Here is a 58534-nt window from a genome sequence, read left to right on the forward strand (position 1 = left end):
GCCTTTACAGGCGGGCGATATGTTACGGCACAACCATGAATGGCGCGAGTCAGAAGAAGACAATTTGACGTGTAGAGGTGAAATCGGTCTCGACAGCCATCTTGTTTATGCATCGTTGTCTCTCTTGTAAATATTGTAAATATACATTTATGTGTAACTTCTGCAACACGTAACCATATAATTTGTGTAAAGCAGGCACCAGTGTCTGTCTCGTTTTTTTTTACCTACATGATGTTTTACTGGGATTGTCATGTCTGGTCTGCCCTGGCATCGTCCTTCCATTGGGGAAGCTGGCCCCAGATAGAACTAGAATTGCTGCAGGGATGTCTCGAAAGAAAACGATAAATTCGCACAGATGCCGCAGAATACAGGCGCAGTTCCACTGAATTATTAAGGGCACTTTTGAACGACGGAATGTAACAGGTGGTTGAGAAATTGCCATTATGCTACTGAGCTTGTGAGGAAGTAGAGCAGATAATTACTTACTCAAGAGCCAGCACCGCTTCCCATATATGCTTCGTTTATTTCGCAGGCATCTTCGCGACGTGTGTGCGTAATGCCGTGAACAGTGCGCATATTCATTGCTGGCAGTTTTCCAGCTGACTGCTTCCAAGTGGTACTTCAGGTCGATTCACTGGGGTCGCGTAGGTGCGGCTTTCGCACTCATTTGGAACAGGTTTTTCAGTGGCGTTCATCGTTTGAGTTGGCTCAATAAGTTCTTCTGTCAGTGTGAGACGCGGGAAATTAGATGCGCACTGTTTCCAGATCACTTGGTTGTGGCGCGCTGAACGTCTTCCTCGTGTTCGATGGTGCACTAAAAAAAAATCCCTAAGGGATTTTCTGTACTAATATCCATACTCGTAATCGCTATCGAGTAATAAAGCAACGCTGGGTCAAATCATGGGTCAACTGTGCGCCCATGTGAACAAGTCTGAACATGCGCATTTGCAGGGCTGCTGCATAGCACGACCACTGGCGTCTCACACTAAAATTTTGCAAGCAGTATCGCCTGGTTCAGCTTGTCTCGTCAATGAAGTAACTGGTTTCATGTAATTCGTTACAGAAAAAAAGTATTTGGGTTGCACTACGGGTTACTGAGCATATTATGTATTGTAATAATTAAAGAACTACGCGAAAATGCAGTTGATCAGTAATACTTAAGGTAATTCGTTACGTAAGGTATTCCCGCCATCAATGTTCTGTTGTCGCTCTTCGTGGCGTGTGAGAAAAGCAATGAAAAAGTACGTGCATCATCAGAGTTCAGTTTTTCGGGAATAAATATGGAAGTTAAACATGGGGACAACAAAGCAGATGGTAGACATAGAACTTGTGCGTTGTTTACTTCATCGACCGTTTCTTTTCTTTTTGCTAGCGTTAGCAGTATTCACAAAATGAAGCTATACAGGCTCTACCAGATTATATCTGTAGCTCACAGTGATCGCTTTGAATCTCCATATTAAATTTGTTAGAAACTTCGCAATTATATTTCTAAATATATGTTTTTCATAATAATGGAAGAGGTTTGAATGCTGTTTATATGTAACAGCGTATGTTCATGGCCTTTTGCCGTTGCAATTACAAAACTTGGTCGACACCTAAAAAATTTAGGATCCGCGGCGAGGTTTTGAAATTGCTTAGAACCTGTCATTCACAAGATGTCCGCCATAGCTAACAGAGACAGCTTAAATTATATCACCTTCGGCGCCAAACAAATATGAGCACTGTCTGATGAGCAATTTCCCTTGTTTCGTTTTGGTTAATTCTACCGTCTTGCACCTGTAGCTGACACATCATGTTTCGCTGAGTGCTGCCAACTTTCCTCTCTTTTGTCGTGCGCTCAATACAGCTCACACGAATCACGATTTGTCGCTCTTCCGCATGTGCGAGTTATGTGAGCTTATTTGAATGACAATTATCTGGACCCCATCACGATGTGAATCAGTCATCACTTCCTCGATGCTCGTGCTTCAGAACAGGGAAAGAAGACATAAAAGAATGGCAGGTAATTTTGGACCGACGGCACATGTCGATCAGTGCAGCCTTTATCAAACACGTCCTCCGCAAATACGGACCCTTACCAGAAAAGCCACGACGAAGAACTAGCACGCTTACGCCGCACTGTAAGAATGAAGGCTGCTCTTTGCGTTATAGGCCTACTTGCAGCAGTTCACCTACCTGGGCTGGCGCTAAGTAAGTGAGAGCATTGAATTTCCACCTTATCATCGCGTACTATAGTAATTCGCGCAGAAGCTCGTCGTATTTCGACAGTTCATGTGTCCCAAAAAGGAACAAATATAATAATCGAAATTGCAGAAACAAAAGCTTTGTGAAAGCTATAGGTGTATCCAGCTATAAGCTCGCCAAATACACAGAACACATACTTTCGAACCGTGTTTGGAAAAAGCTTTATTTCCGCAAGAGACGATACGGACACTGAGTCAAAAAAACGGTACAATTCGACCAGGACGATAACATATTGTTATGATGAGGTGCGGTTATTTAAAGATTAATTGATGAAAAGGGCCGCGCCGACACCGAGTTACTGAAAAGACAAACGCACTTTCTTCTTCTCTTCCTCCGTTCCGCCTGTGGCTTTAGCGTAACACTCCTTCCTTCGCAGACGAAGCCCGCTGGGTGAGTAACTGTTACGTCCACTCGGTGTCACGGCGATGACAGCGTTTCAGGCGGGCGATGTGAACAAGCTGAGTCTTCTTAGACCGGTATCCATTAGAAACGAGACGAGCAATCGAATAGGTCACATCATTTAGGCGACTGGTGATGACTAAAGGCCCGGTGTAACGTGCCAGAAACTTCTGGCACAGGCCGCCCTTGCGAAGTGCTGTCGAAATCCATACTATGTCCCCTTTGTCGTACGACACATTCTTATGGCGTGAATCGCAGTTAATCTTGGAGCGAGCCTGGGATGCCAACGTACGGAGCTGAGCTATGCGGATTGCTTCCTCAGCACGGCAGAGTCTGGGCAATAGAAGAGTCCGCATGAGGAGTAAAAGGTAGAATGGTGTCAAGGAAGTTGCAGCGTGGTCTGACATAAAGAAGATAGAAATGACTGTAGCCAGTAGTTTCATGCTTTGCAGTGCTGTAGGAGTATGGGATAAAAGGCAAGATATCATCCCAATTTTTGTGCCTGGGATCGACGTGCATCGAAAGCATGTCGGTCAAAGTTATGTTAGTGTGCTCGACGAGACCATTTGTCTGTGGGTGATACAGGATCGCGGGGCGAAACTGGCAAGCACTGAGGCGCAACAGCTCTTCGACTACGTCGGCCACGAACTGGCGACCACGATCGCACACAATAACACGAGGGGGTCCATGACGCAGTATAACGGAGGACAGGAGGAAACTCGAACCATCAAGAGCCATGGCCGTTGGCATCGCTGTGGTTTCAGCATAACGTGTCAGATGGTCGACGCCGACTATAATCCAACGGTTGTCTTTTGTTGAGCACGGGAATGGGCCGAGAAGGTCCGCTCCAACCATTTTGAAGGGATATGATGGTGGTACCACAGGGTGAAGGAGTCCGACCGGAGCAGTATGACGGCGCTTGAATTGCTGACACTTGTTACAACTGGCCACATACTTCTCTATATCCCGTCGCCTACTAGTCCAGTAGAATCTGCCCTGAAAGCGGTGGTATGTTCTGGTAAAACCAGGGTGCCCAGCGGTCGAGTCGTCGTGTATACCATGTAGCACGTGTGTTCTCAAATTCTTAGGGACCACTAAAGGAGGTGGGCGCGACCAGCCGCATAATTCTCCTTGTAGAGCAGGCCATGTTTGATGACAAAGCTAGTTTTACGTGTTGGTTGAGCAGCTCAGTTGAAGAGAGCATCCAGGCGGTGGTCGTCTTGCTGCTTTTCCCGGAAAGTGGCCAGGTCGGGAAAAAGAATGTCGTCGATGGCGGCCATAAACTCTTCGAAATTGTCGGCATCACATGCACTTGTTGGTAGAGGGAGCCTCGAAAGAGTATCGGCGTCCGCATGATGTCGGCCGCTCTTGTAACGGACTGCAAAATCAAATTAATGCAAACGTTGCGCCCATCAAGCAAGGTGGTCAGACGGGTCACGGAGATAAACCAACCAACATAGTGAATGGTGATCAGTAACGATCGTGAAGCGGCGCCCGTAGAGATAGGGGCAGAATTTCTGGACTGCAAAGACGACAGCGAGACACTCTTGCTCAGTGACGGTGTAATTTTGTTCGGCCTTGCTCAACGAACGGTTGGCATAGGCAATGGCATGTTCGGCGTCACCAAAGCGCTGGACGAGGACGGCGCCGAGGCCGATTCCCCTCGCGTCAGTGTGCAATTCTGTTGCGGCACAGATGTCAAAATGGCGAAGTATGCGTCCGGAAGATGGCAGGAACTTAATTGAAACGAGGAATCGCAATCTGCTGTCCAGGTGAAAGGGTTACGCAGCAATGAAGGCAGAGGGTAGGCAGTATCGGCAATGTTGGGCACAAAACGTCGGAAGTACGAGCAAAGACCGAAGAAGCTCCTCAGCTCGCGTTGTGACTGCGGTTCTTTAAAGCCTCTAATTGCAGCGACATACTGTGGGTCTGGTCGCACCCCCTGCTTGTCCACTAGATGTCCAAGTACTAGCGCCTCTCGTTTGCCAAAGTGACATTTCTTGGAGTTGAGGGTAAGGGCAGTTCCTTGAAGGCACGTCAGAACAACGTCCAGTCGATGGTTGTGTTCTGCAAAAGTGCGGCCAAAAATGACTATGTCGTCTAGATAACGCAAGCAAAGCTCCCATTTGAGGCTGCGCAGTACCGTGACCACAAACCTTTCAAATGTTGCAGGCGCGTTGCGTAAACCAAACGACATAACGTCGAATTCAAATAAGCCGTCTGGGGTCACAAGAGTGGTTTTTTCTTTGTCAGCTGAATGCATGGGTATTTGCCAATAGCCCGATCGGAGGTCTACAGATGAAAAGTAGGTTGCGGATTGAAGGCAGTCGATAACGTCATCGATCCGGGGAAGTGGATACACATCCTTTTTCGTCACAGAATTGAGACGCCGGTAGCCGACACAAAACCTCCAGGACCCATCTTTCTTTTACACGAGTATGACCGGCGTAGCCCAAGGGCTAGAGGAATCTTGGATGACCTCCTTGGTTAGCATGTCGTCGACCTGTTGAGCGATGATCTTGCGCTCTGACGCGGAAGCGCGGTAAGGCTTCTGCCTGATGGGATGGCAGGACCCCGTGTGGATCCTGTGGCGAGCCCGCATAGTTGGAACGCAAACTTTTTAGCTTTCTGAGCAAATCAAATAATGAGGCATGCTTGCTAAGGACGCTGACCAGGGCTTGACGCTTCTCTGAACACAGTGACTTGCTGATCATGTTTTAAAAAGGCAACGAGTCTTCAGGGACACCGTAGTCCGCCCCGTGCTCTCAGGATTCGTGTGACGTGTCATCAGTTAAAGCGCCTATGCTGAGACTGGTATCCACTTCAAAAGAGGCAAATCGCACACCGCCGGGTAGCACAACAGACTGGGAGGCTAAATTTGACACCCACAGTGTAGTTGTTCCGCAGGCAACAGAGAGGACGCAATGAGGTACGAGCACACTTTGCTTCACAACCATCGAATGCACAGGCTCAACAATTGCATCAAATGTATCGGCGTCGACACAGGAAGCAGCAACTCGAACTGTGGATAAGGAAGGTGCCGGTAAGACATCTTCTATGACGGCGAGGGCGCGTGAACAGGTAGCAGGTTCGTCGCCAAGAGGAGAAACGAAAAGCTCGTCAGTACCGCAGCCAATAGTGGCACCGCACTGTTGTAAGAAATCGGGCCAAAAATTACGTTGTGAGTGGGTCGAGCAAGCACTGCAAATTCGGCTTGATACATGCCATCACAGAAATAAACGTTCGCAGTGCACAGTCCAATATGTCGAAGCCATTATCCACTCACAGCACGAAATGCATTATCGTTATCCTAGCGAAACATCACTTTACGGCCTAGTTGTTTTGAAATCCAGGCTGATAACGGAGATACCCGCTCTTGTGTCCACTAAGGCCAACGTGGCAACATTGTCCCCTAAAACACGAATCGTGTTATGAAACATGGTGACTGACGGAGGCATAGGGGCGTGTAGCTGATGATGACCCTCACCTCCATTCGTCGCGCCGCCTAGTTTCCCGGCGGCGGTGACGTGAGACAACGTCGTGGAGATGGAAACCTGGGGCGCTATAACGTAAAACTATTCCAAACTTTTCTATTCCAATTCTGCAATCAGCCTACAACGACTGGTCAAAAACTTTTTTGGGCCACCCCTACTTCACCTGTCTGTCACGCGACGTCACGAAAACCGCGACAGCTCCCCATCGGATATAACATGTACACACTGATAATGCACAATCGGACCGAACAAAACAAAAATAGTTATTTCTGATTCGACGCCTTCTAGCCATTATCCCGCGACTATTGGTCAAAAGCTTTCGCGCTGCACCCACTTCACCTGCCTCTCACGCGACGTCGCAAAAGCGCAAGAACTTACCGCGTCAAAGTGACGCGTACCTGTTAAAGATGCATTAATATGCCGAAGGAAACTAAATTTTCTTCAGAATAGCCGCAGGCTGCCCCGTTCCGAAAGGAATAAAAGATGGCTACCGCCGATCGCTCTGGCACTGGCTACTCGCCCCTGCCGGAGAGCATGGGTTTATTTGCGTGCAATAAAGGTTTTTGCGTGGCCGTGTAACGTTTTCGAGAACTTTAGACACGTTTACGACCTGTTCTGCCAACTCTTCTTTGCTGAGGATCCGTTTTAGCGTCATTCTTAAGTTTCCGTTGCATGCCGCCGCGATTGTCGGCAAGCTAAGTAAGAGAAAGCAGACCAGTCGCAGATACCGGCACAACCCTAATCATCCGGTTATCGGCGTTCAGTGCAGTGGCTCCGCCCCATCGAATCCCTCTCCGCTTGAGTGTGCTCCTCGCCTCTTGTGCGCCAATTAGATATGACAAGGCGCTCAGTGCAGGTAATGTTATTCGTTTTTCACGCAAACAAAAGTCACCTCATATGAACAAGGGGAGAATTTGATTGGCTTGTTCAGATAACCCTACCGGTGACCGCCCTATGCTTGCGTCGGCGGTTACGCAAATTCGAAGTCGGGAGATTGGAATAAAAACATATTGGAATAGTTTTGCGTTTGAAGGCCCTTGCGCTTGCGTGAACGCGGCGGCGTCAAGCTCCGCACAGAAGCTGGTGAGTCGCAACGGTAATTCACCTGGTGGTTTGTCCTGCTATCGGAGTCAGAAGGCCAGCGTGTCCCGTCACCGTGCCCATTGCTACGCCGATAAAAAGTGGGCGGTCGCTCATGAGACCGTGGTGACGTGCGACGCAATGAGGACAAAATCTGACGACATGACCGCGAATACCGCATTGGAAGCAGATGGGCCGCTCATGGGACGCACCGAAATTGTCAGTAGCAGGATAAGTGGCATGGCGGTCCCCGTCTTGAGAAACTGTAAATGGTCTGGGTGAGTAACTGTCGTGGCACTGATAACTTGGATGTGAGTTCACAGTAGGGTTTGGCGCTCTTGAACAAGGACCGAAGCTGTAGGCGTCTACGGAGGCGGCGTTGATGGACGTCTCACGGATGTCGCAGTGAGAAAAGGGCTCTCGAGCCCGCGGAGTCGAGAGGGAAGCCGCCTCACGTCGGTCAAGTTCTTCGGGCACCACTTGCCGAATAACTGACGCAAGGTCGGAAGGAGCTGGCACCGCGTCAACACTGGCGACGTTAGTTACGTAGACCAGGTGGCCGAACTTCGGTGTGATACGCCGAGCTTTCGAGGCTTCAAATGTACGACACTGCCGAATGGCGTCACTTACAGAGTCCAGACTGTCTTTTCCCATGAGGAGCGGGTACACGTCCTCGGCGATCCCTTTTAAAGGATGGCCAACTTTGCCCTGTTCTGTTATCTGAGGGTCCAGGGCCTTGAACAACTTCAGTACTTTCTCGATGTACGTCGTGCAGGTTTCGCCGGGAACTTGGGATCGCTGCGCTAGGGTTTGCTCTGCACGGTTCTTTTTTAGCTGCCGGATCTCCGAAGCACTTCCTGATTTCGTCTATGAATTTTTTCACGTCGTCATGCTTTTGTAGTTTTCAAGCCACACAGACGCGGTTCCCTTTAGGAAGAAGCCAACGTTGGTAAGCTGGGCCATGGCATTCAAGCCATTGAACCAACTTACGCGTTGGTAAAAGTTGAGCCATCCGTTCACGTCTTCCCCGGCTATTCCGGCGAAGGTTCGTGGTTCGATGTAGGGCTTTCATAGGTAGCTGGAAGAAGGTGGCCATCGGAAGCCATCTGTGGTAGCAGACCGCCAATTTGGCGACTTCGGCGAAGCCCCACGGATTGCGCTTCTGCGCGCGGTTCGTCGTCGTTCTTCGGGGGCGCCGTTGTTTTAGCCCGCATCGTCCACCAAAACTGCTGCGATGGGGTGCGTTTATTGAAAGATGAATTGATGAAAAGGGGCCACGCCGACACTGAGCCGCTGCAAGGACAAGTGCACTTCGTTCTTCTCTTCCTCCGTTCTTCCTGTAGCCTTAGCGTAACAATATATAAAGTACGAAGCATTGTAAACACGGCACGTTTTCAAAGGAGTGTACGAGTCCTCACCCACTAACATATAACCACATAGACCCATGGAAACGCAGTTACACATAAAGTAATTGTCACATATTTAAAATGATATTCCTTTATGCAGTGTACAAAATGGTTATGTACAATGATGATGTGACAGAGACACTCTACATAATTTTGTAGTGCTGCTATGAGATGTCTATATACAAAAATGATCATGTGTACGACAGTACACACACACAGAAATCACGGGCATCTACATTCTATGCACATTCAATGAATACTGCTGGTAGCATGGCTACAAGAACCAGGCTGCTCGAAAATTAAGCCACACGCTTCGATCAGCCACCGACAGGAAACGGCGTGAACACTTTCGAAGCAACTCTTCTTCCCCAAGAAAGAACGACTCCTGTGACAAAACGACAGTTGCTCAGAGTAGAGCCTCTGCAGAAGTAGAAACAGAGCGCAGCCTCGCACCGCTTACGCTATAGACAAAAGGCCCCCGCAGCAATTAAAAGTCGCGCGATGTGGCCACGTGAGAAGCGACCAGATGTAATTAAGAGGTCAACTCCAAGGCCAAGGAAACCAGCATGCACGGCTTTCCAAAATACCCCGGCAACGAAGCATTGCAGCTGCACATGATTATTGGATTCTTGAAGGGGGCGATTGGGACACAGTGAAGATGGGACAATGCCGCACCACTCTAGCTTGTCACGCATTGGGAGCACTTGCCATCCTAGACGCCACATGAAGTCGCGTAGAAGGCCAAGCAGAAATAATGCCGTTTTGGGGCCACACGACACATTATTATAACGTGCGCGGCGTGCTGGGCAAACTAGAAAAAGCCGTAACGCTGACATTGTATCTAAGGCACGGTTTTCGAGAACGTCTACATCAGGACATACCTGTTGTATGTGGCGATAAAATGTCCTGGCCGTAGAGTAAAATGGAGGTGCGTTTAACACTTGTGGTCCGCGATTTAAGTGCACGTCCGGTAACATGTAACGCATTTTCGTGCCAAGGAAATAGCAGGCGAGTTAACGTGCAGGACACTCACCACGCTGTAACAGGCGGAGCAGAAATCACAGAGCAAGGAGCCGGCAGCGGACAGACGAACGCGAACCCACCGCGAGAGCGTGGTTGCCCAAGCGCCGTGTGGCAAACGAGTTTTGTACAGCCCGACCAGAAAAAGGCACCAAGAAGGGACTGCAAGGACCTAGTAACTCGTAATGATGGCTGTACAATGCGACAAACGTACCACACACGGCCGCAAAATAGAGACTGTGCTATGTGCCTTCTTATCTCATAGGGGTAAATCATACCCTTGAACATCCTGAATATTTCGCCTTACATCTTCAAGAATTGAGACCCACACAGTCTGATATGCCATCATAGGTGTAATAAAGGCCTAAAATACGGAGAGAATCGATCTTTTAAAGACGGGAAAGTGTACTTAGGGGTGTGTGTGGTGAACTAATGAACAAATAACGACATTTTGAAAAAAGTTGTGCAGCACCTGAAATAGTCTGTACTCAGTGAAAATTCTAAAGCTACGGAATAAGCTATTTTCATTGTTGAGATACAATGTGATGTCATCGGCGCCGGCTGTCACCTTCAGAACACCGCTACCAGGCAGTGGGAGACCGAACACATAAGGGTACCTGAGTACCGAGCGCCGCAATTGCTCAAGGCTGAGCTGCTGGGGATACACGGCTCCCTTAACGAACACCACGAGTAACGGAAAATGGTGCCTTTACACGACCATCAAGAAGCAATGTTCTTCGTATATTTGAATATGCATTCCTAATAAGTTGAACAAAATTTGACGAAAAGCTGTACGAGGTCAGTAAATTAAATATGTAGCTATGTTGAAAGTGACCGAATGCCTTTTCATGATCTTGTGAAAATAAGAGACCAAGTACTGACCGCGTCAGCGTGTATGTCAGTATGTCATGCGTAACGAAAGATAGACTATGCATCTCTCTGCCAGGGACTGAGCATGCCTGATGGCGTCCTGTCAAGGAAGGAGCGTCGAGTGACAACAGCTGTGAAGGTTTTGTAGTCAACATTGAGAAGCGTGATTGGTCTCCATTCCTCTGGACGAAGTGATGATGGGTCGTGCTTATATATCAGCACAATACGACCGTTGGGAAAATTAGACGGGAATTCAAAGTTCCCAAAGCAGTGGCTGATAACAGACACGATGAAAGTGGCACCAATATCTTTCCAGAATGTTACATAAAACTCAACGGGTAATCCGACCGGCCCTGGATTCGAGTCACGCTTCATGGAAGATAATGCTGCCTTCACCTCGTCAGCTGACGGTCATGCACAAAGACGTTCAGCGACGTCAAGTACAACCTATGGTTGCCCACTAAGCATTTCTACGTTACCATGATCCATTCGCATAGTCGCACGCACCATGTTTTCAAAATACGATACAAAGAGCGAATAATCACGCGTGGGAGGCGACATAACAGGAAGTGCTCTTGGGGCCGCAGAACTGAATCCATCCGGCTCTCTAAAAACCGAGTTTCTTGCGAAGCGCAGAACTTCAGGGTGTGCACACGGATTACGTCTGAATGGCCAAGCAGCGGCTGACACAGACAACGCTGCGATGAGGCGTTTGAAATGACTCCGCAGCTCACGCTACCATGACTAGATCAGCGGAGTCAGTTGATTGACCCAAAGGCCAATACGGAGCTTTGTGACAATATCCGCTAGTTCTTCTGACATATGTCGTCTGAGTGCGCGCTCTTCAACTGATCAATGCAGACACCATTGCACCATGAAAGCGTCCCATGACTCTGGGTCATAACTAAAGAGAGAGGCGCGCAAGACTCTTGAGGAACAAGAGCGTTAATGCGCGTCATATAGAACGCGGATGTGGAGGAGCCAAGGTTTTACTGACGAGGAAGCAGTGAAGCAAACTTCAAGTATAAATCATCTGTGATCGCAAATATAAACAGGAGATGAAGGGAAATTTATCACATCAGATCAGGAGACATACTGAGATAAATTGCTTGGCACATAGGCACGGTCCAATCTGCTTGACGACGCGCCGCACCACCGCGTCCAGACAAATGAACCATCAAAAAGTCTATATGTATCCAGCAACGAAAAGTGCTGGACGAGGCGACGCAACTCCCTTGCGTTCCGATCAGGGCGATCCCAGCCCGGGCTTTGCCCACCTGCTCGCGTGTCTAAAAGGCAATGAAATTCCCAACAAGCACTACGTGACTACCATCCAGAGAATACACATCCAGGTAACTAAAAATATAATTGAACTTAGTGGCCTGCGCGGGTAGATAGATAGACAAAATACGTAACCCAAATGAAGCTAGCACACAATCAAATGCCAGTATCCGCCCTGTCCTATCATAAAAAACATGGTGATCTCGCAATAAAGCTCTATTGGAAATAATAATACCCACTGCGCTAGAACGCGATATCGCGAAAGAGGGAAAAAGCACTCTAGGTTGAAAGTGCGTTTGAAAGCAAGAACACGCCCAATGGTGAATGTCAAACATGGCAAACACAGAATGTCACAATTTTTAGCGCGGGCCACGTTGATAATTTCGTCTTGTTTTTTAGAACTACGGAAGCCCTGTGCGTTTACTGAAATAATTTTCAGGGTGTTAGCCATATTCAATAAAAGTGTCACCGAACTGACCTGGTCGAGTTCAAGTCGGCACCTCGGGAACAAGTCAAAGGGACATGGAGGAAACACGTCACTACTTCGATGCTCTTGAAGAAGACCGAGGTTGCTTTGGCTGCAGTAACTCGGCGCGGCATCTGGGGCGCCATCCGAGCCAGAGGATGACGCATGGGCACACTTTACTCCTCGTGAGACCGCCATTTCTACGTCGAGTTCATCCAGGCTTGCCAAGAGTCCAACGCTAGTATTAACTCCAAGGCTGAAACTGTTTTCTGATGATGATGATGTCGTTAGCGGTTGGGCTGCGGGATAATTTCATCGCCCCGACAACTTCGGCAGCCGGGGGCTCATTCAGGTGCAACGGCGCAGTGGCTTTTGCAACAAAGCCACAAATCCGATGCGGCTTTGTAATCGACGCAATTGAGGTGGATGACGCCACCGCAGATTTTGTGCGTGTATCGAGCGTAGAAATCGCAAGGTCAAGTATTTTAGCCGTGTTTAAAACCTCGGTGCGATCAGGAAGACTGGTGGTAGCAGCCGAAGTAGAGGCGCTGTCGGCCAGCGAACATGGCGTGTTGCGATCGTGCCCAGCCATCAATAGCACAGTCTTCTTTTTCGGTCGAGGAGGCCGGCGAACATGGCGTGTTGTGAGTGCCCGAGCTGCATACTTCTTCTTTGTCATTTGCCGACGCTGGTTGCTGTGGTGTCAAGACAATTTCTTTCATAGGGCGTCACGCGCAGTCGCGACTGCAGCTGACAAAAGCGGTAAGGGGGAAAAGCGTCCGCGTATGGATGCCGCAAAGGACACGCGACCGTAGAGTGACCATCCCCGCAACGTCAAAAGGAGAGACTCGCATGTAATTGGGGACAGGGGCTGTGGTGCTCATTTCCATCCGAATGAAGCGGGTGCCCGTGATCACGCCACGTCGTCTGCTCAGAAGACCGGCGTTGACAGACAGAACCTTGCCATATGGTGATAATGCTTGGACGGTGACTTCGTTCGGAGCGAAGGACGACAAGAAGAGGCCGGTTACGTTGGTGACCTGCAGGCCGACGCGGGACAACGCTCGCCACCGGTGACAAGGCAGCCAGCATCGACGATTAGTTTCATGGAAGCCATGCGCTTGACGGTGACTTGGACGTTGAGGACTCCGATGTTCTGAACGCAGTAGACTTCACAGAGGCCAACTATTGAGACCGTCGCGTCGACGATGGTCTCGGGACCATTCCCCGTAGGTGCAACAACATCGAAGACTTCGGCCATCCTGGGACTCCGCGACGCTGTAGGTGTCATGGCCATCTTATGACCCATATTGCAATTTATAAATTCTAGTTGTTGACCTCACAAGGCGGATCCACTTAGAACGAATTCTCAGGATGGCACCAGTTTCGATATATAAACTCCCGAACTTTGCGGAGAAACGCATTGGCGTTCCAGTTACTTGTGAGCTTCAGTGCATGAAAGGACGTGTTAACAAACCTGGAACGCCGATGTATTTCTCCGCAAAGTTCGGGAATTTATATCTCAAAACTGGTGTCATCTTAAAAATTCGTTCGAAGTGGATCCGCCTTGAGAACTCCACGGCTATAATTTGTAAATTACAATATGGGCCATAATGTAATTACTTACAAGTTAATTAGGGAATTTTTATTAATTAGACGATTTTTTATTTCGTTTTTTTGTGCAAGTATTGTCGACCGCTTCGAGTAGACCAGCTCATGAACTAGAATTGTGATATCTGCCACAGGCCACTTTTAAAGATTTTTGAAACTGTTCGCTGAAACACCCTGTGTTATTGTGTTTTAACGGCAGGCCACTTTAGGGCACAGGTGCCTTGTCTTGGCGCAGCAGGAGAAGCAAGCTATTGCATATTTGCCCTGTTCGCCTGTCAAAAAGCATGGCAAATGCAGTCTGCTATACTGTCACACCCATTGTGGTACCACCTTTCCGACACATACAGTTACAAAACCACGACCACAGCAGCCCGATAGGCCGCATCAGACAGCCTTGACTGAGTGATTTATTTATTGATGTGAGAAATGTTAACAACATTCATCGCAGGCTTTACCAGAACACATTATTCCTAAATCACTAGACAAAAAACGCTGAGCGAGCACTCACACAGCGCCACAGCGGAGTCCTTTAGCTGAGGTCACACAAGGCTGTAATTAAAAGTTCTCTAGCAGGGAGCTTGCATGCAAGTTGTGTAACTCTCAAGGACTCATTGCTGGCGTTATAAAAGGACGCCACTCCGAGGAGCAAAACGACCCTTCAGGATGTTGAGAAAAGCTAAGATGTGAATGGACTTGAGTCCAGCAATATGCACTCTTCGTGTGACTTACCTAAAATTAAACCTGCATCGTGGCGTCGCTGTGGTATTGTAAGTGTACACATGTGCAGTGAGTGCGCTGCAGTAGCTCCGCACCACAGATAACGATATTGGAGAGCACTGGTCGATTAAATGGCATGTCTGACGTCCCAGTATACACGCTTCTCTCCCTCCAAACGCGCCGCCATGGCTTTCGCGCTGAGCACGAAAAACTAGTCGCCAACAACACTTTTCATACATGCCATAACACTGGTCACTAGCATTATTGATCCACAAAGATGTGTCTTCCTTACTTTGGGTGAAGAACTTCTGCGAGATCTCTACAATGCTATATGCCTTGGAATATTTTGTTGAGTGGTGGTTAAGCAGCCAGAACTGTAAGGGGCTGCTACTTCACCTAGTTGATCGAACAAAGCCGTACTGCCTTCTAACACCACGTTTATCGTCCACTGCGAGGAAAACGGTACCTGACGCACAGAAGTCTGCAGGTCTGCCTAGGAATGCAGTAAATGTGCATTCACGTAGAAACTGCACATTCCAAGATATGGTGCTATATCGAACATTTAGACAAGTCACCATAAGCCGTTATGAATTAATTCTTACTCGGGGGCCACCGATTATCTAATGAGCAATTTTCGCTTGCACACTATAAGACCTGAAACGCTTTGAACCACGTAAGACACCTCAGTATGTCTCTGCCACACCTAGCTTCTCTGCCATTCCACAATTGTTTTATGCGAAAGGGTCAAATGGCTCATTGAGCGAAAAAGCAGGCGTCTGTTGTCCGTAGCAGCGAAACGGCACTTCAGTTCCCATTGGCTGAGACGCTACGTCACGAGCGCGCCTTGAAGGAGCAGAGCGGGCGAATGGGAACACCTGCCACCCCACTAGTACACCAGGTGTTGCGTGAGGGCAGAAGTCATCACCGCGACGTCATCGCACCCTTGCTGTCACTCTCGGAAGCCGGCACGCGGTTCGTATCTCACTCTCTCTCAACCTCACTGCGCTCAACCTCTCAACCTCTCTCAACCTCACAGGCCTTGGTGGCCGCTGCTGCTTCCTCGGTCTCTCGTCGCGCAGGACATCGATGGCATGCGGCATTGGCACCGCAGGCTCCTGCTGCTTGCTGTCTCGGGGAGGACGTACCGTTATGGTGCATTACTCGCCGCGCGAAAATCCAAGAGCGACGTTCCATTTTACATTAATGCTTTCGCGTTCACAAATATAAGTGCTTAGGTGTTTTTTGCGTTTTGTAACACCACGTACTATGTGATCATGTGTTCCGCCTTGTAAAATATAGCATAAGGCAGGGTAGAATGAGAAGTAAAGGTATACTCTGATATTTAGTTTTTATTGAAATTCATAAAAATATTGCGGCAGAATCTATCTCATGATGAATGTCGACGGTAATTAGATTAGCATTAATTCTCACGATAGGTTTTAGTTAATGTTCATAGGTATTATATTCTTGTCATGGTTCAATTACCGACACTGACACCAGGTTTGTATAGTACATTAAATTGCTGAATGTTCATTTATTTATGGGGTTGAGTTGCCTTCTATAGACATTCTTTTTAAATAAATAATGCATATGTGAAAATCTACTGACAACGATGCTCTACAAATTTTTACAGTTTCAGACGAAATGTCCATAGATTCGGAGGCGCTAGTAGACAGCCGTGTATCGTCTTGTGTGGCGCTGACGGCGGCGAGCAGAGGGCGATAGATAAAGTACGATGCGTACGAGTGAGGTGAAGGTGTCTGATTCAGCGCACAATAATGTGATCGAGCACAGCACCGATGCTTGCCGTGGTGCCATATCGAGGGAAGTCATTTCATGAACGATGTAGCGGTCGGTTAAGCCTGCCGCGTGGTGTAACTTGACACCTACGCTGGCATTAGTAAGATAAAAGCCGTAAACAATAGTAGCCTGGGATAACGCCACGTACACGAGCCTCAAGGGAGCATGCGGTCGTAGTCGTACACGACCTAATGGTACGTCGTTCCCTGGAACTAGTGAATCGTGATTGTGTTATTGTGCGCAACAGGAAACAGCGTGCTCTGAAAGCAAACTTTCTGTTTCGCACTTACGGCCGTAGTATCGTGCACTGTTCCATCAGCACCCAGTCCATGTGGACGGGAGGATTGCTCTGGCCAACATACTGTACCTTGGCCCACGCGACGAATCCGACGGCCAGCAATGGGAACTGTAGCGATAGTTACACGGTACAGTCGTTAAAGAGTTGTAGCTCTGCGGGCCAGCGTGCCTGAGTAGACGCCAGTGCGCAAGCTGTAGCGCGCATGCGCACTGTCGTCTACGCAGGTCCGCTGGGCCCGCTGGCTTGCTGAGCTATATTACTGTTACACTCGACGTACTTGAGCGTGCCCATGCTGCCGTTGACAAGGCCGTCGTTGACATCAATGTTTACCGTTATCATCATCATCATCATCATCAGCCTGGTTATGCCCACTGCAGGGCCAAGGCCTCTCCCATACTTCTCCAACTACCCCGGTCATGTACTAATTGTGGCCATGTTGCCCCTGCAAACTTCTTAATCTCATCTGCCCACCTAACTTTCTGCTGCCCTCTGCTAAGCTTTCCTTCCCTTGGAATCCATTCCGTAACTCTTAATGACCATCGGTTATCTTCCCTCCTCATTACGTGTCCTGCCCATGCCCATTTCTTTTTCTTGATTTCAACTAAGATATTGCTACGTGTAGAAAGACATAGACAAAAGAGGCTATTTACAGACTATTTACACTAGACTGGAGCCAGAGCACCAGGCCGACATTCACTCGCGCCAAGGGCACAGACCCACTTCGTCGTCGTTCTCACGGCGGCTCGTCTCTCGGGTATCTACCGATAATATCGTAATACTACCCCCCGGCGGCAAAAGCGCCGTCACGGTGCAGTTAAATATCCAAGGCACGTGGAGAGTTGTAGGGCTTGAGTCGGGCGACGTGGACAATGTCACTGGTTGTCACAGCAGAGGACGTAGTGGGCGTGGCGAGAACGATTTCGTAGGTGACATCTGTAACTTGGCGAAGCACGCGATATGGGCCCGTGCAGCAGGAAAGCAGTTTTTCACAAAGGCCAACTTTACGCGATGGTGACCAAAGCAACACGAGGGCAGCCGGGGACAAAATTGACATCACGGTGACGGAGGTCGTAGCGCTGCTTTTGTTTGTCTTGAGAGACTTGTAGACGAGCGCGCGCAAGTTGGCGAGCATGGTCAGCCTGGGCGATAGCATCACGGGCACAAGTGCTAGTTGATGCTGTGGTGGACGGAAGCACAATGTCCAGTGGTAGCGTCGGTTCACGGCCATACAATAGGTAAAAAGGAGAAAAGCCAGCAGTGTCGAGACGGGAAGAGTTATACGCAAAGGTGATGTAAGGTAGAGCCTGGTCCCAGTCACGGTGGTCGTCTGAAACGTATTTGGATAGCATGTCTGTAAGGGTGTGGTTCAAACGCTCAGTGAGGCCGTTCATTTGAGGGTGGTAGGATGTGGTAAACTTATGCTGTATTAAGCAGGCACGCATGATGTCAATGACTTTGGCTAAGAACGTACGGCCACGGTCTGTTAGCAATTGACGCGGAGCACCATGAATCAAAATGATATCATGCAGGAGGAAGTCCGCAACATCAGTTGCGCAACTGGTCAGAAGAGCGCGGGTTACGGCATAGCGGGTCGCGTAGTCCGCCGCGACTGCAACCCACTTGTTTCCTGATGTAGATTCCGGAAATGGGCCGAGAAGGTCTAAGCCGACACGATGGAAGGGCTCGGCAGGGATGTCGAGCGGCTGCAGGTAACCAGCGGGGAGCTGGGAAGGCTTCTTGCGTCGTTGGCAAAGTTCACAGGTGGCGATGTAACGTCGTACGGAACGGGCAAGGCCCGGCCAGAAAAAACGGCGACGTACACGGTCATAGGTTCGAGATACGCCGAGGTGTCCTGCCGTTGGTGCGTCGTGAAGCTCTTCTAAAACGGTTGGGCGGAGGTGTTTAGGTATGACAAGTAGGAACTCAGAGCCGTCCGGATGAAGGTTACGACGGTACAGAGTACCGTCGCGGAGGACGAAGAGGCGTAGTGTGGCGTCGGCCGGAGAGTGTTCAAAACGGTCGATGAGTGCTCTGATGTAGGCGTCACGACGTTGCTCTTCGGGGAAATGAAGCAGCTGCGACACAGAGAATACGCAAGCAGCACTGGTAATATTGGAGGAGTCAGGGTCGTCAACAGGGTAACGCGACAAGCTGTCAGCGTCTTGGTGCAGGCGGCCAGACTTGTACACCACGGAATATGAAAATTCTTGTAGCCTCAAAGCCCATCGACCAAGCCGGCCTGTAGGATCTCTTAGCGATGAGAGCCAGCAGAGAGCATGATGGTCAGTACTACGGAAAAAGGGCGACCGTAAAGGTAAGGACGGAACTTCACTACTGCCCAGACTACAGCAAGGCATTCTCGTTCCGTAATGGAATAGTTGCGCTCCGGTGGTGTGAGGAGGCGGCTCGCATAAGCAATAACGCGATCCTGGCCACGCTGACGCTGGGCTAAGACGGCACCTACGCCATGACCGCTGGCATCTGTACGCAATTCTGTAGGGGCATGAGGGTCGAAGTGGGCGAGAATGGGTGGTGAGGAGAGAAGAGTAACGAGACGAGAGAAGGCGGCGGCTTCTGCAGTACCCCACGAGAATTGTACGCTTTTCTTCAAAAGATTAGTGAGGGGTTTAGCAATTGCCGCGAAATCTTGAATAAAACGACGAAAGTACGAGCATAGCCCTACAGAACTTCGAACGTCGGCGGCTGTCTTCGGAACCGGAAAGTCTCGGACAGCGCGAGTTTTGTCAGGATCAGGCTGTACTCCGGAAGCGTCAACGAGGTGGCCCAGAACAGTAATTTGGCGGCGGCCGAAACGACATTTCGACGAGATAAGTTGCAGCTTCGCCTTTCGAAATACATCAAGTATAGCTGTGAGACGCTCAAAGTGAGTGTCGAACGTGGGTGAGAAGACGATGACGTCGTCGAGGTAGCAGAGACATGTGGACCATTTGAAACCTTGGAGCAAGGAGTCCATCATACGCTTAAAGGTGGCAGGGGCGTTGCATAATCCAAACGGCATTACTTTAAATTGGTATAGGCCATCAGGTGTGATGAACGCGGTTTTTTCTCTGTCCATATCGTCAACAGCAATCTGCCAGTATCCAGAACGAAGATCAATAGAACAGAAATAGCTGGAACCGTGGAGGCAGTCAAGGGCGTCGTCTATACGTGGGAGCGGGTAGACGTCCTTCTTAGTAATGTTGTTTAGATGACGGTAGTCTACACAGAAGCGCCACGTGCCATCCTTCTTCTTAACCAACACTACAGGTGACGCCCAGGGACTCGAAGAAGGTTCAATGATGTTTTTGTCTAGCATTTTGTTCACTTCGCTTTGAATAACTTGGCGTTCCGACGCAGAAACTCGGTATGGTCGTCGGTAAATAGGAGTAGCATCGCCAGTAAGAATCCGATGCTTGACCGTGAGCGTCTGGCCTAAAGGGCGATCGTCGAAGTCGAAAATATCTCTGTAGGCCGATAATACTCGATAAAGGTCTTCAGCCTGCGCAGAAGACAGTTCCGTCGCAACCATTATCTGTATCTTGAGATCGGCGGCCGAGACTGGCAGGAGAGGCTTGCTAAGCTCGCAAGAAGGATCGGTTGATAAATTTGCCACGTGATGGTCGCCGAGACAGTCAACGTTGGCAAGGCAAATACCTTGTGGTTGAATTTGCTTCGCCAATCCAAAGTTAAAGATAGGCATGAAAGTGCGCTTCGCAGTAATAGTAAGTATACTGTGAGGCACGGTAACGTCATACTGTAGTGGAATGTCGCGCAGAGGAGTGACGAGGTACTCGCCATCAGGGACTGGTGGGGAAGACAAGAGTTCAATATAGGCTATTGATTTTGGCGGCAGGCAAATAAAGCCAATGGGGCGTAGGCGGCACTGGGGTGCGTCAGAAGACTCTGCGAGAATCGGTAACTCAAGGCGAAAGGTACTGGCAGTGCAGTCAATAAGAGCAGAATGCGCGGAGAGAAAATCGAGGCCGAGAATGAGGTCGTGGGGGCAATGAGCAATCATGGTGAAGAGGACAGGAGTGTGGCGGCCGGCGATGCTAACACGTGCCGTACACATGCCGATGATAGGCACAGTACCGCCATCCGCAACGCGGACGACGCGTGTCGACGCTGGGGTGAGGAGCTTGTTCAGTCGTCGTCGGAAGGCAGCACTCATAATAGAAAGATGTGCCCCTGTGTCGATGAGTGCCGTGACAGGATATCCATCAGCGTCAACGTCAAGAAGGTTTTGGCTCGTGTTTAACGTGAGCAGAGGATTTGAGGGCAGTGTCGACAACACAGCTTCACCTCCAGAAGCTGCAGTGCCTAGTTTTCCGGCTGGGCCCAGAAAGCTCGACGTACCGACCACTCCGGAGTTCCGTGGCGAGGACGGGGATCGCTGACCTCCACCAGAATGTTACGTGTAGAAAGACACAGACAAAAGAGGCTATTTACAGACTATTTACACTAGACTGGAGCCAGAGCGCCAGGCCGACATTCACTCGCGCCAAGGGCACAGACCCACTTCGTCGTCGTTCTCACGGCGGCTCGTCTCTCGGGTATCTACCGATAATATCGTAATAATATCATTAACTCGCGTTTGTTCCCTCACCCATTCTGCTCTTTTCTTATCCCTTAACGTTACACCTATCATTCTTCTTTCCATAGCTCGTTGTGTCGTCCTCAATTTAAGTAGAACCCTTTTCGTAAGCCTCCAGGTTTCTGCCCCGTACGTGAGTACTGGTAAGACACAGCTGTTATAAACTTTTCTCTTGAGGGATAATGGCAAGCTGCTGTTCATGATTTGAGAATGCCTGCCAAACGCACCCCAGCCCATTCTTATTCTTCTGATTATTTCAGTCTCATGATCCGGATCCGCAGTCACTACCTGTCCTAAGTAGATGTATTCCCTTACCACTTCCAGTGCCTCACTACCTATTGTAAACTGCTGCTCCCTTCCGAGACTGTTAAACATTACTTTAGTTTTCTGCAGATTAATTTTTAGACCCACCCTTCGGCTTTGCCTCTCCAGGTCAGTGAGCATGCATTGCAGTTGGTCCCCTGAGTTACTAAGCAAGGCAATATGATCAGCGAATCGCAAGTTACTAAGGTTTTCTCCATTAACTCTTATCCACAATTCTTCCCAATCCAGGTCTCTGAATACCTCCTGTAAACCGTTATCATGTAAGGTTTACCCACGCAATGTGACAGCTCTACAAGCAGACTCTCCATATCACTAGTTTTCCTAGTCATCATCTTCGCATGGACGACCTGCGGATTCTTGCTTCCGACATCGTCAGTCGGCCTGTAGACAACGTCGTCCAAGTTTCGCAGACACCGGCCGTTGTACCGGTCGACATCGTAGTTGATGTAACACAACCTCATTTGCGTAAGGGGGCATTTTTGCACGGCCTGTTCAGGTGTGATAAGGCGGCTTTCGTTCATGCGGGCATCGTCGTCCGTCATCTCGGTGTCATTTGGGAGTTGGGTTAGAAATATTGAGATCACGACGGCCTGCTCGCGCACGACGGTGACGAGAGATTGGTACTGCAGCCTCTTCCGAGGGTGGTTGATGATCAGTTCGCAGATTTAGCGGGCGCTCTGAAGATACATCTCCCTGGCCAGGATGGGCGGTAGATGGTGCAGGTCTCCACGCAGATAAACGTCGATTTTTCCGAAGGGCTGGTCGAGCTGTTGCGGAATTCGGCAGAGCTGGTTGTCCATCTTCTCCACCACCTCCGAATTCATCATTCTGACTTCGTTGACAAAGACAGACCTGACGAATTCAAAGGCACCGCGATACGTGTTGAGGTCACTGTGGCCCGTAAGCCCGTGTAATCCTTATTGATCGATATCTTTAGTTCCGAGTGCACTGCGGTGCCTGCGGACGGAGTCGTCTTCTTCGTCCATCGAGTTCCCTCATTTTAACACATCATCGGTTCTAGAGCACTATGTCCACAGATATTCTGAAATTTATTCATTATCACTTGGAATAGTCCGCCAATTTCTTGGCCAATCCCCTATTTTTGGTAGGAGCCACATACTCGACAGGAAACAAGTGCAGCCACTTGCCGCAATGAGCCGTTGGCAGTGGTACCACACTTGGTTTTTAACCCTGTTCCCTCCGCACTAACTAAGTTGCACACATTCAGTGCTCCACGTCATCGTCAAAGTGTTTCGCCGGGCAGCGGAACCTACGCAGTCCCGCGTCAGCAGTTTTCCAACCAAGTAATATGAACGAGTAGCGACATCTTGCGGTAAAACATCAAAACACTGAAATTTTCAAGCGCAGCAAGCTAAACACAAAAGAAAATTGACTCGCCGTTCCGGCCCTGCGAAAGTGGATGTTCACCGAAGCTTTTGCAAAACCACCGCTACAACTGCTGAGGGGCGTATGCAATGCTTTATTATGTTATCCCGTAAGGCAGAGGCTACGAGCAGTCATCAAAGTGAAGCCAACAGTGCATACATTCATTGAATGTTGTTCGCTTCACTTCGCTGAGGGCTTCTTGCCTCTGCCTTACGGGAGGATGAGCCATTGCATTGTTCGCTTGCTTACGGGGGTGTGAGCCATTGCTGACTGCGATATGAACTACTGCATTTTTGATTGCTTACGGGGGCATCAGCCATTACTGATGATCATAGATGCTTGTTTTGAGCTTGTTCTTTAGTGAAACATGCGCTGTTCTGTGCGTTGTATGCGTGATTCCAATGAATGTATGCAATGTTCACTTTACTTTGATGAGTGCCTGTAACATCTGCACTACAAGGTGGGTGAACCATCGCATTTTTTCTTGCTTAGGGGAGTATGGTATGGTATGAAGAACTTTATTCGGTCCTGAAGGTCAACCATAGGTTGACGCGGGCCGCTCCCACGTTGGGACTGTCAGGCCGAGCCCTTCAGCCACATCGCGGGCCTTCTGGACTGCCCGTAATTGGTCAGAGAGTGATTCACTGTGTAGCATTTGCCGCCACCATTCTTGTTCCTTGTCACAGTCTGTGAAGACCGCGGGGCACTGTCAAAGCATGTGGTCAAGAGTAATGATGCCATTGCACTCATTACAGTTGGTTGAGTTTCCCTCTCCGGATAGATCCTGTTAATAAAATCGGGACTTGGGTATGTTCTTGACTGTAGCAAAGGTAATGTGACCGCTTGGGCTCTGCAAAGCTTACCGTGTGGCAATGGGTATTCCCTTCTGCTTAAATAATAATGCTTCGTGATTTCGTTATACGTTAATAATCGATCCCCGTGTTCCCCGGGTGAAGTGTAAGTTGCTCGGTCTTGAAGAGCGCGGCTAGAAAGTCCTCGAGCTGCTTCATCTGCCACCTCATTGAGGTTTCTCCGCGCTCCGTCCACCACACCCAGATGTGCAGGAAACCATCGGATTTCCATCCTCTCACTGTTGATATTCTCTAGTAATCTTGTTGCTATCCGTGTCACATATCCGTTGGTAAAGTTGCGTATGGCTGTTCTAGAGTCGCTGTAAATATGTGTCCACCGATTAGCCCGGATGGCTAAGGTGATTGCTACTTGTTCTGCTACTGTTGGGTCCTAGGTATACATATTGACACGTGTACTTATCTTTATCGGGCGACCACGTTTCGCCGCCTAACAAACGTAATCGCACAGCGCGGGACGCGCCTGCATGTATCCGAAGTTTCTGGAAAGTTATCGATGCTTCTACCCGGCTGTCTGTTGTCGCCGAACCTTGTGTTATCTGATTTCATCGCGTGACGCGAATGGTGTAGAACTTTGTGGCAGGCACGCGGGTCCGAACGATTAGTCTAGAACATTCGACGACTGCTCTATAAAAGCCGACGCGTTTGATCCGCTGATCAGGCTTTCGACGATCGCCGAGCGTGTTCGCCGCTATCGTTGTGCTATAAGTGTAGCCTGTTTTGTGGGCACAGGTTCGCCCGATAAAAGTTAGTTTTGTCATTCACAGTATTGCTACTGTGTTATTCAACGTCACCACCACGTGACATCTGGTGGAAGTGCTTTACGTTCATGTACCGGACGCCCCCGACAAGCCGTAATTCAAGCCCCGACCGCAAAGACAACACCAGCGCCGTCCCGGAACATCGAGCAAGCCGCCGTCTTCAACAGCTGCCCCCGGAGCACGGACTTCTACCTGAGACCAAGAAGATTGTGTCCAAGGCAACTCCAATAGCAGCCCCAGCGTCCCCCATCGTGCTGCAGCAGCCCAGGGAACCACCGACGTTCCGCGGTTCCACATTTGAGGACCCGGAAAGCTGGCTGGAAACGTATGAGAGGGTCGCTACGTTTAACAGCTGGGCAAGCGACGACAAGCTGCGACATGTTTATTTCGCATTGGAGGACGCCGCCAGGACGTGGTTCGAGAATCGAGAAGCCACCTTCACGACGTGGGACCTGTTCCGAAGCGGCTTTCTGCAAACATTTACAAGCGTCGTGCGAAAAGAGCGAGCCCAAGCTCTACTGGAGACCAGAGCGCAGCTGCCCAATGAGACGATCGCGATCTTCACTGAGGAAATGAACCGTCTGTTCCGCCACGCCGACCCGGAAATGTCCGAGGAGAAGAAAGTCCGCCTGCTGATGCATGGTGTAAAGGAGGAACTTTTCGGCGCAATGATACGAAGCCCACCGACGACCGTAGAAGAGTTCCTTCGCGAGGCCACCAGCATTGAGAAGACACTCGAAATGCGGAACCGGCAATTCAACAGCCACACGAGCTCGACAAACTACGCCAGAGTTCAGTCACTGGCCACCGACGACCTACGCGAGACTATCCAAGCTGTCGTGCGGGAGGAGCTACAGAAGCTGTTCCCACCATCACAGCCTCAAGTGTCTTCGATTGCCGACGCCGTACGTGAGCAGCTCCAACAACAACTCGGAGTAGCCCCTGAATCGCCGCAGCCTCAGCCGCAAGCGATGACCTACGCCGCCGTCGCCCGCCGTCAGGGTCCCCCTCCACGACCGCGCCAGGGCCCCGTAACGCCGCAATTCCGTCGACCACCACCACCGCCGCCAGCACGCCCACCCGTCGCCCAGCGCAGCTACCCGAGGAAGACAGACGTTTGGCGCGCTCCTGACCACCGCCCGCTCTGCTATCACTGCGGAGAAGCCGGCCATGTGTATCACCGATGCCCATACCGCGACTTGGGACTGAGAGGTTTCGCCGTCAACGCGCCGCGTCCACAGCTTGGAGAGCGCCCACGTGACATCGCCGACTACCTCGCCGCTACTCAGTGGAGCTCTCGACGACCATCGCGTTCGCCATCACCAGGCCGCTACCTGTCACCGCAGCGCCAACCATACACTCGCCCAGCTCGGGGCCGGTCAGCGAGCCCGTATCCGGAAAACTAAAAGCAGCAACCGATGGAGGTGCGGTTGCTGTTCGTCGAACTGACGAAGATCCACCGCCGCCGACGAAGACGCCGAAGAAACTACCTCGACGACATAACGACACGCCGCCGTCCCGACGAAGTCTGGAAGCAAAGAATACGACGACGAAAGACGACCTGACGACGCGACGTTCCAGCTTCAGTTCAACACGACGCAGCCGTGATCCGACACCAAGACCTAACTGCAACGCCAGACAAAGAACCACCGACCTCGACGTGCTTCTCGACGGCCACGCAGTCACTGCCTTAGTCGACACAGGGGCCGATTACTCCGTTGTGAGTGGACACATCGCCACCCAGTTGAAGAAGGTTAAGACTGCATGGGAAGGTCCCCAAATTCGGACCGCTGGAGAACACCTCATTACGCCGACTGGAATCTGCACGGCAAGAATTACCGTTCATCACCGGACTTACCCTGCCACCTTCGTTATCCTCCAACAGTGTTCGCGAGACGTCATTCTCGGCATGGACTTCCTGAACCAACACGGCGAAATCATTGACCTGAAGTCGAAGTCCATAACGCTGTCAGAAGATCGAGCGATACCGCCGGAGAGCTCTAGTAGTCACCATTCCTTAAGTGTGCTCGAAAGTCAAGTCAGCATCCCGCCTCGCTCCAGCATTGTCATATCCGTAGGCACCAAAATGCCTGCCGACGTAGAAGGCGTCATCGAAGGTGACCAACGTCTACTGCTAGACCGTGAAATTTGCGTCGCAAGAGGGATCGCTCGACTGCATGGAGGGAAAACAGAAGTGTTGCTGACAAACTTCAGCCAGGAGTTCAAGCACATCAACAAGGGCACGACGATCGCGTACATCGATGATATTCTGGAAACCAGTAATGCGTTTGTCCTCTCGGATTCCGCCGCATCTACCCCGACGACCACGGTTCCCGAACCAGACTACGACATTAATCCAAGTCTCCCTGTGATTAAGCAACATCAGCTCAGAAGTCTGCTCCAACGATACAAAGGCTGCTTTTCGACGTCATCCAGGATTCGACAAACACCAGTCGCCAAGCATCGCATAATAACCGAGGAGAGCGCTCAACCACTCCGCCAGAGCCCTTACCGAGTTTCGCCGCGAAAACGTGAAGCTATAAGACAACAAGTCGACGAAATGCGACGCGACGACATCATCCAGCCGTCGAAAAGCCCGTGGGCATCCCCTGTTGTCTTGGTGAAGAAAAAGGACGGCACCTTACGTTTCTGCGTCGATTATCGTCGACTGAACAAAATCACAAAGAAGGATGTATACCCCCTACCACGGATAGACGACGCATTAGATCGGCTCTGCAACGCAAAATACTTCTCGTCGATGGATCTCAAGTCTGGCTACTGGCAAATAGAAGTCGACGAGAGAGATCGCGAAAAGACTGCCTTCATCACGCCAGACGGCCTCTGCGAGTTCAAGGTCATGCCATTCGGACTCTGCTCGGCGCCTGCAACATTCCAGCGCGTCATGGACACGGTGTTAGCAGGATTGAAGTGGCAGACCTGTCTTGTTTACTTGGATGACGTCGTCGTCTTCGCCAAAAATTTCGACGATCGCCTTAGGCGGCTTGCGACAGTACTAGAGGTCATCAAGTCATCAGGGCTCACTCTGAAGCCAGAAAAGTGCCGCTTCGCTTACGATGAGCTTCTGTTCCTAGGCCACGTCATCAGCAAGTCTGGAGTTCGCCCCGACCCGCAGAAGACAGCTGCCATTGCAAAGTTCCCGCTGCCCATCGACAAGAAGGCAGTACGTAGATTTCTTGGCATGTGTGCCTACTACAGGCGATTTGTCAAGGACTTTTCACGTATCGCTGAGCCGCTCACACAGGTAACTAAATGTGACGTCGAGTTCAAGTGGGAAACGCCGCAGGCCGACGCATTTCAAGAACTCAAACGACGCATGCAGTCGCCGCCCGTACTTGCGCACTTCGACGAGCACGCCGATACCGAAATCCACACTGACGCCAGTAGCCTAGGCCTCGGTGCCGTGCTAGTCCAGGGAAAAGATGGTCATGAACACGTGATAGCTTACGCTAGCCGGTCGTTATCAAAAGCGGAAGGCAATTATTCTACAACCGAAAAGGAATGCCTCGCCATCGTTTGGGCTACAGCGAAATTTCGCCCTTACCTATATGGCAGGCCATTCAATGTCGTCAGCGACCATCACGCTTTGTGTTGGCTAGCAAATTTAAAAGATCCTTCAGGACGGCTGGCGTGGTGGAGCCTAAGACTGCAAGAATATGATATCACTGTAACCTATAAGTCCGGACGAAAACACTCTGATGCCGATTGCCTATCACGCGCCCCCATTGACTCGCCGCCGCAAGATGACGAAGATGACGACGCCTTCCTAGGCATTTTAAGCGCAGAAGACTTCGCTGAACAGCAGCGAGCAGACCCGCAGTTGAAAAACCTCATCGAGTATTTGAAAGGGCACACCGACGTTGTCCCTAGGGCATTTAAGCGAGGATTATCTTCGTTCTCGCTTCAGGACAACCTACTCGTAAAGAAGAACTTCTCACCAGTGCGCGCCAACTACCTTCTTGTTGTCCCGTCAGGACTGCGTCCAGAAGTATTGCACGCCCTACACGACGATCCAACCGCTGGGCACCTTGGATTCTCTCGGACGCTGTCGAGGATACAGGAAAGGTATTATTGGCCGCTCACCCGCCGTGGTTGCTCAGTGGCTATGGTGTTAGACTGCTGAGCACGAGGTCGCGGGATCGAATCCCGGCCACGGCGGCCGCATTTCGATGGGGGCGAAATGCGAAAACACCCGTGTACTTAGATTTAGGTGCACGTTAAAGAACCCCAGGTGGTCAAAATTTCCGGAGTCCCCCACTACGGCGTGCCTCATAATCAGAAAGTGGTTTTGGCACGTAAAACCCCATATATTATTATTGGCCGCGCCTGACCACCGACGTCGCCCGTTATGTCAGAACATGCCGGGACTGTCAGTGACGCAAGACACCACCGACAAGACCAGCCGGATTACTACAGCCAATCGAGCCTCCTTGCCGACCATTCCAGCAGATCGGGATGGACTTGTTGGGACCCTTTCCGACGTCAGCAACCGGAAATAAGTGGATCGTCGTGGCGACGGACTACCTCACCCGCTTCGCTGAAACTAAAGCACTGCCAAAAGGTAGCGCCGCCGAAGTAGCGAAATTCTTTGTCGAAAACATCCTGCTGCGACATGGCGCCCCAGAAGTCCTCATCACCGACAGAGGAACGGCCTTTACAGCGGAGCTCACCCAGGCCATTCTGCAATACAGTCAGACAAGGCACAGGAGGACAACTGCCTACCACCCACAGACGAATGGTCTTACGGAGCGGCTGAATAAGACCCTCGCCGACATGCTAGCAATGTACGTCGACGTCGAACACAAGACCTGGGATGCCGTCCTGCCGTACGTAACATTCGCTTACAACACGGCGGTGCAAGAAACAACACAGATCACGCCGTTTAAGCTGGTTTACGGCAGGAACCCGACAACGACTCTCGACGCCATGCTGCCGCACGTCACTGACGAGGAAGATCTTGACGTCGCTACCTATCTCCAGCGCGCCGAAGAAGCCCGACAGCTCGCCCGCCTACGGATCAAGACCCAGCAGCGTACCGACAGCCGACACTACAATCTCTGACGACGCTTCGTCGAGTACCAGCCCGGCGACCGTGTTTGGGTTTGGACACCGTTACGCCGACGAGGACTGAGTGAGAAACTATTACGCCGCTATTTCGGACCCTACAAGGTCATTCGACGTATTGACGCACTGGATTATGAGGTCGTGCCAGACGGAATTTCGCTTTCACAGCGGCGCCGCACACGATCTGAAGTGGTCCACGTGGTGCGTCTGAAACCCTTTTACGGACGCTGACGAACTTGCTTATTTTTGTTTTCTTTGCTACAGGTGTTTTTCTTTATTGCTTTCATTTGTATGCAGCATCGGGTCGATGCTTTTTAAGAGGGGGGTATTGACACGTGTACTTATCTTTATCGGGCGACCACGTTTCGCCGCCTAACAAACGTAATCGCACAGCGCGGGACGCGCCTGCATGTATCCGAAGTTTCTGGAAAGTTATCGATGCTTCTACCCGGCTGTCTGTTGTCGCCGAACCTTGTGTTATCTGATTTCATCGCGTGACGCGAATGGTGTAGAACTTTGTGGCAGGCACGCGGGTCCGAACGATTAGTCTAGAACATTCGACGACTGCTCTATAAAAGCCGACGCGCTTGATCCGCTGATCAGATTTTCGACGATCGCCGAGCGTGTTCGCCGCTATCGTTGTGCTATAAGTGTAGCCTGTTTTGTGGGCACAGGTTCGCCCAATAAAAGTTAGTTTTGTCATTCACAGTATTGCTACTGTGTTATTTAACGTCACCACCACGTGACAATATATAGACGGTGATGGCATCCCGTATGTTATCTTGAGTGTCTACAACAACGGAGATATACGCATCCTTATTTTTAACCCAGGCAGCGTCAACGAACACCGCCTGCTGCTTATGCTGATCTATATTTTGAAGGAGTACATTCGTCCTTGCCTTCCGTCTCTCCAGGTTACGTGTCGGGTGCACGTTCCTAGGGAACGGGGTCGTCTTTATTGTTTCTCGTAGTCCCGCTTGCAATTGTGTTAATAATTCTCCTTCGTTGGTGTGGTCGTTAATTTCTACGCCAATTTATTCAAGTAGCGCCGTCCCAGGTCGTGTCCCCATTATTCTCTGCTGGTGGGCCACCTGTTGAGCCTCAGCTATCTCTTCTAGTGTGTTATGCCGCCCTAGGCGCAATAAGCTATCATTGGCCGTGCGGGTGGGAAGTCCTAGTGTAGTCTTTATAAGTCGTCTGATTAAAGCGTTTAGCTTGTTCTCATCAGTCTGTGTCCATTGTAGCATGCCTGCCACGTACGAGAAGTGGCAAAAGGCGAATGCATGTACCAATCTTATGGCACTGTCTTCTCCTAGCCCCTTATGCTTGTTGGTAACTCTACGCAGAAGCCTAATGACTTCTTCTGACTTGTTAGAGATATGTTTTATCATCCTGCAATTAGATCCATTCGCTTGCAGGAGAAGTCCTAGCACTCTAATAGTCTCCACCTGCCGGATTGGTTCTCCATTCTTAGCGTATATGTCAATGCGGGGTTCTTCCTCTGGGATATATCCGTTCGGCTTGCGCCCACGCTTACTGCTCCGTAGTACCAATAGTTCTGATTTTTTAGCAGAGCAGTTCAGTCCCATGCCCTCAAGTGTTGTTTCCACCACATAAATGCTTTCTTGTAGTTTGGTCTTTGTCCCATATTACCTTCGCCACTTCATATTGTTACATCATCTGCATATATTGCAAAGTGGATACCCTCAATCTGCACGAGACCTCGAGCCACTTTTGACATTGCCAAATTAAATAACATGGGAGATTGGACAGACCCTTGTGGTGTCCCACAATTCCCAAGTTCCAGGGTTGTCGATTGGGCTTCGCCTAACCTGAGACAAGCAGAACGGCCACCGAGAAAGGCTTTGACTATATTGTGCAATCGCTTACCCAATCCCATCTCTGAGAGGATATCCAATATGGCCCTGTGCTTGATGTGATCAAAGGCCTTTTCTAAATTTAGGCCTAGAAGAGCTCTCGTATGTAGCGGGCTAGCAAGAATACGGTGATGTTTGATTAAAAGCATTGCATCTTGAGTCGAAAGGCCAGGACGGAAACCGATCAGGTTATGCGGAAGAACATTTCTGTTTTCTACATACTTTGTCAGATTATTCAGTATGACAGGCTCTATGGTTCTGCCCAGACATGACGTTAACGATATGGGTATTAGGTTATCTAGATTGAGTTGCTTGTATGGTTTGGGAATAAGAATTATGTTAGCAATTCTCCATTCCTTCGGATAATCACCGTTTTTCCAGAGTTCATTGAAATAATCTGTTAAATATTTTATAGAATCATCGTACAAATTTCTCAAAAGCCTATTGGAAATGCCATCAGGACCAGCAGCAGATCTACTGTTGAGGTCGTACAGGGCTGCGCGAACTTCGTTTTCTGTGAAGTCTTGACCCATAGGCTCACAGTCTTCCCCTGTATTTTCAGGCTGGTCTGTACTCTCATTGCTATCCTTAAGTGGTAAATACTTAGTTGCGAGCCGATCCAGAATCGCCTCCTCCGTTGTGTCCTGACTCTCGCGATGGACGAGTCGTGCTACTGCTGTTCTCCTATTAGATTTTGTGTCGTTCTCATGAAGCAAATGTCTAAGTAAGTTCCAATTTCCACCACGTCTGATTCGACCATCTATGGAATTACAAAGCTCTTCCCATTGTTGTTTCTGTAAATTTTTGGAGTGTTCTTCAATCTCCCTATTCAACAATGCTATGCGCTTCCTGAGTCTCCTGCTCTGCCGTTGCGTTTTTCATCTTTTTAACTTAGATTGTTTGGCTTCAATCAAGTGCACCAGCCTACTGCACATGATTTCAGTATCCTCCTCTGTGGTAATATCCTTCGTTGCCGCCTTTACATCTTCCCTAGGCTGAGTGGTCCAAGTTTGGAGTGTTTTCTTTTGTGCTGCCTCTGTCTCAGCTCTGCTTTTCCTTGCTTTTCGAAAAAGATCCCAGTCAATGTAGTATGAGCCTTTTGTGATTATGATAATTTTTCTTCACGGACTGGCTCGAAAAATGCCGACGACCGAGAGGCTAACACCTGGGCTATAAAATAACGCGTTTTTCTCTTGACTTATTTTACACCGCCCTACCCTAAAGCCGTATATACTAAATGTACTGCCAATCAAAAAAGTTTACGGAACGCGGCATCTCAAAAAACGTTCACTCCCCGAGCAGCCTCTAACAGTAGCAAGAAAAAACTGTATACAAGAATGTTTCTAGCATTTTCTAATCGAGGCCCGAAATACAAACACCAAGCTGCGTTGTTAGGCTGCGCAGATATTCAGATTTCTCTGATATTTAATGATGCGTAATATGTTTAGGTTAACGGTACCTTGTAATGACATTACACAACTCCTCGCTCCCCGCAAAAGGTTGAGCTGAAGTGTCATTGGTATACTAGTAGGACGTGGCAAGAAAATTTCTATGAATTTGTCGGTTTAAGAAAGCTTTCGGTGTTCTATTGTACTACTGTCTTCAAGCTTCCCTCAAATTCTCGTATCTAAAAACGCGTGTTGCCACTTTCCGCCAGCGTAATAAAGCTTTTAGGGTGCTTGCAGTGGGCAAGCATCTTGAAACACGTTCTTAAATGAAGAATAAAAAAGCCCATTGGGTCTTTACGAAACACTTCAACAGCACCTGCGTACGGGCTAGATGGTGCATTGCAGATCGACGGAAAATAAGCGCACTGGAAAACCCACACAAATGTGTCTGTCTTTCTGTGTCATTCTCGGCTGTTGTGTGTGTTTTCCAGTGCGCTTATTTTCCTTCGATGTGAAACACTTCAACTGGCACCTATGGAAAAATGCACCTGTGTATACACAATGTCTTCTATTGGGTTAGGATTAGTTGTATGGAGCGAGATATGCATGTTCTTGCATTTAGTTGGACTCAACTTAACTGGGCAATCGCACCACCAAGACTGGTGCTATCAAAATAATTATGTAGTATTGCATTGCGGGAGGAGCCAGCAATAGATTAATAAACAACATGGTCGTGAGCAAATAGTTTGTAAGTGCCCTTATTTTCATAGGAAGGCTGTTATCGTACGTTGTTGTATCGTACGTTATCGTAGTTTTTCCCGCTGAAGTAATCAAATGAAGAACACATAAAACATTATTCAAGAAAAACAAGTTGAATCTCGTCGCAAGATTTCTAATGCCATTTCTTCTTGTTTTGTTGCGTCCCGTCTTTTTTTTTCTTTATTTTTCAGGTTCCAGAGAGATTTCTGAAGTTGACGACGTTGTATCCGCAGAGCAGGGAATGGATTCAGAGAAAAGTGAAATGCGATTGCGAACAACTACGCAGCCAACATGGCTGCCACGGTTCCGTGGAATACCCAGCCCCGAAGAAATAGCGGAAACATACCGACGGATGAAAGAAGGACTGCGTGACGCCTACGAATCATTTCGCAAGCGGATTGGGGCCATATTTCAGTAAAGCAATTTTACGCTGCTTGCGGCCAATAAACGCATTTTCAAACATATCGCTGTTTTGAGTCAACCACCTTTAGACCAGCTAATATTACGCTCTCAATTGATGTATGCATGAACTGAAAAGTAGCATTTGTTTATTACGTCTATTTATAACGTTTTCACGTCTAAAGCCCCCACTAGGTGGCACTAGAGAAATGGCGCGCTTATAGACGTCTTTTTCAACATCCAGGAGGCGCAGCGCTGTTATGCGCTCCGCATCCACCTTTCCATTATTGCAGTAAAAATAAAAGAAAGTCATGTAGCCACCCTATAATGGTGATGGCTGATCTTTTTCGCGCAGTGGAAACAACAATATGAAAAATACATGTAGTGAGAAAAGGAGAATAAACAACGTCAGAGGGCCAGAAATCCACAGCACACAGTATTTTACACCTACGAACATAAATATATGAAACGCAACGTCAAGTCGCACCAAATCGAGTTTGTAAACAAAACCTGAGGCACGCACAAACGGCCGCGACGTAGACTGCGATCAGCAAGTAAATAGGTGCCGAATATACACCGTGAAAATAACGCCTGCACAGAATATGACAGTAAAAGGTGAGCTCAAGCGCGGAATACAAAAGAGTATAACACGTAATATACCAGTGCTAATCTATACAAATTCTGGAAGCTAGTTGTAATTATATTGTGTGACTGTTCACTGCGGTATGTAGTATTTGTTAAAGAGGCCTGTGTCTTCGAAAAAATGTTCGATTGCATTCAATGATTTTCGTTGTGTTATTTTCAACGCTCATGGGCCCAGCAATAGTGCGAGTAAGAAGGCTCGGTGATGATGATAACGAAACCGTTTTATTGACAAGAAAACGGAAGGGGAGTTAGGAGAAAGGTGGTGGGATTCTTATTCCGGAATTCCGTTCGTTAAGGCCGCCATCCTGGCTCTTTCCACGAGGGCTTGCTGGCCCTCGAGGGTTGAGCTGGACAGGGCTGCACCCATCCTACCCACATCGGCTGTTGTATAGTGTCTAAGGCACTATTAGCCTGGTGGGCCCATACCATATGATACAAATCTGCTTTCCGCCCGCATATTTTGGATTTGGCTGAAAGGGATTGTGGCTAGATAGCATGTAGCTTGAGTTGGTCTATAAATGACATGGTTTGTAATCTCCGTAAATGGCATTCTTCTGTTTAATCCCTTCGCCGGACCCGGGTAGTTTCGTCGCGATAAGTGCAAGTGTTGTAATACATGCGCATAAGTTACTGATGGCAATGGGAAGTCAGAATCTTGGGGGAGGGAGGACGAGGGACCCCGGGGGAGCAAAGCTAGGGTGGCAACGTGTACACACTCATTTCTCTCTACACCCTCATGACGTGGCACCCAAATCAGCTCTTTGCTTGAAGCAAAGACCCCAGAGGGTTTCAGGATCCTACAAGCTAGCAGTGCAATTCGGCCCCGCGTGTAATATCCTTATCCAGCTTTCGAGTCCGTAATGATGTATTCGGAATTAGGATGCGAAGCTGCCATGGTGATCACCACCTCTTCCAATTCTGCAATTTCCCCGTGTCGAACAGACAGTTCATTGACCGTCTCCTCTTGATGCACCACCGATATTGTGGAGACTCCTCCTACCGGAACCGCAGCATTCACGAAGAAGGCTCCCTCTAATTTAGAACATATCCAGTCCATCCTCTTGGCTCTTGCGATCCTCCTTGCTTGATGATGTTCTTGATGCATGTTTTTAGGAAGGGGCAGTGTCGCACACTTGCTCCTCCACTCCCTCGTAATGTCTTGTCTTGTTGCAATATAGTAGGAACAGCTGACATCCAAGTCCTCCACCACCCTACGTCCCGTTTTTGTTCGTGCCAGTCTGGCATTTTGGCTTAATACTCTGGCCTGAATTATTTCCTCTGTTGTATTGTGCGACCCCAACTGTAACAAGCACGCTGTGGATGGTTTGACCGACAATTCTAGAGGCTTCTTATGTGTTGTTATAAGCACGACATAGAAATGGTGAGGATCGCTGGAGCGCAGCTCTTACTCTAGCTGCCGTCTCTGCGTCGCGTGTCTGGGACATTCGAGGAGCCTCACCGTTGTTGCCACTGGAGCAAGCCAGGGATAAAGCCCGTTGTTTGCAATAAAGAAAATGTTTGGCGTATGCTCTCCCAAGGCACACTCGATGAATTAGTGTGCCGGTACTTTTCCAAAGTTTTACATCAAGCTGGTATTTGAGCTGAGGGCATACTTCGTAAACGATCGGTTACTTTGTATTTTCATTAAACCACGTTGGCATACGCAATTCTTTCTTTAGTACTCTTAATATGCCTTGCATGTCCATTGGTGATAAAGGGATGAGTTGGATGTCTGCATTTCTATGGGCCGATCTTTACAATGAGTTCGCTAATTTGTTGCCTGTTATGCCAGCATAATTGTATGCCAATTATGCATAATTGTATTCCTTCCTCTCATTTCTACGCAATACTTATTATCCGTCTCTCAAGGCCAATTGATCACAGGGGGAAAAAAAAAGAAGCCCGTTTATAACGCAGCAGAAGCGCCGCTCTGACCACGCACAAAATGCGAAAAGCAATGTAATAGACATAGTAGTTTCCAAAACCCGGCTTTGATCGCACCACATGAAAGGGTACGCGTGAAGCTATATTTCGCGCCAGAAGCTTGCTTCGGACCAAAGCCAAATAAATGTGACCGTTTTATTTTTATTGAAACTCTATACATGCTGCAAAAACAGGTTCGTGTTTCAACAGGTTCGTGCTGCAAACAGGTTCGTAAACAGACCGGGAAGCGACCAACGTGTAGAGAAAAGGCAAAACCGATGCGTTAAAGAAAGTAAATATACCACTTCTAAATGAGCCAAATTGTCAATCAGGATGTCTGCACAAAGAAAATACATCATATTTCAGTGTGCCCTTAATATCTTTTAAATCGTAAGCTCCGTTGAACACCAGCCTAGAGGACGTGTTCAAATTGTTGTTCTTTTGTAGCTACGCAGTACTGTGTCCGTTTTATCACATCTTCAGTCGCTTTCCTGATGACCGACGCCGTAATTCTACGGCAGACATCTGTTTTCCTTGCCTTGAGCTAATCTGACGTCTGCCTCGTTCATGTAAGCACCATCTTTCACATAATCCCAAAGAAAGAAATCGAGTGGAGAAAGGTCAATGACCTAGCCGGCCAATTTAAAGGCCCGGGCCTTCCCATCTATTGCGAATGAAAAGTCGCATCCAGCCAGTTTCGTGCTCGGCTGCTGCTGCATGTGTACGGGTGCCTCAACTTGCTGATATCACAGAAGTGGAAGACATGACAGCGGGACTTCGATGAGAAACTCGTCCATCATGCCTTCAAATGTTTTGTGCAGGTAACGCTGTCCAGTCATTCTATGGTCGAAGAAGGTGGGACTCATTATAGCACAGGCGTAAATTTCGCACCTCAAATTGAACACCCGCTAGTAATGGTGCCGATTGCGGTTTATTCAGTGTAGATTGGGGTTCATCCAATAGTGTGCGTTATGCAAATTTACCTAGCTGTTTCTTCGAAAATTCGCTTCATCTGTGCACATGATGCTACTCATAGACTCCGGTGACTCATCGGCTTTTATGAGGACCCAATTAGAGAATTCCAGAAGATTCTACAGGTCCCTATCTTCTAACCATTTGTGCTGGTTAAGGTGGCACGCGTGAAAGACCGTCATTTAGAATCCTCCAAACTGACGACTTGGAAATTGGTACCTGGGCGGTCACATCCCGCACTCTAGCATGATAGTTTGAGGCCATAAATGCTACAGCATCCATGCGATAGCTCAAAGATGGAGTGCTCCACCGTTGTTTCTTGAAGCTTCCAGTTTCTCTCAGGTTTTCATAATTTCTCATTATAGTCGATGCGTTTGGTCTACCGCCACACCTCCATGACGAATCTATATGTTTACGGCCTTCCTCTTGTAGCCATTTGCAGATCCAAAGACAGGGATCATGCTTACCTTCCGATCAACAGAGAAAGGCATGGCAACTGGGACGAAACAAAACGCGCCTTTAGACCTTTGCACTAAAGTTGCCAATTCACGTTTGCGGTGATAAGTCTTGTAGGCAAAAAAAAAAAAACATACGTGCCGTTTATTTACGCTAGGACAACACCTATCGCAGCTTGTTTCCAACTTCAGCCACGGCGCGGCAGATAACGCACTAGCTCGATCACGATGGTATCCTGTATTTCTGTTATTTCGTTCTGGGTAACTCAGAGGGAGTCTGTTCGAGGGCGCTGCTTTATGATCCGGGTGGGAGCACAGTCACATGGTATCCTCCATATTGTTACGTGTGGAAAGACACAGACGAAAGATGCTATTTACACGCTATTTACACTGGAGCCAGGCAGGTAGGCTGACACTCGCTCGTGCCAAGGGCACCGACCAACTTCTTCGTCGTTCTCGCGGCGGCTCGTCTCTTGAGCATCGCTAGATGATATCGTAATATTACCCCCCGGCGGCGAAAGCACCGTCACAGTGCTGTTAAATATCCAAGGTGCATGGAGATGTGTAAGGCTTGAGTCGGGCAACGTGGACAATGTCACTGGTTGTCACAGCGGAGGACGTTGTGGGCGTGCCTAGAACGATTTCATAGGTGACATCGGTCACTTTGCGTATCACGCGATATGGGCCTGTGTAACAGGAAAGCAGTTTTTCAAAAAGGCCAACTTTGCGTGATGGTGACCTAAGCAATACGAGGGCGCCGGGCACAAAATGGACATCACGGTGACGGAGGTCGTAGCGTTGTTTCTGCTTGTCTTGAGACACTTGTAGACAAGCGCGCGCAAGTTGGCGAGCATGGTCAGCATGGGCGATTGCATCACGGGCATAATCGCTAGTTGAAGCTGTGGCGGACGGAAGCACAGTGTCCAGTGGTAGCGTCGGTTCCCGGTCATACAAGAGGTAAAACGGCGAAAAGCCAGCAGTTTCGAGACGGGAAGAGTTGTATGCAAAGGTAATGCAAGGTAGAGCCAGGTCCCAGTCACGGTGGTCGTCTGAAACGTATTTGGATAGCATGTCTGTAAGGGTACGGTTCAAACGCTCAATGAAGCCGTTCGTTTGGGGGTGGTAGCAGGTGGTAAATTTATGCTGTATTGAGCAGGCACGCATGATGCCGTCAATGATTTTGGCCAAAAAGGTGCGGCCGCAGTCTGTAAGCAATGGACGCGGAGCACCATGCATCAAAATGATATCATGTAGGAGGAAGTCCGCCACATCAGTTGCGCAAATAGTCGGAAGAGCACGGCTTACGGCGTAGCGGGTCGCGTAGTCCACCGCGACTGCAACCCAGTTGTTTCCTGATGTAGATCCGGAAATGGGCCGAGAAGGTCTAAGCCGACACGATGGAAGGGCTCGACAGGGATGTCGAGCGGCTGCAGGCAACCAGCGGGGAGCTGGGCAGGCTTCTTGCGACGTTGGCAAAGTTCACAAGCGGCGACGTAACGTCGTACGGAACGGGCAAGTCCCGGCCAGAAAAAACGGCGACGTACACGGTCATAGGTTCGAGATACGCCGAGGTGTCCTGCCGTTGGTGCGTCGTGAAGCTCTTCTACAACGGTGGAGCGGAGGTGTTTAGGTATTACAAGCAGGAACTCAGAGCCATCCGGATGAAGGTTACGACGGTACAGAGTACCGTCACGGAGGACGAAGAGGCGTAGACCAGCATCTTCCGGAGAGTCTTCAAAACGGTCGATGAGTGCTCTGATGTAGGCGTCAGGGCGTTGCTCGTCGGCGAAATGAAGCAGCTGGGATACAGAGAATACGGAAGAAGCACTGGAAATATTGGAGGAGTGAGAGTCGTCAACAGGGTAACGCGACAAACTGTCAGCGTCTTGGTGCAGGCGGCCAGACTTGTACACCACGGAATATGAAAATTCCTGTAGCCTCAAAGCCCATCGACCAAGCTGGCCTGTAGGATCTTTTAGCGATGAGAGCCAGCAGAGAGCATGATGGTCAGTGACTACGGAAAAAGGGCGACCGTAAAGGTAAGGACGGAACATCGCAACCGCCCAGACAACAGCAAGGCATTCGCGTTCCGCAATGAAATAGTTGCGCTCCGATGGTGCTAGGAGGCGGCTCGCATAAGCAATAACGCGATCCTTGCCACGCTGACGCAGGCCTAAGACGGCACCTACACCATGACCGCTGGAATCTGTACGTAATTCCGTAGGAGCATCAGGTTCGAAGTGGGCGAGAATGGGTAGTGAGGTTAGGAGAGTGACGAGACGAGAGAAGGCGGCGGCTTCTGCAGTACCCCACGAGAATTGTAGGCCTTTCTTCAAAAGATTAGTTAGGGGCCTAGCAATTGTCGCAAAATCTGGAACAAAACGACGAAAGTACGAGCACAGGCCTACAAAACTTCGAACGTCTGCGGCTGTCTTCGGAACCGGACACTCTCGGACAGCGCGAGTTTTGTCGGGATCAGGCTGTACTCCGGAAGCGTCTACGAGATGGCCCCGAAGAGTAATTTGTCGGTGGCCAAAACGACATTTGGACGAGTTATGTTGCAGCTTCGGCTTTCGAAATACATCAAGTATAGTTGTGAGACGCTCAAGGTGAGTGTCGAACGTTGGCGAGAAGACGATGACGTCGTCGAGGTAGCAGAGGCATGTGGACCATTTGAAACCTTGGAGCAAGGAGTCCATCATACGCTCGAAGGTGGCAGGGGCGTTGCATAATCCAAACGGCATTACCTTAAATTGGTATAGGCCATCAGGTGTGATGAAAGCGGTTTTTCTCGGTCCATATCGTCAACAGCAATCTGCCAATATCCCGAACGAAGATCAATAGCTGGAACGAAATAGCTGGAACCGTGCAGGCAGTCAAGGGCGTCGTCTATACGTGGGAGCGGGTAGACGTCCTTCTTAGTAATGTTGTTCACATGACGGTAGTCTACACAGAAGCGCCACGTGCCGTCCTTCTTCTTAACCAACACCACAGGTGACGCCCAGGGACTCGATGAAGGCTCAATGATGTTTTTATCGAGCATTTTGTTCACTTCATCTTGAATTACTCGGCGTTCCGATGCGGAAACTCGATACGGTCGTCGGTGAATAGGCGCAGCATCGCGAGTAAGAATCCGACGCTTGACCGCGAGCGTCTGGCCTAAAGGGCGATCGTCCAAGTCGAAAATATCGCGGTAGGACGGTAATACTTCGCAAAGGTCTTAAGCCTGCGTAGAGGACAGGTCCGTCGCAACCATTTTCTTAATGTTGGGATCGACGCCCGAGGCTGGCGTGAGGGGCATGCTTAGCTCGCGAGAACAATAGTTCAATAACGCGGCCACGTATTGGTCGCCGAGACAATCAAAGGTGGCAAGGCAAATACCTTGCGGTAGAATTTGCTTTGCCAATACAAAGTTACAGACAGGCATGCGAGTGTGGTTCGCAGTAATAGTAAGTATACTGTGAGGCACGGTGACGTCATACTGTATTGGGCTGTCGGGCAGAGGAGTGACGAGGTACTCGCCATCAGGAACTGGTGGGAAAGACAACATTTCAATGTAGGCTGTGTACTTTGGCGGCAGGCGAAGAAAGCCGGTGGAGCGTAAGCGGTAGGGGGGTGCGTCAGAAGGTTCTGCGAGCACCGGCAACTCAAGGCGAAGGGTACTGGAAGAGCAGTCAATAAGAGCAGAATGCGCGGAGAGAAAATCGAGGCTGAGAATGAGGTCGTGGGGACAATGGGCAATTACGGTGAAGAGGTCAGGAGTGTGGCGGCCGGCGATGCTGACACGTGCCGTACACATGCCGATGATAGACACAGTACCGCCATCCGCAACGCGGACGACGCGTGCCGACGCTGGGGTGAGGAGCTTGTTCAGTCGTCGTCGGAAGGCAGCACTCATAATAGAAAGATGTGCTCCTGTATCGATGAGTGCCGTGACAGGACAGCCGTCACCGTCAAGAAGGTTTCGGTTAGTAGGTAATGTGAGCAGAGGATTTGAGGGCAGGGTCGACAACGCAGATTTCACCTCCAGAAGCTGCAGTGCCTAGTTTTCCGGCTGGGTCCGGGAGGCGATAGGCGGCGAAAAGAAGCGGCGGGGTTGGGGCGAACGAGACTGGTGGCGTCGAAGTGAGGGCGAGTGGCTGTAGCGAAGGTTCGGAGCAGGGCATCAGCGGTAGTGGGTTCATTGCGGGTGGCATAGGGTACAGAAGGTCCAATGGTGCGGGAATAAGTGGCGGCGTAAGTCCGAGGAGGTGGCGGCCATCGGCTGCGGCAGTGACGAGCGACGTGGCCGATGCGACAGCAGTGGAAGCAGATCGACCTGTCATCTGGGGTACCCAATTCGGACGGCTTGCGGCGAGATGTGGCAGAAAAGGACTGCCGGGGACGAGGAGGGCCGCTAGATAACTGGGGAACGCTGGGTCGAGACGTGTAACACACGGTGTTCAGACCCATGTTTTCAAATTACTGCCTGACGATGGCCTGAATCATGGCAATGGTGGTTGCTGGTGGATCGGGAGGCGTCGTGGGGAAGGCTGGCGAACAGGCGGCCTCGAGTTCGTGGCGAACAATACGGGTGACGTCGTCACAGGTGGTGGTCTGACGCGGTCGACCCTCACATGTCGACGTAGTAGCTGTGTTGGGTAGCCGTGCAATGTGGTGTGAGATACGGCGGCTCTTAGCCTGTTCAAGGCGACGGCATTCTTTTATAATGGCGTCGATAGTCGAGACGTTGCCGAAAACAAGCAAATTGAAAGCGTCGTCGGCGATGCCTTTTAGCACATGTGCGACTTTATCTGCTTCGGACATATTATCGTCAGCTTTACGGCATAGAGCCAAGACGTCAAGGATGTAGGACACGTATGGCTCTGTAGATGACTGAACACGAGACGCAAGAGCCTTGCTCGCGGCAACCTTGCGTCCAAAGGGGTCGCCGAACAATTCCCGTAGCTTTTCTTTGAAACGGTCCCAACTGGTTATTTCGTCATCATGCGTTTGGTGCCACACGCGTGGGGTGACGCGGAGATAAAAGATGACATTGGCGAGCATAATCGCTGGGTCCCACCTGATTTTAGCACTGGTGTGTTCATAGAGCTTGATCCAGTCGTCGACATCCTGTCCCCTCCAGGCCAGAGAACACACCTGGGTCACGATGTGGGGCAACCGTGACGATTGGAGCAGTTGGACAAGCCGAAGCCGTTGCAGAGGCGGGTTCGTCACCGGGAGGCATGGTGACAAGCTCGGTGTGCCGACCACTTCGGAGTTCCGTGGTGAGGACGGGGATCGCTGACCTCCACCAGAAATGTTACGTGTGGAAAGACACAGACGAAAGATGCTGTTTACACGCTATTTACACTAGAGCCAAGCAGGTAGGCTGACACTCGCTCGTGCCAAGCGCACCGACCAACTTCTTCGTCGTTCTCGCGGCGGCTCGTCTCTTGAACATCGCTCGATAATATCGTAATAATATCTATCCGGATGGGAGCGCAGTCACATGGTATTCTCGGTATTTTGCGGGGTTTATTTATCAGTCAGAAAAAATTACTACGCAATTAGCACATCGCTGGAAATACCGCAGTTAGATGGCCCTTGCCTGTGCCTTCAAATGCCTCATCGACACTTTGATCATTCGGATAGTACGTCTCTAGCTAGATAATTAAGTTCAATTACCTATTAAATCTCAGTAACAGAAAATTTACTGGCAGCTACTCCACTGTACTGTACACAATATGCACTAAGTTTTCTTCGAGTAACGCATTGGTCTTTCTTTAAAATCTTGGTGCATGATAGTTAACCGGGACACCCTGTACATATATATGGCCTTGGCATGCAACTAAGTTTCCATCCCTAATAAATGTTGGTAATTATTAGCAATGTTTTTTTTCATGCGTCGTAGTATTGCCTACTGAAAACGGAAGCAATACTGAGACACGTATGATTCAGGTGCATTTTTCACGCCGCTGATAAAAGACTCTATCGGAGCGGTCACTGAAGTATAGTTTTTTTTTTTTCATGGAGAAAAAAGCACGCAAAGCAAGTTGAAGCCAGGTGAACATACAGCAAGATATTCATGCTCGAGGCATAGACTATCCATACCTTTAAAGATAATTTTTAATTGGGTACCTCCATGTCTCTCAAAGTTACAATAAGCTTTGTCCTGTGTGTATATTTTAATATATTGTATATGTGCATGGTGTTTACAGTAGAATTTTAACACAATACTTAAGTGAGAAAATACATATTAGACAGACGCCGCTATTGCTTCTAAAGCACTTGGCCTGCTATTGTCAGGATTTGTAGAACTAAAGCGAAAGTATGAATTAAAAGCCATGCACGTCCGCGCCAACAATGATGCAGTAAGTTAGTAGCCGCAGTAAAATTTAAAATCGGAAGTTCGAGGAAATTAAAAAAAAACCTTAGATGATGTCGGTGACAACGCTCTGGTAATTCCAATTTATTGTAATTGCACTTTATGTGAATCATGTCGAAATTTAGACACGTTTGAGCCGCCGATCACCCCACCGTGGTTGCCCAGTGGCTATGGTGTTAGGCTGCTGAGCACGAGGTCGCGGGATCGAAGCCCGGCCACGGCGGCCGCATTTCGATGGGGCCGAAATGTGAAAACACCCGTGTACTTAGATTTAGGTGCCCGTTAAAGAACCCCGGGTGGTCGAAATTTCTGGAGTCCTCCATTACGGCGTGCCTCATAATCAGAAAGTGGTTTTGGCACGTAAAACCCCATAATTTTTAACCGCCGATCAGGTTTTCAACGATTGCTGACTTTGCTTGCGGCTATCGATGTGCTTGAATGCTACTTGTTTTGCTGGGCTCAAGTTCGCCCAATGAAGAGTTAATCTTGTAGCTCACAGTTTGAACACTGCGCCCTAATTTAACGTCACTGCAACGTGGCAGTATAATTTCTCTAACTTATAACTATTACTACAGCAGACGGCCACAGGATTATGCAGTACGGTAATGTTCATGGCTTTAAGCGTTCTCTCACTTTAACCGCAGAATAACATAGTAAACGACAAGTGTGGACACTCGAGCGGTCTCGTTGCCGAGCTATGGAGATTCGCCGATTCCGCTAGGTGGCAGAGCACATCAATAAAAATGTGCTCGCGGCTCCAGCCGTGGCTAGCAGCTTTATAGGCGGCTCGAACCAGCACGTGCGAAGCCCAGTCAGGCCCCGTCGCCGCGCTCGCGGTGTCACAATTCTATAAAATGCGCCCGAGCATCTTTGTTGGGTTCTTCTGCCAGTGTCTGACCCCGCTGCTTTGTTGCCGTTTCGTGGTAAGACCGTAGGAAGTTAATTCGCACGTTGTTGAAGACTTATTCTCTTCGTATTTCGTTGTCACTGTGAGCCGCATGAACGAGTGACAGAGAGGGGCGTTGTGGCCTTGACTGCATAAACAGCTGCTGCCCTTTTCCAACATTGAATTTCATTTTTCATTCTTTTTAACATCCTCAGCAATGAGTGGTGATGCCAGCAATAAGAGCGACGCGGCAGCGTCCATGCGGCGAGTCACGTTTGAAACCGTGACGAAATTCGAAAATAAAATAAAATCCTTCGTTAAGAGATGCGGCCTGTGAACATACGTCATTCGCTGCAGAGGGCCTTATGTTGCTTTACTCAAGAAGGTTACGCGCAGCGGCTTCTGAAAAAGTGTAGTGCGCCAGTGTTGCAAAAGAAATGCGGCTATTTCTAAAGCGGTACACTTGCAATATTTGCAGTATGACAACAATGCCCGCTCCCTCAACCCCTGTAGCAGGCCACGTGCGCTCGAGCGTTGTTAGATGCTTTGCATTGGTCTGTGAAGATACGTGTTCTCATTTTTTAATTGTGTATGGAGTCCTTACCAAAGAATGTTCTCGTTTCTTAGCATTTATAGCACTGCTTCCTTGTCCTTACACGAAGAATCGTATCATTTACATTCAATAGCTTTGAAGCCTCCAGTATTGCTTACCTTCTGCCTGCCCCTCTGCGTATTGCAACAATCTCCACTATTCCTTCCTGAAAATGCATTCTACAGCCAATATACATCAAGGACAAATTTCCAAGTATCAGAAGACAATTGCAAGGCTTCGAAGACAGCAGGTGAAGACTCCCAACACAGTCCAACTCCTTAACTGACTGAGATGCCAATATTTGGAAGTGTTTAATGAGACACTAAGTGGATTACAGATTCGAGTAGAGGGTGTTGGTGCGTGCCCAACTGCTTTTGTAGCCATTTTATTTTCGCACGCAACCGTTCGCGTGAATTACCCTCCTTCGCAGAAGTACAACATAGGGCGTCATACTTATTTCTTCTAAATCTATCTCATTTTAAGTAAATTAATTGTGGGCTTGTCTGCGTATATACCTTTTTTTTTCATTTACTGGGTAGTCATAACACGTCTTGTGTGTGTTGTTATGCTTGAGTAACGGTAACTACCATCACCCCATTAACTTCCGACTATTCTACATTACTTGCATTTCGCAGTTTCTTCCCGCTTCGTGTGCTTCGTGATCCAGCAAGCTGATTGATATTGTAGAAAAATGGCCCAGTTGTTTAGGATACACCTTTTGGTGCGAGTTATTAGAAGTACAATATTCCAAGCGAGAAATTTCTACTTCTTCATTACCGGTTGACATGATTGTCGCTAAGTTACAGCTTGAAACATAATAATAGTGGAACACCTCTGTACGCTCGTCGTCGCAACGTGTAAACAGCGGCACAAGCGTCCGCATGAAATCACTCCATTTATGCAACGGTACTGGTCACAAAAAAGAAATAATAAAAGAAACGAAAATGAAACCATGGCTTGCAAGATTCGGCGGCGTGCGGTGACCATTTTGGAGGCTGGTGAGTTTCGCTAATTCCGCTAGGTGCGCTAAGAGCCATAGTCAGCAGCAGAGGCCTACGGAAGCGCCCACTCTTTACGTTTACTATATTACTCTATGCTTCAACCTTCGTTTCCTTTTTTTTCTCGGTAACCGCAGTCGCCCTTAACCTCGATACCCTGTCGCCGGATGTCGGCACGGCACGCATAAGGGCTGCGGGCTTGTCACCATGCAGCTGACTGAATACAAAGCCATGACGAGTGACCGCTGGTGGCAGCCATGCGATGAGAAAAGGCTGGGCGCCACCATGAACGTTCATTCTGCCTGTTTCTGCGGTCCCCCGCAAAAAAATCCTGCCACTTATAACCGATGTCAGTTATAATGTATAGCTATAGTGCCCCTCGTACACAAGTTAAGGCTGGCGTAAATCATGCAGTGATGCAACGCGTCGTCTAAGCTGTACCGCGTAGCACATAACACAATATCGAGAGAACGTAACTCGTACATTACATTTTCAACCAGTCATCACAGCAACAATCGCTTTCGCCTCGTTTTGTCTGCAAAGCACACAGACCCGGCGCATTCAGGCGATGACATCGTTGCCGCTCAACCAGCTTTCCCTGGCAGGTTGCAGGGCCCCTTTAACGGCATTCCGAATGCCGAGAACGTTGAAAGCAAACTCGCTGTACTCTCACACTCACCGTGAGCTACAACGCGAAGTTGCCGGGCAAAGCGGTACCGGGTTGCAGCTCATACTGACCGCGATAATACACGGAACCTTCTGATAAGCGTTCTCCCCGGCACAATGGAAACAGGACAGAAAGGCCGCTGATAACGAAGGTCGAAGAGCGCGCGCTACGTGGCCAAGCGGTGACGAGCAGCCACATGGAATTGGGTTCGTTGAATCCTGGCCACAAATAGCGCGCTGCGCCTGCGATACAAAACACTGCTCGGTCGAACTGCGGCGCCGACGAGTGTGTAGGTAGTCATCTGCTTGCCATTGATCCGCAACATGTTGAACACGTAACGGCAGCTCAGTGGCAATGGCTGCATTCGATGCCGACGGAATGCGAAAAATGTTCGTGTACCGTGCCTTGGACATGCACATATAAAAAAAGCCCCGGTGGTCAAAATTAATCCTGAGCCCCTGAGTAAACGGTGCCTGAAAATATAGTAATTACATCAAATAATTAAAAACTTCACGTACACTGTCAAACATAATTAAGAAACAGCGTCGACATCACTCAGTTGCAACCCTTCATGTGTACAATTTTTTTTTTTCTCACTCTACTCCTCTATGCTAGGAAAACACTCAAGTATGGCATCCACTTGTGGAGCATTTGCATATACAAGTGCTACGATGAACAACACCGCTCAAACGGGCAGCACATTTTTTTCATCCTTGCCTTACCGACGAGACCCGGCCACGACGCAACAGGCAGCGAGCAACCGTAATTTACGAAGTGCTGACGGCACCCTTCAAGCCTGTTTTTTTATTCGTACCAAGAAATTATTAGCTCGCGTAGCGAAATAGGATTCATAATAACTGCAGCAACGGCACGTCTTCGTCCAGTTGCTGCGGCGTGCGTAGCAGGGCAGTCGTGCACTTCGAGCCCACTTACTCAAAAGAATGTACGTTCGGCGCGCTCGAAAACCTTCCTTCCGCCGGAAAAGCAGAAGTTTGCATTCTGGAATAGCCGTCCTGTTCCCAGAAGTAGAAGGTTGTAGGAACCCGCGAGGAAGCATCCGGTGCCCGGAGCTGACACTGGGAGAAGTATGCGCTCCTACCATAACTCTCTGGCATGCGTTAATATAAAATAGGTACATATATATATATATATATATATATATATATATATATATATATATATATATACATATAGTTCCTGATTGCGCGAAGAATTGTGAAGTACCCGAGCAAATGCTCAGAAATTCCTTTACAAATGCGGAGGGTTGGTAGAGGCAGTGCGTTAGCAGGGCCGCTTGTTGGCCCGCCATGGTGGCGTAGTGGCTTTGGCGTTGAACTGTAAAGCCCGTGGGCATGGGGTGAAAATCTCGGCAATGGCGGTCACATTTTCACAGGGGCAAAACCACTCACTCACTGGGCGCAGGGTGCCCACACAGAACCGCTGCTGGTCAGATTTGCTGTGGAGTCCCTTACGTCATAATCATAGCGGGGTTTTGGCACCTAAAACACGCGAGTTTCTTTCCTTTAACGATGTCTCAAACTACTTGCCTTCGTTCTTCGCCAGTTTCTGTACAGCAATGCGATCTGAAAACACCGCACACGCTGAAATCTCACTTTGGCATCGATGAGCGTCGATATTCGGCGTATTCACTCCGTCAAGCCAGATTGCAATTTTTTTTTTTTTGTATCCGTGTGTATATATAGAAAGCTCGGCCCTAGCTACATCGAAACTAGAGAACGTCTTCCCGCCGCAGTGCAAGAAACACGATGCTTTGGCAAACTGAAAAGACGCTGCTTATAAGCGGGTGTAGTTGTTTATCTGAATAGCCTTTAAAGAATGGGATGAATAAATTCTTCTTACACAAGGGGAGTTGTAATAAACTCCGGATTTCACGTTTAAATTGAGGCTTTTACCACGCTAACCTATTTATAAGCACTCATTTTCACACTGTAGTAAAGCAACCTCTGAGGAGATACGTGGAAGTGGTCTTGACGTTCTTACTTCTGATTTATTGGCGCGTAGAAATATGGAAATGTGCACCTTGCATTAAGATTATACCATAACAGATAATCAGAAATGTGCGTTTCGTTAGTTTCTATGAATGGCTATAAAATGTTTTACGAGAAAAAGAAAAGTAAACGATTAACGTACCACAAAAGTATGACTGCGAACTATGCTTCATGCTGAGTGAGCTTATTGACAATGATGCACAACGAGCAGTACAATAAGACGGGAACACAAAAAGATATTGTTTTTTTGCTTGTTGATGTATTTATTAACGCGATAGTGTTAGAGCTTCGTGCTGCAGGAAATTGGGTGTTGGCATCGTAGCCACCAGTGAGCGACAGTTGCTGTATATATTTAGGCATATGTATATGCCACGCCTTTCTTTAGGGCATACGGTGTGTGCCGATTATATTGCCACACTATTCTATCACTAAAGTTGATCATACCTTGCTTTACATTCTTGACAAAGTTATTCCTCCGAATTTTGAGAATGGCAGCCCACAAACAAATGTCATGAAATAAAACACCGACAGCGCAGGCATTTTATGTTAAATTTTTTCAGACTGATATATTCAAGTGCGAAACACAACCAGAAACCTGAAGTTTATGTATTTTCTTTTTTGGTGCCATTGTGCACAATATGCGGGATCGGTGCACGCAAGAGGCCGCGTTTCTATCAGGAAACTCGCCTTCGTGCATAGCGTTCGCCGCCAGCCTTCCCGGTAAACATTACGGTTGCAAAAGCTGCAGTTCCTGGGAAACGTGAGAAGCAGTCAGATATCTCTGAGTGCTATCGCGTTCCACTCGTAAAGACGAAGCTCAAGGTCAAGGGTCCTTGCATTCATTTATTTATTTATTTATTTATTTATTTATTTATTTATTTATTTATTTATTTATTTATTTATTTATATTTAACATACTGGCAGACCGAATACAGAGCCCAAACAGTAGTGAAAAAAACAGAGTAACATACATGAAGAGAATCAGCACAATGTTTCCAAAAATCACCATATTGCGTGAAGTGACGAATAAAACAGATAAAGACAGATGTCGTGCTCAACTTCCCATCAATCCTTAATATATATGCCAACTCCTCGCCAAATGGTTCAATAAGCCTGCCTCCACCTCACCGTTCCAGCATAACAAAAAACGACCGCGAGAGCGCTCACAAGGGACAGAGCTCGGTGAGCACGGTATTGAACAGCCACAACTTTCTTTCTGAAGACACCCACCTCTCTTCCAAGGAAATCATTCTTCAGTCGAAACGTCAATGTTTCTTCCAAAGTGCCATATTTTTCAAAAGCGACCGCGTTTTTTTTTTTTACTTTTTTTAAGACAGTGCGTTAAAGGATCCCATGTATACCGATGTGACATTCTGTGGCTCGGCGGTTGCGGCGTTTTGATCTTGCACACCACGGTTTAGAGCCAGGCGGCGACTGCCTTTTTCCGAGCGAAGCGCAATGCAAAAGCGCTCGTCTACCGCTATTCCTGCGGGTACACATTGAAAAACCTCGCGTGGCCGGAGATAATACGCCGCTCCCCAACTACGTACGGCCTCCGTCATATTCCACATGCGCATACTTTGAGAGGCCAAACTCACGCGTGGCCCAAACGTAATTTGGAGAGAGCTAACTGATGCAATCGCGATTACTTTCCTCTTTCCTTCGATTTCTGGGCCCGTAACCGGCCCGTAACTATGTGGTATCTCTAAATTCAAGCGAGATTTCAATTTTGCGCCATTTATGCGTTGAAGTTTTGCCAACGAAAAAAAAAAACAAGGACAGCATCAGAGCTGACAGTTCGTGGCTGTTGCAGTGCTAGACGCAAAAATAACTCGTTTTATATAGTTGAGCAATATTTAAGATGTATTGAAGGTTTGGCGGCTACAGTTCGCAATTTTCGCACAAAATAAGGTCGGAATAGTGATTTAGCTTCGTAGACTGTGAATAGAATAATTTAACAATGTAGGGCGACTGGATCAATTAGTGATCTTAGAGAGGTTGGCCGTCTTTGAACAAGTCGTTCAACACAAAAGATAGAAACACTTGGTGAGAGTGTTGCTGAGAGTCATGAAGATCAATTTCGCACCGTGGTCAAGAATCGGACATTTCGACACGCTCTGCACAGCGTATTCTGACGAAGGGTTTGCATCTTCATGCTTACAAAGTTCAAATGGCTCAAGAACTGAAGCATACTGACCTCACACAGAGAAGAGAGTTCGTTGAACGGATTATGGAACGGTAAGTGGATGCCCATTTTCTGAATGAAATCACCTTCAGCGATGGGGCTCATTTTCATCTTCATCGCTTGGTTAATCGACAAAATCGTGGCATTTCAGAAAATTCAGAAAATCTACGGGTGATTGTTGAGAAACAAATGCATCCACGGCGTGCCACTGTATGGTGCGAATTTTGGACTTCTTCGAAAATGCCGCTGGTCAGGCAATGGCGATTAAGCAAGGCGGTGACACATGCTGTACAGCCCGAGAAAGAATGTAATTACTGCGTGAGTAATTTCCTCGTCGGGTAATTTTTTTTTCATTTTGGTGGTCAGAATCGAGCGCACAGATCATGCGTTTTAACGCCGTTGGACTTATTTTCTTGGGGCTCATTTTTTTTTAAGTCTAAGGTTTATGGCAACGAGCTGACGACCACCCATGGCTTGAATGAAGAAATTGAGCGCTGGGTCAACGAAATTCACGCTCATGGTCATAGAAATTTACGCAAATGGTCATGGAAATTTTCAAGAAATGCGTGCGCATGCGTCAGCAAAGTCGTGAGGGCATTCACCTTATACGTTGTTCAGTGCGTAACACTATACTGTAAACTTTATGATTTAACGAAAATATTGACTTTCTAATTCTAAGCCTGTGTTTTCTGTCAACATTACTTCTTGCGTGAATGTTGGGACACCCTATATATGACCACCACAAAGATTCCCCGCCACAAGCTTTCAGGTTGAGAGTTTAATGCCCGATGACGGCGTTACAAATAAAAAAGTTAATTTTAGTGTATCCTTGCATTTCCATGAATTCAGTTTTGCCTTTAGCTATATACGCTGTCACAACCTTTTGCCTACCAATGGGAGGTTTCAATACAAGTGCACCGCAAATAATAATAATAATAATAGTAATAATAATAATAATAATAATAATAATAATAATTGCAAGGTCACAAAGAGACTTCATTAATAAGCAGCTCATAAATGTTGATATGCTGTGCGCACATTCTGCCACGTTTTCTAGTAAAATTTGTTGCTTAGTAAATGAAAAAATGAAAATATTTTGCCAGCGCACGATGATGGGCATACGGCAACTAGCTTGCGTGTTGTTGAAAGCCCAGATTTACCACGCCTGAGTGGCAGTAAATTGACCCCACTACTTCGCGTTGGCTTGTTAGGAATTCGCGCAGGGCCAGAATTTTCCAGTACTAGTTAGCTTAGCAGAACTATTACGCTTTGTTCTGTACTACGACTTCTTAGCAGCTGCGTAAGAATGCTAGCCGAGAACAATACGACTCGGTCGTAGAGCTGAAGGTCAAAATATTCCATCTTAGACGACGAAGGGTTAACATAATGTTGCTCTTGTACACTGCAGAAAATGAACTTTTTCGTATTGCGGCCTTCGCAATGTAGCCAGTGTATTTAAATCTGAACCCAAGAACGGCTATAGAAGTCGCCATCGCAAATTTTGCGCCGTCGGCCATATTTTGGTGCCATCGCTCGGTCAGGCCGCCGACGACGGCGCCTGCGTGACCGGGCGTCGGTCAGAAAAACTATTAAAACAAATGTCATCAAGAGAAGGAGCATACCTAAAAGCAAAATCAAACCAATGAAGACTGCTGCTGCTACCCGTTTCCACAGAGCACAGCTTCCGCTACGGTTATCACAGCGGACAGCTTCGTGGGAAGCCACCAATCTATTCGGTTCCACATGTGCACATGTCTGGCTCAAATAGTTCCTCGCGCCCACTGGGAAAACGCACGCGTTCCATGCCGTAGTGCCGACAGGACCTCTCGCAGATGGTTCAGTGGAGTGAGATGGTATAATAATCACAGTTCCCCGCGTGGTTTGTTCCGAAGGCGCCAATCTATTCGATTGCGCGTGTGCATACATTTTGCCCACGTTGTTCCTTACACCCATTTTGCCAACGCTCGCGTTCCTTCTCGGACTGTCCCTAGGAAAATCTTTCAAAGAAGGCTCACTTGAGGCGTCACATGGCACGGTTGCCACAGAGTCCTGCTTGATTTCACCGCTAACCTTTCGGCGATTTTCCTGTGTGGCAACAGTCGTCGAAGTTACCGTTCCGGCTGAGCTTCCACGCACATCTCGCCTGACAGGAGAGCGAGGAGGCTGCGGAAAGTATCTGGTTCCCGGTGTCGGTTGTGGAAAGTTGGACTTGGCACGCTTGGCACTTGGAGCGTAGATTTGAAACGCACCTTGATCTCCGGAAATTGTCGTGGATTCGGCAGACTTGATCTTGGCGGTAGCGTTGCAGCTCGGCGGAGCACTCGCCAAATCAGTGCGCGACTCCGGCGGAGTGACAGTCGATTTCCATGTGATAGTTGCACAGAAGCTCTCCTGACTGCACGTTTCCTCGCGATCGAACTCGAGAATTTTTTCGGTTTCCTCCTCCCCCGATGTTAGTGTAAACACGCAGAAGGGCCAGACCAAAACCTCCTTGTGCTTTGGATAGATTGAGTAGGTGCTTATGTCTTTCATTAGAGAGGCGGGAATGCCTCGCAGAACCAGGAGATGCACACCATGGCCAAATTTTGCAGCTTGCCGCGGACTCACAGTGGCAGACAGGAACTGAACGAACCGTGCTTCATACTTGGTGTGAACAAAGTTGTCGACCCCTCGAAACACCTCAGGCGCATGAAAGTCAGGCAACTGATTGAACGCCTGGATGAGGAAATACAGAAGACTCTTGTAGGGGAAAGAATGCCAACTCTCCTTCGTAGGCATCGCGGCGCGGCAGAGTTGGTTGAAATGGCGGCAAATGTTTGGTCTTTCCAGCGTATAGCACATAATGGCCACGAAGTGCTCTTCCTTCATCGCGTTCCGTAGTTGCGAAGGATTCTCTTTACGCCTCACTCGGTAGAGGGCATCAGCTTCTTTCCACGCATTTCGGTAGACCCCTCTGGCTGCACGTTCAAAGCTCAGGATGTCTTTCGCTTGGTCGTATTCCAGTCTGGATGCTTCTTCGAAGTAGTAGCGTAGTCCTTCATGCTTCCGTGACTGTCCGTAGTGGCCCATAACAAAGGCTCTGCGGCGCTCGCGCGCGACCACGTCCACCGAACCGCGCGTTCACGCCCGCAGGTGTCAGAAGTTCTGTATACAGAGCGCGCCGCTTTGCGGCGACTCTGATCTCCAGATATCTTCCCTCCGCCTCCACGTTTCTCTCCACCTGTTTCTCCCTCCACCTCCCTTTCCTCGCACGGCGACCGTCGATCAACTTGCCTTTCAGATTGCTTCAGCTGCTATCAGTCGACACTTACAGTCGTCCGGCCAGCGATGCAATGTCTGCGACATGATGTGAAAGAACAGTGTTGAACTGAGCTAGCTGCTTCATAGCTAAGACAAGTTTCGAACAGCTGAACTGAAAAACTAAGGACTGAGGAGTAAACAAACGTCCTCGTGTCTTCCTTAGTACTTTGTTTCTCAGTTCGGCTGTTCAAAATTTCAAAACGTTCCGAGTTTTAGCGCGCCGCTTCTTTACTTGCATAATGAAACGGCGCGTAATGTCAACTACAAATAAGGCGTCCTACGTATTCTTTGAACATAGGAAGTGCTAACTATTATAGCCTTCCTGCGCTGCGCATGCTCGATTGCTTGTTTTGTGCGTCCATGTAGCGTTCTATTATTAGGTAAAATACAATTTTCGGATTGCCTGGGATGCAAAAAGAACCCGCGGACAACGCCTATGAAAGCAGCAACAGAAAAACAGTGGCGGGCACCGCTGACAAGCCCAAAACTTGAGGACGATCTTCGGCTGGTGAACAGGCCCAGGCTATCAGCACAGGGCCACGGCTACCTGGAATAAGCATCAACAGCTTGATCTCTGAAATATAGTTTATTAACTCACTCATGCAAGTTCAGCGCCCTGTCATGCGGCTCTCACTGTGCTTTGATCTCTTGTCGCGCTTTTAAATTTAAATGAACTGCCCCGCCCTGCCACGCTGGCTCTTCTTTTTTTTATTTGTGGATATCTTAACGCGTTGCTTTATTAGTAATGCCATGTGAACTGGCCCACACACAAGCTTTAGTTAATCCCTTCACAAGTTCGATGCACCTGCCTGCTGAGAGCAGCATTAGAAACAGTTCTAAACTCACATTTTAAGATAATTACCTCTGATAAGTCCCTTTGTAAATATGTACGTCCCGCGTAAAACCTCCCATGTGGCTTACCTCTCTTTAGCTTCGAGAGTTAGCCACTGCTTTGAATCACTACACAGGAGTGCGCTCAGGGCTGGCGCGCCAGGACGGGATGGTGGAAGATGCGGAATAGGGTCTTAATTGCGCAACCACCACAGGAAGTATTGGGAACGGGACACCCGTTCCTCGAGATAGCATTTCTTTCCCTTATCAGATCAATACTAACCTGTAAATGCGACATCGGGATTTGCTCAATCAATTATTTTCCACGAAAGCTTCCCTGGCTAGACCTGTCGATCCTATAGTGTCCCCAGTACAGTTGTGTACTGGCATTCTAGTGTTGATATAGCATACCTAGCTGGCGTTACTTCTGCCGCCAGTTAGATGTATTTTATCAGCATTTGACCGCGAGAACACAGCAGAACTGCGATACAGACTACCCTCCTTTCTAATGCCTAATTTCTGATCCCTGAGCAGGTTTATCTGACCCTGCTAAACATTCTTAGAGAGAGAGAGAGAGAGAGAGAGAGAGAGAGGGAAACAACGAAGCGGCCGCTTTTATTTCCTGCACACTTTCTCCCGGGACTGCAGCTCCTCCATTGGCTGCTTAGAAAGTCATAAATAATAATAATAATAAGAATAAAAACAATAACAAAAAAGAATAACATTAACAACTACAGCAACAAGGTTTGTTTAGGCACGAAAAAAGGTACAGCCGAGTGGCCTTCGCTTTAGCATGCTGGCTTAATGTACTTTGCAGTGCAATAAAAATTATTGTAACACATATGACATGCACAAATGAACAACCTAAGGAAACAATGGCGAGTAATGCAGTAGCACCAATCACAGTAGACTCACCGGCGGTATATGCTAGTATGAAAGGCATTTCAAGACAGCTGGCAAGACGCACATTATAAGACAATGTGAAAACAATTCCATGTATCTGTAAATGTAAGTGGACAGATTAGTGGCCATTTAGGCCATCTAAGATTAGTGCTGAGTAGCTTCACTAAACCCAAGGATGGCGTATTTCCCAAGATGCCGACATTTGCGGCATATAGTTATAACGTCTTCTCAGAAGTTAAAATACGGCACAGTTATGTACAAGTTATCAACGTACTCCAGACTATATGGGCTGAATTATAATAAAATTTACCGTCTATGTCTCTGAATGGAAGAAGTCTTACGTTTCCTCTGGGACTTTAGCGCGAGCATAACAAAGGAAATCGCAGCAACAAATTGTTCCGCGTAGAAACGCCTCGACAAATGCAAGGTGCACTTTAACGCGTCTAAAGCAAACGCATGCCATTGAGGTTACAGCAGAACTGTCAACCCATATGGAAGAAATACGTTGCGCATAGGCAGATAAAAATTATATTTGCCATTTCTCAACACTTTAACTATTCGTGCTGCAAAGGCCGTTCCATACAACTGTATGGAATACGCCTCGATTAGCTGAAGCGTATTCCGACACAGCACGGCGGCCATTCGTGTATGGGTTGAGGAAGTAATCAGCATTTCTACAGTATCCTGACGATAGACAGATAGTGCCTAGGCGCTCGAGAACTAACTGCATTAACGTGTGCAGAAAAACGCGTGAACTGAGCTTCAAAAAGCACTCAATAGAGAATTTTTGTGCGTCCGGTACTCCTGCAAGCCCGGGCGTTCGCCGGTTGAGCGGGGGCGTAAATGTGAGCGGCCAGATTGGTGGCGCCCACTGGTAGTGTAAAGCTCAATCACGTAAACACAGAGCCAATTACTATATTCTCCTTAGCTGCTGGTGTAAATTTTCGACAGCGGCGCAATCTTGTCTACAATTACGCCGCTGCCGAAAATTTGCACCAGCAGCGGAGCAGGGTATAGGGGATTACTGCAATTTTAGCTCTGTGTTTGTCTGGTTGAACTCTACGCCACCAGGCGGCTGCACCGTTCCGGCCGCTCACGTTTACGCCCATTCTCACAACAGCGAGACAGAATTCTACAGCCTCATTAATCAGCTCTCCAAACCTTTCGTTGTCGTTGGTGACTTCAATGTCCACATCACTCCGTGGCGTACTCCCGGTGTGACTCGAGGGGTCGACTATTAGACAAGTTACAATGACTTCTGGTGATTTCCCGTTCAATTAGAAAGAACGAACTTACTACAATATCCATTACAATTCCTATTTTTCGATAGATTTTGCGATTGGCTCACTGGCTTTTCCTCTTGGAGTGGAGTATCACCAAAAATCATTCTGATAGTGACCCCTCCCTGTGGCGACAAACTTCATAAAACAAGAAAACGGCCCTCCGCATGTCCTTAGATGGAAACTGCTATCGGCAGATTGGTTGAGGGTTAATGAACCAACATATATAAGGCGAGCTTACATCAGCAATTTTAGCATAGACAACGCTGTAGCGTATCTTACTGCTTTTATTATAGACACAGCAGAGACGAAATGTGCTACTCAAAGGGCAGTCATCTAACAGACGGGTACCCTGCTGAAATAATGACTGCACGCAGGCGCGAACTAACAAAAGAT

General features: G+C 48.6%; 1 long non-coding RNA gene across 1 annotated transcript; it reads left to right on the plus strand.

Annotated features, from left to right (window-relative positions):
• Positions 1–1986: 1986 nt before the first annotated feature.
• On the plus strand, positions 1987–34190 carry LOC129382676 (uncharacterized). Its single transcript, XR_008610713.1, has 2 exons — positions 1987–2190; positions 33918–34190. It is a non-coding gene; the product is annotated as an uncharacterized lncRNA (long non-coding RNA).
• The last annotated feature ends 24344 nt before the right edge of the window (positions 34191–58534 follow it).

This window comes from Dermacentor andersoni, chromosome 6 (assembly GCF_023375885.2).
Source record: "Dermacentor andersoni chromosome 6, qqDerAnde1_hic_scaffold, whole genome shotgun sequence".
Classification (NCBI taxonomy): Eukaryota; Metazoa; Arthropoda; class Arachnida; order Ixodida; family Ixodidae; genus Dermacentor; species Dermacentor andersoni.